At 32.0% G+C, this 72,089-nt stretch overlaps 1 pseudogene; it reads right to left on the bottom strand.

Moving 5' to 3' along the window:
* Positions 1–16,763: 16,763 nt before the first annotated feature.
* Positions 16,764–69,305, bottom strand: LOC149547265 (L-aspartate oxidase 2-a, chloroplastic pseudogene; annotated as a pseudogene).
* Between the last annotated feature and the right edge of the window lie 2,784 nt (positions 69,306–72,089).

The raw sequence follows: 72,089 nt of genomic DNA, 5'->3' as shown, positions 1-72,089 counted from the left end.
CTCATACTCAAAGTACTCTTCTAGTTCATTGATCCAATTGATCAACTCATCTAGTTTAAAATTTTCTAAAAATACACCCACATCAATTGTAGGTCTTTTCCAAAACTTAGTAATGGCCCTAAAAAGCCTTTCCTCTGCCTAATTCAGAATTTCCCCATCAAATTCCCCTTTTGGTCCAATTTCTTCTTCTTCATTGTCATCCTCACTTTTGTCACCCGCAATGACATTTGTTCCTCTATAGAGCTCCTCCTGCAATACTTGTACCTTCCTTTGGAGGGCTCTGACCTCCTCAGGATTAATAGCTCTGGCCCTTCCACCATGCTCTCTTCATGGAGGGATCTTCTAAACTCAAACCCACAACCACACAGTCCTAGTGCAAACTGCCTCACAATCGGCACTCTATCTACATACTCAGAAAAACTAGCTCTGATACCACTTGATGGGGACACCACCCATGCACATAATGGACACAACAAGAAAGATAAATTTTATTAACTTTGTAAATAATATAATACATTCAGTATATAAAAAATAGACTTCAAAACATGCCCTAAGGGTTTACAATAGCACAAATCTAGGGATAATTTCTCCTTTTAGTACCTCCTCTCAAACTCCACTCCTAACTGCCTTTTACAATGCTAGAAATGTCCTTAAATAGATCCTGGAGGGTTAAGGATTAGGAATACATTCTAGAAAGTGCTAGTAGGCATCCATCGACCAAATAGAAGGCTCCAAAAGTCACATTAGAAGTCAGCACAAAATTAGAAGAATCCAAAAATGATAACCGAACTTCCAGGAGGCATAACTTTTGAACCGTAGCTACGATTGACAAACTGTTTACATTTTTGAAAAGCTCTCAAAGCACTCTATAGCCTTATGGACTATCTTTTCTCATCCCCCATTTTTTGGCCCTGTTCAAGGTCATTTAATGCCCCTAACTTGACTTTGAAGCATTCTTAGGAGGTCTCCAAAAATTGAAAAACTACAATAACTTTCAAATCATGGGGCCTTTTGACCTGATTCTTTTTCTGGAATGCTCTAAATTACAATTACAATCATTCGAGCAATTTACACCTTCTATTTCACCAAAATGATGGCTCAATTACATACTCCTATTTTTTTGGCATTTACACATATCCCAAGGTGTTCAAATACTCTATCCTAGAACATTGATAGTGGAACTATGAGAGTTGGAACCTTTATTTGACCCAAATGGGTATCCAAAAATGAAAACACGTGAAATAGAAACTCAGTCTAAGTACTTTTTTTTTTCTTTTTTGGGTGATACAAGATTACCCTTATACCTCTGGATGCTCCTGCATCACAAACTTTGCAATAGAAAGTGGCAACACCAAAAATAATAGGCAATCCACTTTATGAGACAGTGAATTCCCATTTTCAAATACAATAGAGTAATACCCAAAAAAGATGTCAACCTCTACTGAAAAAACCCAATAACATATTCAATACCATTGTCTTAGTATCCACCTTCCATTAACCCATTCATGAGATCGACATAATTGTGCTCAAGAATAGGGTTGAAGAGTTTGAGTATGTGGAAAGTAAACTTCATAAAATTGTCATCGACTAAGTGGAGACTTAAATTTATCAACAATAATGCTTGACCACCAAGAATCATTCTCAAAGACGTCTATTGCAAAATCCAATGGGATGTACTATTGAAGAGAAACAATTGGAGGTGTAGGTCTAATATCCTCTAGAAAAAGCTCCTCTACAAGAGGTTTTTGTGTGACCTCATCAGATATAAAATTATCATATTAAATGAAAAACTTAAGCCTGGGAGCATTGGCCACATGTCCAATAATAGTGCCAGGGAACCATGCTCCCTGGAAACCATCCTCATGTGAATGAACTTCAACTTTTGTCCCATAATTGAAGTTCATGTTTTATGTATACCTTTAGCATTAACACAATAAATAAAAAATATTTCATTATTTCATTATAAACATATAAATCAATCCTCAACACAAAGTTAAATATTTCTAAAATATTCATAATAAAATGCATATGAGCACATAGATGTAAACAAAGTAATATTTATTATTCTACGAAATATTTGCAATCTAATGTTTCAAATATGGTGACATTGTGATCCACTTTTGTAAAATTACATATATTTTTAATTACAACTAACAATATAATAAATTGCTTACTATTATAATATTTAAAAACTGGTGGCATTGTCTTCCACTTTTCAAAGGTTGATGCCTAAAAATGAATTTTGATTCTTTTAAAATTGCACATAAAAAATAAACATAAATTAAATGAATATATGGTTACTCGAATTTTCAAATAACAAAATTGAAAGTATAAATTTAATTTTTCTTATTTAGAAACAAATAAATTGATATTCTAATAAAAATATATGACGGCATTATCATCCACTTTTGAAACATTACCAATATTTTTAGATATAGCTAACATTATAATAGATTGCTTACTATTATAATATTTTTAAAATGGAAAAATTGCCTTCCACTTTTCAAAGATTGATGCTTAAAAATGAAATTTGGTTGTTTTAAAATTGCACATAAAAAATAAACATAAATTAAATGAATATATGGTTACTCTAGTTTTCAAATAACAAAATTGAAAGTATAAATTTTTTTTTTTCTTATTTAAAAACAAATAAATTGATATTTTAATGAAAATACATGGCAGCATTATCATCCACTTTTGAAACATTACAAATATTTTTAGATATAGGTAACATTATAATAGATTTCTTAGTATTATAATATTTTAAAAATGGCTGCATTGCCTTCCACTTTTCAAAAATTGATGTGTAAAAGTTACTATTTATTCTTTTAAAATTGCATATAAAAAATAAGCATAACTTAAAATAAATATATGGCTACTCTAATTTTCAATCAACTAAATTAAAAGTGTAAATTTGATTTTTTTAATTTAAAAATAAATAAATTGGCACTTTAATAAAATATTTGGAAAATGGCGGCATTGTCATCTAGTTTTCAAATATTAATATATAAAGATTAAATTTAATCTAAATATAAATTACAAAACTATTATAATTGAAATAGTAATCTAATTCAGGTACTCTAAATCAATATACTAATCTTGATGAAAACATTACAAATATTTTTTCAAATATAATTAACATCCTAATAAATTGCTTAGTATTATAATATTTAAAAAATGGCGGCATTGCCTTCCACTTTTTAAAGATTGATGCCTAAAAGTTAATATTTATTATTTTAAAATTGCATATAAAAATAACCATTAATTAAAATAAATATATGGTTACTCTAATTTTCAAGTAACAAAATTAAAAGTATAAATTTGATTTTTCATATTTAAAAATAAATAAATTGGTACTTTCATAAAATATTGAAAATATGGCGGCATTGCCATCCATTTTTCAAATATTAATATGTAACAATTAATTATAATCTAAATGTTGATTACAAAACTATTTTGATTGAAATAGTAATCTAATTCAGAATATTAATATAAATCAATATATTAATCTTAATTAACAAACTATTATAAATCAAACTACTTTCGTAGATGAAAATAGTAATCATTAAATTTATAAATCACTATTAAAAAAAATATTGATATGCCGGCATTGCTATCCATATGAAATATTATGAAAAAAAAGATACAACATTAATCTATAAAAAAATTGAAAAATATGAAAAAACAATAATCTATGCAAATCATATCTAAATATATAACATGAAACTATATATAAATAATGCATGAAACATGCAAATGTAAATTTGAATACAACAATATAAAAGCTAAGAAATCTAATTTAAAAATTAAATTACAACTAAATGTAAATAGTGTAACTACAATTCTTAATGTGGATAATAATCAAAATGCAAAATAAAACTTAATATAAACAAAAAATAAAGAAAAAACTTACTTTGCTTTTTTATCTCCTTGTTGATCTTCAAATGTAGAATGCTTTTCCAAATTATTTATCTCCCTCTCTTCTTCCTAAACAAAGTGCACTCTATCTCTCAGCAAAAACAATGAAAGCTTTACTCAAAACTTGTCTTTTGCAGATGTATTCTTTTACAAATGAAGAGCAAAAATGAGAGGATTTGAGTGTTTTATAATGAGACAGATAACTCTTCATCTCCCACGAAAAAAACTCTTCATCTCCCGTTAAGAGACTCTTCAATTTCCACTATAAAAACATTTCAATTTCCACTACTCCACTCAAATTTGAAATTCTAAATAACATTAAAAACTTAGAGTTTTAAAAAATAGACATATCAAATGTCTGTACGGTGCTACAAGCCATTGATAATAAATTTTTTTAAAAACTTTGACGTGATGCATTTCATTAAAAAAAATAAAAATTTAAAATTTAAATGAGGTGACGGGCCACCACCCCCACCACCCCATACTTACGTTACTTGGCAGTGACAGCAGCTGTTGTTAGCAGTAGTTACTGTCGTCACTGAGATGTGTCAGTGCCGGCAATAACTGCCACTGACAGTAGCGGTTGTTATAGCGATTGTTACTGCTGCAGGCTGTGGCCACTTTTTATATAGTGGTGTTCTTTTTGTTTTATTTTTTTTTTTGGTTTAAATTTTTTTTTATTTAAAAAAAAAAAAATTAATTTTTTTTAATTTTTTTTTTTTAAATTTAAATTTTTTATTTTTTATTTGTTTTTTTATTTTTTTATTTTTCACTTTTTAAAAAATTAATTTCGTATAATTTTTTTCATATTTTAGAAAAGAATATATGTAATTTTTTTTTTAAATGCAATTTTTAAAGAAAAGCATTATCATATGGCAATGCTATTTTCTATTTTTTTTCAAAAATTTATTTATTTATTTAAAACAATAATTGTTGATTTATTAAAATTTATAGGAGCCTATTTTTTCGGACCCTATTATTTCGGGCTCCATTTGGCTTCCTCTTATTTTTGCCAGCTATTATTTTGGGAATTTTTTTGGTATCTTTTATGTTGGCCACCTATTATTTCAGGAATGTTTTTTATTTAAAATAAAAGTTTGTAACTACTCCCTTTTCTTTTTTATTGACAAGGAATCTTGGCATATTCCCGTGTTGGGCATTTGTGCTACCATTGTATAGAACACCTCTCGGCGTAATAATTTTAAAGTCACATATCAGTAGTTTTAAAATTAATTAATAAATTACATAAATTGTCAAATCATATTTGAGATGAAATTTTATGATTCGTCAAAAGTTTTAAAATTTTTAACATTCAAAATAAGAACTAATCAAAATGTGGGCAGAGTTGCACAATAGAAGTTTCTAATTGCATGTATAATTAATTTTTTAGCTATATACTGACTTCTCCAATAAAGACCTGTCTACCTAATTATGTTATAAAATGCAATTTTATGACATGATGACCATTCACTTTTCACCAACAATGCACGTCTCATGACTACCTTCCTTGATTCGCCAAAGTTTGGCAAATCTCATCATAAGTCTATGAGAACAATTAGTGCTGCGTGACTGTAGTTTCATCGAAATGGTTGGTATTCTTCTTTCTTTCAAACCTCTCCTCATAGTGTTCAACTCGTACTCAGCTATACAATTAATAATCATCACTTTCCCTCTCACTACACCCAAACTCAAAAATGGCCAGCAACGGCTAAAGGATAAACTATTTTGTTTACCTCTGCCACTAGGCAACAACTACCCAGCCCGTTATTTTGATATGGTTCAGTGCCATGTTGCCCAGGAAATGACATGCCCATCCATAGAAACTACAGAACCTCTGCCACTTCAAAACACTCACTCTCAAAAGCTGCCTCAAAATATTCCTTGTCACATTTGATTTGATTATTGCATACTACTTAATACATACATAGTCACATTATGGTTGTAAATTTTAACTTTAAATTTTAACCATAAGGTAACTTAGATTTTTTTTATTTATAGTTATATTAACTAAATAAATTATTAAAAAAAATTAGTGGAGAAATATTATTAAAGTTTATATTAGTGAGAGTATATTTATTATTATTATTTGTAATGTTAATATATATATTTTTAATTTTTATCGTGATGCTAGGGTTTTAGTTTCTCTTAAACTAGGGGTTCATACTCCCCAAAAACATACATTGAAAATTCATGGTGAAACTATTTCCTGCCCGGTTGAAATTCTAGGGGGTCTCAATGCTTGTTTTTTGTGTAAAAAAGAAGGGCATATCCGAAAGAATTGTTGTATCATTAATAGGGAAAATGCTGAACCAAATTAGGGGGACATAGCTAACGGTAACCCTAACAATAAAGAATTAGCTATTATCCCATCTGCTTTGATTCCCACTCACTTTTTTTGATAAATCCTCTAGTTCTCACACTGGACAGGGTGTTGTTAAACCTAGCATTAATAACCTTATAGCTAATCAACCTAGCAAGATTGAACGCCCTGCCATTTCTAACTAGAAAAGTGATTTGAGGGATAATGAGGGATTTCAAATAGTGAAAAATAAGAAACCAAGAAAAAAGAATGCTCAACAATTGGCCCTCGATCAAATTTGGGCTACTTCTAAAACTAATCCCTTTGCTTCTCTGGCATCTCCTACATTGTTGGTTGAAGATAGACACTCTGTGGATGAAAGGTTCCTTGGTAAAAATATTTTGGAAGGTTAGAGCTTAAGAAATGGTAGGTTTGGTGATGTTACCATGAGTGAAGTACCTACAAACATGGTTAGTTATAAGGATTTCCCTAACCTAAATGTAGTCCCCCCTTCTGATGATAACATCATCAACCCCCCCATCTCTGCCCTTAAAGAGTTGGATGATGATTTTTACATTGAACTTATTCTCGCTAACAATGGTTCTGATAATGCCAAGTCTCAAAATCCGGTTGGTTCTAGCATTATTGGGAACCACAAAAACCTTGATTGCATGTTGACCCAGAACTTGGATGGATCACATGTTATTGGGGATTTTGACATGGTTGGATTCCAATCTAAATACTCTTAGTCTTATAATGGTGAGGATGAGGATGCTCCAATCATGGGATCTAATGCCTCTAAGAAAAAGGGCAGGCCCTTAGTTTCTAAAAATAAAAAGAAGAACAGGGAAATCTTGACTCCTCTTACTAGCCCCTTAATGCATTCTTCATCATGAAGTGCATATCTTGGAATATAAGAGGCCTTGAGTCTCCTGATAGGAAATCTATCATTAAGAGATTTTTTTGAGCATAAAAACATAGATTTTTTTTATGATGCAAGAGCTCAAAGTTATTAACATTATTCTTAATTCCTCTCTGGATTTCATCTGGAGGGATGCTATTAAAATTTGCACTAATCATCCTAAAGGGAAAGGTGGTGTTGCCTTACTTATTAATCCCTATTGGGGAAGATATATTAAATCCGCTAGAAGCTCCCCTTGTAACTGTGTGGCTTGGGTCGTAATTGAATTCAATGGCACATCTTTTGGAGTTTTCTCCATATACGCTCCCAATGAGGTTAAATAGAGGACCATTCTTCAGGATTGGCTTCATAATCTAGCCAACATACCTTGGATTCTGGCCGGAGACTTTAACATGGTTGAGAATCAAGATGATAAGTCTGGTGCTCTTCTTTTTGCTTGGAAACATCAAGAGAAGTTCTATTGGGATCGCTGTAAACATAAACTTAATCTATTTGATCCTATGGAAGGGCATAGAAGGGATACTTCTGGCCTATGGTTCACATGGTGTAACTTTTAGTAGGGGTCTAAAAGGATTTACTCTAGGCTTGATAGATTTTATGTTAATTTTGACCTTTTTTCATTCTCTCCTAACCAACAACAATCCCTCGTTTTTGCTTCTTCCTCTACTCTCTCTAATCACCTTCCTATAGTTGCTCTTATTAACATAAGGACTGCTCTGGCTCCTAGCACTCATCATAATGAAATGTTTATTTGTAACACATCCTTGCTTAATGATGAGGATACTAATATTGCTGTTAAGATGGTTAGGTCATTCAATCTTATTAATAATTTCTCTTCTCAAGTTGATAGATGGAATAGAAATGTCTCCTCATGGAGGAAAATATTTCAAACCTTAGGTCAAAGAAAGGCTAAAAATTACAGAAGAGTGGAAAATGAATTGAATGATTGCCTTCAATATGCTGAATTGGATGCCCAAGCTAATCCATCCTCTATATCACATATTGAACGTGTCTTTGCTACTAGAGATTCTCTGAGGAAGCATCAACATATTAAAACCATTGTAGCCTCTATCAGATGCCATAAAAAATGGTTGAAATATGGGCATAAAGGCTCCAAATTCTTCTTTAATTACCTTAAGAAAAAACAAAGAAAAGAGAAAATTGATACAATTGTTATGGATAATTAGGAGCTTAGTGATATCAATGACATTGTCGCTACCTTTGAGCAGTTTTACAAACCTCTTTTCAATTCTGAAGATAGCAATAATGCCAAATATCTTAGGAATAAATGCAAGGACCTCATTCCTAAAAAAAATGTTAAGGGTGATGTCTCCATCCTTAGGGCTAGGATATCAGTTTAGGAGATCTCTGATGCTATATCTACGCTTAAAAAGGATAAAGCTCCTAGGCCAGATGGCCTCCCTGCTGAATTTTACAAATCCAATATTGATTAGATTGCCAAGGATCTATTTGATTTATATTCAAAAGCTTATGATTGTGGCACTCTTGGTAATTCTATCAATATGGGGACTATTAAGCTCATCCCTAAAGATGGAGACAAATCTCTCATCAAGAATTGGTGGCCAATTACTTGGCCTCTTAGCTTGTTAATATTCTGCCCAACTTCATTTGTCCCACCCAGACTGGTTTCATCAAGGGACTTTATATTTTAGAAAACCTTGCCACCAGATGGGAGTCAATGGAGTGGACTAAGTCCTCGAATCTGAATTCTGCTATGTTTCTTTGAGATTTTGAGAAAGCTTATGACTGGGTCGAATGGGATTTCATCCTTTCTATCCTTCAAGCCTTTGGATTCCCTAATGAATTTGTTAGATATATTCAAGTGTTGTTTAAGGATTCCTCTACTAGAATTGAAATTAATGGTTTTTTTATCTAATCCTATACCCCTATCTTGATCCATTCGACAGGGATGTCCTCTTGCTCCTTCTCTCTTTGTTATTGCTTATGATGCCTTGTCTTATATCCTTAGAGATGATACTATCTCTCCCAAAGTTAATGATATTTCCCTCCTTGACAACTCTGAGCTTCTTAATATCCAATTTGCAGATTATACCTCACTCTTCCTTGAATTATCTTGTCTTAATATTCAAGATCTTAATTTAAAACTTGAGTTGTTTCAAACCATCTCAAGTGCTCGCATATCTAAGTCCAAATCTATCATGCTTGGATGGAAAGAGGAACCTCCAGACTGGTTTCTCCAATTTGGTTACTCATGGGGCTGACCTCATAAGATTGTTACATATTTGGGGGTGTCATGCCCAAACTACGAGGGCAAAACACACACACAATTTTTTTTTTTTTTTTGAATAATAATTAATAATTAAACATGCTTTAATTTTGGAAAGATTGAGATAACATTTTAAGTACAAGTTCTCTACATAACGTCTTAAGTTTATAGTCTTGAGGAAGAATTGAATTGCTAAAAGTGAACTCTTGATACAAATCTAATATCGACAAAAGCTACCTTGTTAGTTTAATTTAAGAGCAATCTATTATAACTCAGAATGATTAGAACAAATTTTCTAATCTCACAAAACAAAACAATTCTCTAGATGAATAATTAACATTAAAGTTTAACCTAATAATCTCAGTTAATTTTACAACCTTTACTAGCCTAAAGCATTTCGAGGTAAAATAATACGAACTTTTGATTTAAGAACAATATAACTACTTATAATAATTCTCAACAAATTTTAAGGCAATTTAAGTATGCTAACTACTCAACTTAACAACATATTAAAATAATGCCTAACATTCAATTAAATGCACTTCATTTTAATAACAATTTATTTGGAACTATAATCTAATTAATAATTAATAAATTTAACTAACAACTAAATAAATTTAAAACAATACTAACAACTTAATTACATTAAATACTAACTAATTACAAGTATTATCAACTAACAAAGTAACTACATGCAACAATCTATTAAACTAAACTAATTAAAAAAATTAAATTAACCTAACACTAACCTAACTAACCCCTAACACCTATTACTAACTTCCTATGCTAACCTTTACTACTCTAACCCTTCCTCCCTACACCTACCCTAAGATGTCACCTACACCCTAGCCCCTAAGATCTCACTTGGTCCTTAGGCAAGGACTGGCGCACTGCCCAAGCGTTGACTGGGTGCTCCATGAGCCAGTGCGCCTGCCAAAAAGGGTGCAGGCAAATCCCCTAAGGCAGCGACCTAGGGTGAAGGCTCAGCCAAAAAAATAATAAATTGAAACAAGTTTGGATACTGCCATCCCATCCTCACTTGAAATGAGCATGCCAAAACAGAGGGAAAAAGGTGGTGGGTGATGTCACCCCAAAAAAAAGCATTGACCAATCTTTTTCTTTTCTGTTTTAAAACAAAACCCATCAAGTTCATCTCTCGAAATCTGACGCCCAACAAGAGAAGCGAGGCAAGACATTTATGGGATAAAGTTTTATAGGTGAAATAAAAGATATTTAGATTATATTTTAAGGACCATTATAAGTTAATTTAGTTATTCATAATTACTTTATTGATTATTCATTAAATTTGAAAGAAAGAATCAGAATGGAATATTCTCTGTTCAACAAGAGAATAAATTATTCCTCCATACATTTTCTAGCATCTTATAGGTGGGTGTTTTGGAAATTTTTCTTAAGGATGCTATGAAAAGTAGATTTAATCCTTTTTAAGTTGGATCAAAATTTGAAGAGCTACATATTGCAAACATTATCCCAAGTTAATTCCTAAAATTTGTTATGGCTTACAAAACTAATAGAGCATCTCTAAAATCTATTAGATGATTAAGGTAGGATTCAATACAATTTCTATCACCTCTAAAATAGATTGATTCAAGGATTAAATACGTCATTAATTTCCTTTATGGGCAAATCTATAATGACTTGATACAACCATAACCTATCAAGAGTTTGAATTATTCATTTCATTCAATAATGCAATGCTTTATCATTAGGATCTAACAATCATAGAAAGTGAAACTGCATGCATGATCATAGTTTTCGTTTTCAACATATATGAAAGCTTGGAATTTTGTCAAATTTAACATCATCAATTCCTTCCTACTTGGTTTCCTACCCCAATAGTCTAAGTTACTCATGATAAGATATTACAATGGTAGTGTGAGTTACTCATTGGACTACGTATGGTTTAGGATGATAATTCATATAACAATCAACATAAAACTTAATGCAGCCGATAAGCAATCCATGGCAAGGTTAAAGATAACTAACTGATTTATGCTTTTAAAAAAAAAAAATTTAAGGAGATACAAGATCTCTTAGTCCAATTGATTCGTTCATAAGGAAATTTAACAAAGAAGAGATAATTGAGTTCTCAAAGTAGGAATCCTGATTCATTTGATACTTATACATCAACTTGGAAATTCATTCTATCAAATTGTTCTTCCCTAACAATTTAAAAACTTGAAATATCATAATTCATAACATTATCCATTATTCTTATTTATTTATTTTTAATGTGCAACCATATTAAATTTAATACACAATTTAAATCACATGATAACCAAATATGCTCAACACCAATTTTATTGGAAAACCTAAGTCAAAGGCTCAGCTGGGAAAGAATCAGGAAGAAAACTTGGCTTCATTGCCATTTACAATAAGGTTTAAAATACAATTTACAATAGGATCTCCATCCCAAATTTCAACAATTAAATCAAGTTTTTCCTCATGATCAAAATCAAGGAAGTTGTAATGTTTTCTGAATCTCATTTCAAGAACCATGGAGGAAACCAATATCTGATCGGGTTACAACCAAGCAGAACCAAAAGAAAATCAAACATGGTTTACACAATAAGATTCACAATGAATCAAAACTAGGGAAAGGTGGATTCTTCCAACAGGAGAAGTCAAGCACAACACCAATTCAGATGCCCAATCGGGGCTAATAACCAAGAACTTCCGTTCTTCCATTTAAACATGCCATGTTCATACCAAGTTTGTACTGATGGGTAGGGGCCCATAACACCCTACCCTTTATCCCTCTTCTCATCTTGAGAAGAGACTCTACACTGGTTGGAGTCCAACTAAATAGACCTCTCCCTAAATTGGTCACTTCTACCCTCTTCAAGGGTGAGTAATACCAAAACACCCATGCAAGGAAAACTCAAAAATTGCAAACGTAAACATGAAAGGAAAACATCCAAAATAACATAGTTTTTCAAATTTTCCCAACATACCCACAACCATACAAACAGTGAAACAACAACAAGGTAGCATGAACATGAAACAAAACATAATATCTGAATAAGAGAGATGAGAATTTCCTACCTTCACAAAGAGGTAATGGAAATGAACAAACTTGAGTAGAGTATCCCCTTTCCTTCCTTCAACCTTCAAGCATTCCTCTCTAAATGTAGAGATTGGGTAACAACCAACTAGTCCAAAGAAGGCCTCTAAATAAGCCTCCAACTCAACCACCCAAAAGGAGCAATAACTATCTCCACCGACTAACAAATCTAGAAACTCCTAACTCAACCTACACCATGGTTAAACCCTAGGTGGAGATGAGGTGAGGTAACTCAAGATAACCATGGTAAATTTTCACACAAAGGCAAAAAGGGACTTTTTGAGTGACCTCAAAAGTCAAAAAAAGGGGCTTAGGGGTTGGAAAAGACTCCTAACCCATACCCATACCCTTTAGTTAGAATAGGAACATGTTTTAAAGCCTTAGGAAAGAGGTTTAGAGTCAAATAAAATCTAGGAATAAAATAGGTCCAACTCACTACTTTAACTTGCAAATTAAGCACTAATCCGGATTAGAGATGACTAACCTTAATTAAGAACCTAATAGAAAATTGACACTAACTTGAACCAACTTGAGTCCAAAGGTTAAACAATTAACCCTAAACAGCACACCGAAGCACATAAACATTTTATAAGTGTCAAGCGACACTGAAAGAACATAATTATGAACATTAACATTCACCGAACAAGGAAGATGCATACATACATCTCACAATACATAATATGTGAATTACGAACAAGAAGGTTTTCAAATTTAGCACATAGAGATCAGTTTTGTTCCTCCGTAGGGTTTCTTAGCTAAAATATTTTCACACTCATTGCACACATCAATAGTCTTGTAAAATCGCATGTACATAAATGTATACATATTCAGAAATTCTCATAAATTAAAACATACATCAATAAGGGTTTCTTTATCCTACGTAATTCTTAACCATTTAAAATATCTTAAATCAAAATCTCAATCCTACATTTACTGATTTCATCAACATACATATTCATGAACATTAAATGACAATCATCAAATATATCTGAAGTAACATCACACAACATGAAATAATAAAGTATGTTCTAAGCATCAGATAATGTCTCGACATCTCAAGTGAATATCAAAAAAAATAATAGTAATGCATCACTATGCTACAATGGGTCGGGGCAAGGCCTCACAGGGGGTTCCTTTTTCCATCTCCCCTTCTCTCAAAGACATGTGGAATTGGGTTAAGGATAGAATTATTAAGAAACTCTATAAGTGGAATAATAGGGTGCTTTCGCTTGCTGGTAGGTGCAGGTGTGCCAAAAAAATTTGTCATCTTATAGTATATACTTTTCTTCTATCTGGATGTTTAGTAATTACCAACTATTTGAAATTTAGAAGGCCATCTGGAGATTCCTATGGTCTGATGGTAAAGGTAACAGGAAGAAACATGTTGTTAGATGGAGTCAGTGTCATATTGATAAGAAGTCAGGTGGTTTAGGACTTAAAGACCTTATGATTCAAGGGGTTTCTCTTGCTTCTAAGTGGATTTTTCAGGCTCTTGATGGTCATGAGCCTTGGAAAATTCTTCTTAGAAATAATATTCAATCTAGATTTCCTAAGCAAGCTAAATATTGGAAGAACCTTCCCTTTGCTGATCTTGTTGATGGGATGTTCGTTGTCTCTGTTCAAGGCTCCATAATTTTTAAGTCTATCTGGAAGGCTTGGGAGTTGGTAAGGGGCTTTATTTATAATTCTAACTTTGATAGCAATAATTCTATCCATGGTGAACACTCTATCTAGTGGAATCTGAAACATAATGGCAAGCCTCTTGCCATGACTCAAGGGTGTTTTGCTAAACATTGGAACAGTCATGGTATCAAGAGCTTTATTGATATTTTGGAGATGACAACCTTGCCCGTTGGCAAGATATTAGGCTTAAGTTCAATCTTCCTGACTCTCATAAACATACCTATAATATGATAGCTAGTGCATGTCACCCTCTCAATCTTCCTCGTAGATGTGATGTGGATTCCCATAGATTCTTATATTTCCATTGGGATGATGGATTCCTCTTACATAAAATCAAAGCTAAAGATATATGTAAGTGCTTAATAAAGATCACTCTATTTTATCACACTTGAATACCACTTGGTATATGAATTTTGACTCTCTTGAATGGCACAAAATCCTTGACATATTCTAGAAGCCTCATATTCCTCCCAAAATCTTACATTTTAAATTGCAGCTTCTTCTTGATAGACTTCCTGTTGAAAATCAAACTGGTGATACTAACTCTTGTTCTATTTGTAGGGTTCTTGAAAATTTAAGACATATCTTGTTTACTTGTCATTCTACTAGGATTATATGGAAATTTTTTGGAATATATAGAACTGATCATGTCTCTGTACTGGATACTATTCTTGGAAACATATTAAGTCTTAAGAAGGATGCCAACTTTTTTTGGAATATTCTCTCTTCTCATATTCTTTGGTTTATTTGGAAAAGTAGAAATGAGGACAAATTCCAATATGTTGGTAGATCCCTTACTTTGTTTCAATTGAAACTCATACGCTTTAAGATTGTCTTGCAGGTGTGCTGCATTATGAAACTTGAAAAAGAAAAATTGAAAAGATTTCTCCGTGATTGGCACGCTATGATGTTCATCTACGAAATGAAGCATGGACTGGAATGGGCCAGCATTATTGATGACCAAGGTACTTTTGAAGAAGTCCTTAAGCGGCTGATTAAGGAGATGCGAGATACTAGAGGCCCTTTTTCTAATAGACTTGAGTTCTTTGCTCATATTCTTGAGCAGAAGAAAGCTGTTTGGATGGAAGGAGAGCTAGGATGGAAAACATGGATTGATGATCATGATGATATTCTGGATTAGCTTAGCTAATTTCCTTTTTTTAAATCTTGCTGAAACTGTTACATATTGTGCTAGTTGATTGATCCTGGATTACCAGTTGAACTAGGAGGTTGAGGTTCGCCTCCCCTCTCTTGATTTTGTACCTATCTTTTTGAACTATCAATTATTTAATTTAAAATTATTTATTATTACATGTTAAATTTAACTTAATTTAATTTTATCGATTTACATATCAATTAAGTTGCTTGATTCTTCTTTTTAAAAATCTAGAATTATGACTAAAATATGAATTATGTTCTTATATTTTTTGGTATATTTTAAATAAATCAAATGTTAAAATTTGTAAGGATAGCAAAACAAAATTGTCATCTTTTTCTTTAATATTTTAATAGTTTAGTTTCAAAATGGTTCAATACATTAGTGTTATTGAAGTTCCATGTAGAATTTTACAATATTATTAAGGTTATTATGATGGATTTGTAAATTTTATTTTTATTTTACCTATGTGCTATAAAATTTATATATGTATGTACTATGATCGTTAGTATAATTGTACATACATGATAATTATAATTTTCCTATCTTTTTGGTGTTGATTTCTTAAGTTGAAATTTAAAATATTCTTAAATATACCTTCTTATGAAAATATTTAATTTAATTTTTTTAAAAATATGATACTAAACTAAGAAAAAGTAAAATTTCTTTAATATAAACTTCAAAACTATTACTTTGTGTATAATATTGATAAAGTTATTTTATTTTAGCTTAATTTAAATAAAAAATTATATGAATATTTATAAATTTGACATTAACAAGATATAAATTATAAATTTGATGTACAATAATAACTAAAAATATATTATATATATTAACTTAATTATTTTTAAATTACATATAGTTAAATTTATACTATTTTAAAGATAACATAAAACATTATAAAAAAGTAAATTATGTTTATGTCTTAATTATTGTTTTATTAAATTAAAAAATAAAAGTAATTAAAGTATCTAAAATAAAATTGTAGGTGAAACAATAATGTGAACCATTTTGAAACTAAACTATTAAAATATTTAAGCCAAAGATGGCTTATTTTTTCGGTCAAATTTTTGAACTATCCTTACAAATTTTAAAATAATATATTAAAAAATTTAAAAATATAAGAAAAGTTTTTAAAATATTTAAAAAGAAGAACCAAGCAACTTATATGCATAAAAGCTAAGCAACTTATATGTAAACTTACTAATATCACGTGCAAATAAATTTATTTTAAAACTTATTTTTTATAATTTATTTAGTTAATATAACTATAAGTAAAACAAATCTAACTTACCTTATGTTTAAAATTTAAAAGTTAAAATTTATAACCATAATGTGAGTAGTACGCAACAATCAAATCAAATGTGATGGCAAGTATTTTGAGGTGGCAGAGGTTCCATAGTTTTTATGGATGGGCATGCCATTTTGTGGGCAACATGGCACCCAACCATATCAGAATAATTGGCTGGGTAGCCGTTGCTTTGCCGCTATGCCTAGTCTATACCCTGCCCTACCATCAGTGCAAATGTACACTGCCATGTACTCTAACAAAGCATGACAACCCCCCTGCACATCACCTCCCACGATTTCCTTTAGCCATTGCAGAGTATGAGTGTCAACATGCTTTTTTATCATCGACAAATACTCTAGTAGGCATAATGAGTAGTGTTCAGCACTGAGCAGTCTTCTCTCTTCTCCTGGATAATGTTGAATTAATACTTCATCAAATAGCTACTCAGGTTAAATATTTAAGAAAAAAAGGTGCATATGAATGTTGGTTAATATGAAGTCATTCCTATTCAAGTTGTATGATACAATTGAAGATAATTTTTTTATGTGCATTCATGGTTTTAAGAATTGTAGAAAATTGTAAATATTATTACATATAGAATTTAATAATGTAAATTTTTTATTAATTTTTATACATAAGTCATTTTTATTATGTGAATATATTTTACTAATATTTATTTATTCATGATATTTAAAAATAAATAAATAAATTCAAAATAATAATATTAGCTTATTTTGTATATTAAAATTTCTAGTGTAGTTAAATGAATATTTGTATGAAACAAGAAACAATATTTGATTTACAATTTAAATATCAATAATATTTAAAATTATTATTTATGATAAAAATCACAATCATGTATCTTTTTAAAAATGGTCAAAGCCTTTGAACTTAATTAAATGAAATAGAAAGATATATGTTCATATTTTAAAATAGTGGTACATTCAAAATAGATTAATCATACATCTTTAAGAGAAAATAATGGATACAATTATTGCTATATAAGGATTGAAACATATAATTTTATAAGCAGTGGTTGTCATGAATTATTATGATAAAAGAAGATAATAAGTTGTAGATTCAATATCTAAATTTTTTACTAAAAATAATTAGAATAGTCAACACGAGTTCAATTGAAAAAAATAGAAATAAAATAAACATTTATTATATTTATCATTTATACTATTCAATATAGTATTTTGTAGATATCTTTAAGTGATATTTATCATATTTGAAATTTGCATTAATACATAATACATTACTAGAACTTAATATTGCTGACATCGTATCTTAAATCTCTCAAATATACAATGTCATCAACTTGCAATGATACAATAGTCAATATATATCTAATGTAGGAGCATCCTAGGTTGCCTTGTAATCCTATACCTTTTGTTCATTCTGCCAGTTACTATCGAGCTCTAGTTATTGTCGAGCACTAGTTTTTAGTTTTTCCAAGTTCTTAGTTACTACAAAGTGATTCCTTTGGTTGCTAAGTGATCCTTTGGTTGTTGAGTTCTCTGTGGTTGGTAAGCATTGGAGGATGTCAAGTTTTTAGTTGTTGTCGAGTTATTCTTTGGATGATGAGATTATGTGGATGCGGAGTGTCAATTTTCAAAAGCTTTCATTTTTCAAGTAGTATGTGTCTCGTTCTAGTTTGGGCTGACCTTGCACATATTTAATTCCATTGTAGGTAGTTAATATCTGATGTGGGCCAACTTGCGAACTTTCTATGTTCTATGTTTTAGGTATATTAGAAGAACTAGAATGACAAGAAGAAGGAAGGTGAAGTGGGATCATTGTGGATTATAATTGAGATGTTATTGGCTATAACCTAGAAGTCTTTACAGTTGGGCATGCATGCTAAGTATTTGATGAATCAATAGAAGTGTTTGGCTCTTCTTTCCCCTTTGTTTATTGTTCTTTGTGTTGTGTTTCCAATGCATTAACTATTCCATGGTGGCTTAAATAGTTGGGTGTGCTTTTGGCCCTAGTTTCTCTCTCCTTGCATCAAGTGGTATTAGAGCTCAAGGTTCATCCTTGTGGAGATTGGATCATGAAGAACCCTATTTTGGATATTGGTTGTAGGGTTGTAGATCTATGAATTTGAATTATAACTTGCAAAGGGTTATGATCTTGAAGGAACTTGATTTGCAAAGATGGTTCAAGGTAGAAAAAATGTTGATAATGCAATATTGTATACATTGAGACAAATTATAGCTAGATTAGATGTTGTGGAGACATCCTAGAGGAGAGGAGCACACTTTGAAGATGTAAGTGATGATGAAGTAGTAGCACCAAACCCTAATCTAGAACTTGAAGAAGATCAAGATAAAGCAAGGTTGTTGAGAGTATTATCTAGGAAAAATTCAAAGCCTGTTGTAGAATTTGTTCCTTATGATGGAAAATTGGACACCAATGTTGTGTTGGATTAGATGTCTAAAATGGAGGATTTATTTGAGTATGAAAGCACTCTTGATAATAGGAAGATGAATATTGCAATTACTAGGTTGAAAGGACATGCCTCACTATGGTGGGAGCATTTACAAACTGATAAATAGAGGACAGGAAAGGAGAAGATCTTAAATTGGGTGAAGATGGTAAACAAAGTAAAGAACAAAATCCTTCTTGCTGATTACCAAGTTAGCTTGCTGAGAAAGATGAAAAATTTGAGACAAAGAAACATGAATGTGAAAGAGTATTCTGATGAATTCTATAGATTGGACATCAAATCTAGACATGTGGATGATGATGTTGAGCAAATTGCAAGGTATATAAATGGACTGAGATTTGAAATTCAAGATGAAATAAGTTTTATGAAATTGGAAAGTGTAGAAGAAGCATATCAATATTCCTTTAAAGGTGAGGAGATCTTGACAAAGAAGAATGAACAAAGACAAAGAGGTAGAGGTGGTAGCTTCCAAAGAGGCAGAGGTAGATCTTATGATGAAGGTGGTAGATTTGACAATTCTATGCAAAAAAAAGGCAAATATGAATGGAGGAATGATGACAAAGACAAGACCAAGTGCAAAGGTGGTAGTTCATATTGACGAGGTACTAGATCTTACTGAGGAAGAGGTAATTGTTATCCTAGAGGTGGTTTTCATGATAATTGTTTCAAATGTGTTTTAGAAGGGCATTGATCCTTTGAATGTAGATCCTTTGAAAGTGGGCAAGGTAACAGAAATGTTGTGATTCAAGGAGACATTGAGAGATCAACAAGTGGACCTGAGGCAACAGTAGAAAATTTGATGGTGAGGAGAACCTTATGTAATAAGGGAAGTGATGAGGAAAATGTCCTTAGAAGAAGTATTTTCAAGACCAGATGTAAGATGGATGGAAAATGTTGCAAGAGAATCATTGATAGTCGAAGTTCCACAAATTTGGCATTAGAAGGGTTGGTTACAAAGTTGTAGTTATAGAGGTTGAAACATTCCAAAACCTATCATGTTTCATGGATCAAAGATGAGCATAAGATACTAGTAAATGAGAAATGTATTGTGAAGTTCAAAATTGGACATTACTTTGATGAAGTTTTGTGTGATATTATGCCCATGGATTGTTGTCATATTATTTTGGGTAGACCTAGGCAATATGATAGATATGGTGTGCATGATGGAAGATTGAATCAATGTACTCTTTGGGTAGATGGGAAGAAACTACTATTCCTGTTGTTAATTGAAACTCCAGATGAGGTTAATTGTACTATGATAAAAGTTTGCATGGTTAATGGAAAGTAATTTCAAAATGAAGAAAAGAAGAATCAAATTTTTTTTGCTATAGTTCTTGGAGGACCAAGGGTTGGTAGTAATGACTAAGTAGCAGAAGCTAGTAATGACTAAGTGACAGCAAATAGTGGTAGTTGAGTACCAGAGGAAATTACAAAATTATTGAATGAGTATAAAGAGATTTTTGCTAAGGATATTCCTGATGGTTTACCACTAGTGAGAAGTATAAGTCATTGTACGGATCTGATTCCTAGAGCTAGTTTGTTGACTAAAGAACTATATAGATTGACACCTATAGAGAATGAAGAACTTAATAGACAAGTGCATGAGTTGTTGGAGAAAGGTTTGATTAGAGAAAGTTGGAGTCCATGTGTTGTACCTATTGTATTGGCACATAAGAAGAATGGATAATGGAGAATGTGTACTAATTCTAGAGCTAATAACAAGATCATTGTGAAATATAGGTTTCCTATGCCGAGGATGGATGACATAATAGATTGTTTCAGTGGATCAAAGTATTTTACGAAGATTGATTTGAAGAGTGGATATCGTCAGATCAGAATCAAAGAAGGTAATGAATGGAAGATTGCTTTCGAGACAAAAGATGCTTTGTATGAATGGTTGGTTATGCTTTTTGGTTTGATTAATGCACCTGGTACTTTCATGAGGTTGATGAATGGAGTTCTGAAAAGATTCTTGGATAAGTTTGTGATTATTTATTTAGATGAAATTTTGATATTTAGTAAGACTAAGAAGGAACATCTTGAGCATATTAGACAAGTATTACAGAGATTGAAAGAGGAGAAATTGATGATTAATCTAAAAAAGTGTTCTTTTATGCAAGAGGAGATTGTTTATTTAGGATTTTTAATTTTAGCTAATGGTTTGAAGATGAATCTTGAGAAGGTTAAAGCAATTTTTGAGTGGCCTACACCTGAGAATGTGGGTGAGGTAAGATCATTTCATGGTTTGGCTAGTTTCTACAGAAAGTTTGTAAGAAATTTTAGTTCTATTTGTAATGCTATGATTGTGACAAAGAGAGGAGATACAATGGAATTCAATTGGATGCATGCAATTGATAAGAGTTTTGAGACTTTGAAACAAAAGGTTACTGAATTCCCTATATTGGTTTTACCTAATTTCAATAAGGTATTTCAAGTTGAATTTGATGCAAGTGGTAGTGCAATAGGAGCTATATTGAGTCAAGAAGGAAAACTTGTTGCTTTCTTTAGTGAAAAGTTGAATGATGCTAAAAGAAATTATTCTATGTATGATCAAGAGTTTTATGCTATTGTTCAAGCCTTGAAGAAGTGGAGACATTATTTGATTCCTAAGGAGTTTGTGTTGTATACCAATCATAAATCTTTATAGTACCGAGGACATAAACATAAATTGAATTAGAGACATATGAAGTGGGTTGAGTATTTGCAGAGTTTTACATTTTTGATTAAGCATAAGAGTAGAGTTACTAATAGATTTGTTGATGCATTGAGTAGAAGACATTCTTTATTGACTAAGATGAAGGTTGAAGTTCTTTGTTTTGATGAAAAGAAAAAGTTGTATGATATTGATCCTAATTTTTTTGAGGTGTGGAGAGAGTGCATAGCACCAAATCTGATAGATCATATTAGCAAGTATGATGAATATTTTATTTACGAAGGTATTTTGTTCAGAGGTATTTAGTTGTGTATCCCTAGAAGTTTTATGAGGTTGAATTTGATAAAGGAGAAGCATAATAGTGGATTGACTAGACATTTTGGAATTGATAAGACATTGAGTTTTTTGAAAGAAAAGTATTATTGGAAACAAATGTATAAGGATGTTCAAAAATTTGTGAAGAGTTGTAGAGTTTGTCAAGTTGCAAAAGGAATAAGTCAAAATACTAGTTTATATAGAACTATTGTTGTTCTTGAGAAACCTTGGAGTGACATCAGTATGGATTTTATTCTTGGATTGCATAAAACAGTGAAGGGGTATGATTCTATATTTGTTATTGTGGATAGATTTTCTAAAATGGCTCATTTCATACCATGTAAGAAGACATTAGATGTTGAGCATTTTGTTGAGCTTTTCTTTAAAGAGATTGTGAAATTGTATGGATTACCAAGAAGCATTATTTTTGATAGAGATAGTAAGTTTGTTGGTTAATTATGGAAGACTTTGTGGAAGAGGATGGGTACTGAGTTGAAGTTTAATTCCACATTCCATCTACAAATAGATGGATAGACAGAGGTTGTGAATAGAAGCTTGGGTAATTTGTTGAGATGTTTAGTTGGAAATAAGCCAAGTAATTGGGAGATGGTAATGGAACAAGCTAAATTTGCATATAATAATTCTATTAATAGGATTACAGGAATGCAACCTAGAGGAGTATTAGATTTGAGAGACATTGCTAGTGAAGAAAGAAAAAGTGCTACAGGAGAAGAATTTTCTGATTATATGGAATCTTTGCATCAGGAAGTGAGGTTGAGGTTGGAACAAAGTAATCAGAAGTATAAGGAGAATTTTCATAAGTCTAGAAGATATCATGTTTTTGAAGTTGGGGATGAGGTGATGGTTCATTTGAAGAAAGGAATTTTTCCTATTGGAACATATAGTAAATTGAAGATGACAAAGTTTGGACCTTGTAGAATCTTGAAGAAGTTTGATAGTGGAAATGCTTATGAAGTTGAGTTACCCGATGACACAAAATATATATCCTATATTCAATATTGTTGATTTATGTAAGTATCATGAGTCAGATGATGAAGTTGTTGCATCAGAAAATTATACTAAGAAGCAGATTGAAGAAGTTTAATAGGTATTGGATTAGAGAGTTGGTAAGAGCACAAGAGTAAAATATTACTATGAGTATCTAGTGAAGTGGAAGAATAGACCAATTGAAGATGCTACATGGATTTCTCAATCTGAGTTGGATTCAACTTAGGTTGTGACACTTGCATGATTTAGGAGAATCATTTCTCCAATCCTGGTTGTTTGATGCAGAAGCATTCTAGGTTGCCTTGTAATCCTACACCTTTTGTTCATTTTTTCAGATCCTATTGAGCTCCAATTATTGTTGAGCACTAGTTTTCAGTTGTTATCAAGTTAGATTAGTTACTGTCAAGTGATTCCCTTGGTTACCAAGTGATCCTTTGGTCACCAAGTGATTCCTTTAGTTGCTGAGTGATCCTTTGGTTGCCAAGTTCTTTGTGGTTGTTGAGCATTGGAGATTGTTGTAGTGCCTGCCCCTAGTTCGCATTTCTGTTATCATTGTCAATTTGCTTTAGGTTGATTTTGTGCATTGATTAGTTTAGAGATATTGGATTTACAATATTATGATATTATTTCATGATTTTGATTACAAATGTATCAGTTATTATTGCTTAGTTGATTTCATTCATGTGTTGTTAATGATATTTTAATGATCCTAGTTAGTAAATGTGGTTTCTTTTATAAAAATGTTAACATGATGTCTTTAATGATGATTATGTTGTATTGATAGAGATGCATTATTATATGTACAGATTTGATGATACTTACCTCATATTTGCATATGTGTATTTGATGTGTATGTTCATATTGCTTTCGCATTAATGTTATCTTGATGTTGTTTAAACTTCAAAAAAAAAAAATAGTTTAGTAAACATTGTAACATGTTAGGTTTATTTCTCTTGGGTTCCCGAGCGGGGCGTTACATGCATGTGTATGGTGCGCGTGTTTATTTTATCTTTCTGTCTGACGTGTTTGATGTGGTTAAGGGAGGGAGTCGTAGTCACCTGCTAGTTGAGATCTACACAATGAACCACTCCCTGCCATTGTCTGTTTAGTTTAGATATATTATATACATGTACATGCTCGTCTTTTATACAGGATGCAGGTACCGAGCATCAACTTCCCTGAATTTCTAGGATTAGCATGCCCTATTACAAATACTCAAATGGTGAGAATGGGAAGATAATGATTAGGTCCAATCCTAGCCATAAGCCTATAATACTTGTCCTGCAAGGAGGACTCGTAACAAACTGTCTACCCTTTTTAAACCCGTGAGTATTTTGTGGGTATGTTGTTTTGTGAGTCTTTGATGAATTTCTATTAATTAAGTGAAATTAATAGATTAAATTAATAATTTAATTTAATGGAAAATTATATGATATTTTGAATATTTAAATATATTTAATTAATTGAGAAATTAATTAAATATAAAGAATTAAATTGAAGATAAAAGTTTTAAGATTAAATTTAGAACGTGATAATATTAATTTAATTTAATAATAATATATTTAGAGTTCATTTTTAAATAAATGCTAAATATTATTGTTATTTAAGTTAATAAATATTTATCAAATTAAACGTTCTAAATATATTAAAAAGTTAAATAAAGTTTAAATTTAGAACGTGATTATATTAATTTAATTTAATAATAATATATTTAGAGTGCATTTTTAAATAAATGCTAAATATTAATGTTATGTAAGTTAATAAATATTTTATCAATTAAGTTTCTAAAGAAATGAAATTAAAAGTGAAAAGATATTTAATTATCATAAAGATTTAAGTTCGCATGAATGAGTTTAAAATATAAGAAATTAATTAAAAGATAAAAAAATATGTGAACTTGAATAAAGATAATTTAATAATGTGCACATGAGATTAAAGTTAATAAATTAATTTAAAGTGAAGTCAAGTGGATAGTTAAATAAAGTAATTTAATGATTCACTTAACGTGCATGAAAGGAATAATAAAATAACATTTTAATTTAAAAAGAAAATTAATTGTGCATGAAAGAATTAATTAAATAAAATAATTATTAGTTTAGAGTTGTGGTGACAGAAACCATAAGGGGTAATTAGATTCTATATTTGAGGGTTTTGGGGTCATTATTAGGGGGAGAGTTTTTCACACACAAGTTTTCAAGGGCACACGTAGGTTTATGGAGAGCAATTCAGAGGGTTTGGAAAAGAAGGAATTTTTCGTAGCTTGAAGGATATTTTGCTTGCAGTAGAAATTTTCATCCAGCTGTTAGAGTTTTAGCATCAGTACGAGGTAGGGTTTTGTGAACCATTCTAGAAAACACTTTCGGATCTTTGTCTTCTTTGTGCTTGTTGAAAATTGCTTTCTCAAATTTTGTTGTATGAATCTTGCCACCCTTCGTTTTGAATCTTTTGCTATTTGATTTCATCTGTGAATCTGGATTGAAACAAACATTTAGAAAACATCGTTCTACATGTGAAAGAAATTAGCATTAAATCGAGATTAGGGTTTGAAATAAAAAGAAGATTTTAGGTTGAAATTCGAATTGTGAGAATTATTTCTCTATCAGATCTTATTTGTTATATTAAGATTATAGTAAAAAAAAATTTTAAAAAAAAAGTAAAAGAAAAAGAAAATATTTATTTAAAGTATTATTATAGAAATTTTAAATAAAATAAAACAAGATTTATATATATAATTGGAAATATATTTAAAAGTTTATTTTAAATAAAATAAAGTTGAATTATAAATAAGGGCAAGTAATTTTTTTTTTTAGTTTTATTTTAATTGGGAAGTGGGGGCCACGACCTCCCCCAACCCCCCCTGGGCACGGATGCCGCCGGCAGTCACTGCTGGCGCAGGGACTGCGTTAGCAAGCTGCCGCAAGCCTGTCACACGGCAGCCGAGCGTTTAATAAGGCTCACGCTTGCTTTATTAAGCAAAGCGCTTTCCTTTTTATATTAGGTTATCAATTGTAAATTTTAAAATCGTTTTTATTTTAAAAGAAATTTATAATGATTTAAATTTACTAATATATATTAAAATTATTAAATGTTTTAAATTATTATATTTTTATTAAGTGTTAAATAATTAATATATTAGTTAATAATAATAACATTGTTTATTATTAGTATTATTTGAATATTAATTAATTGTTTATCAAGAGAATAAGTAATTAAAGAAGTTAGTAATAATTAATTAAATGTTTTTATTAATTATTATTATTATGTATTTTGAGAATAAAGGGAAGGTAATTAATTTTTAATGGTTGACTAAATGTTAATTATTTAGTTATTTTATAGATAACTAATAATTAACTTTATTAAATTTGATTTAATTGATGTACTTAAATAATGGGAATTATTTAGAAACAAAGACGTAAATTTATTTAATTAGTACTAATTCTTATTTTAATAAAATTATAAATTATCTTATTTAAAAATCATTGGTATTATTTTAATAAATAAATAAATAATCACCCTTTTAGTTATATCGATTAATTGACTCAAAATCAAAAGTAGGGTAATTGTACATTTTAAGTCAAATAAATAAATGGGGTTTTTTTTTTATAGAGTTGACTTGTGGAATAAACTGAGAATCTTATACACTTAAACGTTCATTGAAATGCAAATTGAAAACGTTATTTTTGACTCTATTATGTCTTTTCAAATCAAACCCAACTATGAACTATATTGTTTGTTTGTAATATCTATGCATTCGGATTTTAGAGTCAAGTAGGTGTTGACCAGTCTAGGATGTACACCAGAGGGCTTGTGAGATTTCTTTGATACTATTTTATGTGGCTGGATGTTATGATATATCTTGTGATTAAAATTGAAATTATGTTTATGAGATTTTCTTGGTGGTACAATTATGTCTACTTGGGTGGGAGAACCATCTTGTTATCAGGTTGCCTGTTAAGGAACCAAGTTTGATCTTTATGGGTGTTGTGGTATGGGACACAACTGTGGATTTATGTGCTTAGAAGAGGTTGTCTAGGTACGTGACTTGGGAGTGGCTTGCATAGGGGTCCGGGACCCAAAGTGGTCAGTACCAGGGTAACCTAATGCAAGTTATGTAATAAGTGATAATCTAGTAATTAAAATTTTTGGGGGAAAAACACACTAAAAAGATAAGTTAGAGATATTTGATCTACCCATGCCTTTAGTGCTTGTATAGACTAAGGATGGGAATGAGATGAGTGCCTCGTCTTCTTGAGAGGGCTTTCTAGTTATCCATATGTGTGATGTTGAGGGTCCGGGGTTCAAAGTAACCAGACCAGGGTAACTCAACGCTAGAGGGTTCGGGGTCTATTAAGAGATCAGTCCAGGGTAACTCAAGTAGCCATGTGATGACACTCCCTAGTATGTAGCCTGAGTCTCCTCTATAGATCTTGTAGACTTTGTGTATCTCTCATGGTGTACTCATTGTATGGTGGTGTACTTATTGTTGGATGTGTTTATTGTTGTTACTTACTTTCATTGATGATGATTGGTGATTCATGATGTTGTACTTCTGACGTGTGGATTTTGACTTGAGGTGATTATCTTTCATTGACTTTATCTTGTGATCTTGGTATTTGGTTTATACTTGGTTTATGATTGATGTTTGATTATGAGGTGTCGGTATTGGATTGAGTGTTCTTTCTCTTCGGATTATTTTATCTTCTTGAGTAGCATGTGTTACCTTTGAGGTAGTTTTGGCTATTAGGAATTCCATGCCTAGGAATGTTTTATGTTTGATAGCCGTTTGTGGATCGTTCATTATCTTTCTTGCACGGTGGGAGTGGGAAGCCTGACTAGGTAACCACACGGTCGGGAGGTAGTACCTTCTTAGCATTTGGGTTCCCCTTCACATTGCCAGTTGTTGGATGTTTGTTGTTGAAGATGTAACTTTATCATTCTTATTTCTTATCTCAGAGACTTCTTTTTAGATGATGTATATATGTTATCATGTATTCTGATTTATTTTATCTATTCTCACATACCCTGCGACATGTGTAGTGGATGTTATTTAGTGGATGTACTTTCATTGTATTAGATATACTTATGCTTTGCTTATGCGATTATGTATCTGTTATTTCTTTACGATCATGAGATATTGTACTTGAAACTTAAACTAATTAATTTAAAATTATTAAATGTGACTCAACGTAAAGGAATCCTTGAGGAATTGAACTGTATCTATAATTGCATATGTGTATTTGTTGTGTATGTTCATATTGCTTCCACATTAATGTTATCTCGATGTTGTTTAAACTTCAAAAAAAAAAATAGTTTAGTAAACATTGTAACATGTTAGGTTTTTTTCTCTTGGGTTCCTGAGCGGGGCGTTACAATTGTCGAGTTCATAGTTACTACCGAGTGATTCTTTGGATGTTGAGCTTATGTGGATGCTAAGTGCTAGTTTCGAAAAGCTTTTATTTACTGAGTAGCATATGTGCCATTCTAGTTTGGGCTGACCTTAATTGTATTTAACTCTAGAATGGGTAGTTAATATCTGATATGGGCTAACTTGTGGCCTTTCTGTGTTCAAGAACCTTCTGTAACCCATTTTGGCAAGTATTTAAGGAAGGTTTAGGATTGAGTTTTAGGTAGATTAGCAGAACTAGAATGACAAGAAGAAGGAAGGAAAAGTGGGATCATCGTGGATTATAATTGAGTTGTTATTGGTCGTAACCTAGAAGGCCTTATAGTTGGGAATACATGTTTAGTATTTGATGAATAAATAGAAGTGTTTTTCTCTTCTTCCTCCTTTGGTTGTTGTTCTCTATGTTGTGTTTCTATTGTGTTAACTCTTGCATGGTGGTTTGAATAGCTAGGTGTGCCTTTGGACCTACTTTCTTTCTCTCCTTGCATCAATATCATAACTATTTAAAGTAATAGATCACTAAAAAATTCATGTCAAACCTACACCAAATCTAAACCTAGGTGTAGATCTTTCCAAGAACTTTTAGTTGACTACTCGAAGTCCAAAATCCAACTCCGTATGCCCAAGCTATACCCTAATTTGTGCTCAAAATTAACAACATTTAACTTTTGAGCTCTTAAAATCTAAACAAAATATTAGAAGCATAAAATCAAACCTACGGAAAATTGTAGTTCTCTAAATTAGCTTTCCAATAACTATAAGAAGTTTGAAATCTGATATCCTAAGAGAAAGTTATGGTCATTTTACTAAGATAGTCTTTTTTACCATTTTCACTATAATTTTTTTTTTGTGATAAAAATTTTGATGGGATTAAATTTGATGTCCATCATGGGCTAAAACTAAAAAACTCTTTCATTTCCTTTGAACATGGCTAGACTAGGGCATATCATATATCAAAATTTATGGAAATGTCAACTCAAATCCAATGTGAGGTTTGTTTCTACCCACAAGGTCATTTCTACAAGCTCCCCCTAAACCCCTCATTTAAATGAAACATCCAAAAAAACCCTTTTGTCCAACAATTTGACATATTCAAAATCTACCAATACAACATCATAATAACAAACCCAAAACTATCAGATTAGTAATAAAAAACTCATATATCTTGCCATTTATTTTATCCTCTCATGCATTCCCATGGATTCAATCTAGGGTTACAATAATAAAACAGTAGCTCTGATACCACTTGTAAGGAAACTTGTAATAAAGAATATAACCATTTCTGCATAACCTATAATAGATCTAAAATAAATATGCAATTAAAATCCACACACAAGAGAATAGACAACATACCCATAAAAATTGTGACATGAGATATACCCTAGGAAACCCTCATTGAGGAAAAAACCTAGCCACCAAAAGCATCCATCACCATGTATTATTCAACAAAAATACCATTACAATACAACCATGGAAGCCTTCAAAGCCATAGCCACAACTAAGAAATTTAGGTGAATGAGCATGAATCCATAGATCCCATGTCATGCTTCCAACCTTCACAAATGCTCCCTTGGCTAAACTATCAAGCCTTGTCCCACTCGACTCTTTCCTTTTTTCCTTCTTCTTCTCATCCCAACAACTACCCTTGTGGATTCTTATATAGTAGAAAGTCCCAAAAAAACTACTAAGTGGTATTACATAAACCATGTGCTACCTAGCCCATTGACCCCACATTTAATATTGGAAATTTAATTCTTTTCCCTATTATTAAATAATTACATGACATATTATCACAATGTTCCAATACAAATCATCAAGTATATCCCATGGAAATCTTTACATGTTGTGTGCCCATCTAGGTGCAACATTACATAATAAAATAATAAAATATAACAATATTATGCAATGTGTGCAACACACATAATCTCAACACTTATTGATCAACATAATCGTAGATGAAGAACTCTAGTATGTTAGTTATGCAACAACTTCAAACATATAGCAAAGTACTATAGAATGGATAGAAGCAATCATGGAAGAAACTTTAAAAATGATAGAAGGAATCATGGAAGAAACTTCAAAAATAGAAGCAACAATGGTAAGAACTTTAGAAATGATAGAAGGAATCATGAAAGTAACTTTGGAACTAAGAAAGACAATGATGAACAAAAAACTGTAGTCAATGAACTTTGAAAAGAACTTAATGAGAAATTTGTGAAGGGATTATAAATTTCAAAAGAAAAGTTAGATGATTCCAGGATAGGAAAATCAAAGTTAGTAATTGATTTTAATTCAACAAAGTTGAATTAAGCTTGTTCGCAGCACTAGAATTGGAAATTTCATTTAGAGATTGAGCTATGAGTAGCGAGGTTAAGAGAAGATGTATCTTAATGAGTTTGTACTATAGTTAAGCTCACTTAAAATTTGGATTTTATTGAAACAAGTTACAAAGGAAATAACTGAACTATTGTAATAGAGAAAGTTTACTCTGTGGCTAAAGATGAAATCTATGTTTCTATAGAAAATTTCATAAAGCAAAGTTTTGTGGATATTGTCATGATGAAATGAAGTTATGGTGAACCTCAAATATCATTTGTAGATCATTTAGTTGATCTTGAGAAAATATTTCATTTCAGAGTGAAATAAGAAACTCTTTTTACTAAGAAAAGTTCACAATTAATGCAAGTTCTAGATGAACAAATAGAGTATGAATTTGATTATTTCTACGTAGTGATGATCTCAAAATCTTAAAGAACCCATAAGAAATTTGGAAAAAGTGATTTTGAGCAAAATCCTAGTCCAAAAAGGGTATTGTATTGTTCTCCGCACACAAATTCTTCGATAAACTTATATTCAGTGTAATCATGTATATATTAGTTGTTCTAAATATTGAAAATGTGGAGAGACCCAAATTAAAGGTTATTCCTATGAAACTCCTAAAGGAAAACTTTAATTTAGCTTTATCAAATACTCCAAACAGTGTAGTGTTCTTGGAAGATGTAGGAAGCTATCTATGTAGTAAGTTTGAAACTATTAGAAGTGAGTTTTTGAACAAGGATATAGAAATTATTTTCAATCATGGTATGACTACTATGCTTAAATATGCATCTGAAAGACTTGGACTTACTCAGATATCATTTTTACTGGGAACTTGATACAGAAGAATGGAGATAGATAATATTGAGTAGAATTCATAATGGAAAGATTTGGATGGGAGACAGTGTAGTCAACATCTCTGCCTACCTTATTTATGAAGCCATCGGTCTTAGTAAACAAGGCAATGTACCTATTGGTGAGAAACTAGTTAAGAAAAAGGTTGAAAGTTATACTAGGGCAATTTACAATGGTAAAACAATTGTGATTAGCACCATTAGACAACATGATGCAAGATTGTTGAGCAGAATCATTGCATATTCTATTTGTGTAATTCTAAGAATGATGAGTTGTTAGTAGGCTTCATTTATGTAGTTTAAAAGATATGTGTTAGGAAAGAGCAAGTGAATCTAAGTGAGATTCTAAGAGCACAACTTCTTGAGAGTTTAGATAAAATTAAGAGAACTAAGAATGGTATATTCAAATTCTAGTCTCTGACTAATCATATTTTCTTTCTTGTACTTAAGAGATTTTTATTTTTATCAATTATTGATATTATGAGTAGTGAAAGATGAACTATGGACAAGATAACATATGTGTGCAAAAGGATCCAGTAGAGAAAATCTTGGACAATAGAAATTTGATTGTGAGAACATTTCAAAATGAGATGAAGTAGAGATTCAGAATTGCCCCTACAATTGTTAATAGATTCAAGAATGATATATGCTTTATGGTGGATACTCACTTAACCTACATTGAAGCAGTTGAACCTTGGGAAACATTTATTGAGCCCCTAGGTTATGAGTTGAGTGATGATATAGCTATTAGTTATATTGATTTAATGTTGAAATCCAATATAGATCAAGCATCATAGAAATTTGGAATGTATGGGAGATAACCCAGTTAGCCTTTTAGGCATCATTAGAAAAGGTGTCTTATAAGAAGATTGTATCTGTAATGAAGAAAGAATTATTTGAGTCTAGTATGTCAAAAGAAGAATCTAAAGTAGTTAGACAAGCAATCTCTAAACTGAAACAAATTGGTGAACAATGTGTAAAGTATGTGACACCTCTATTAGTTGACCAAGCATCTAGTGTATCTACTATAGAAACTCCTATAGAAAAAAGCATTCTATATGTTTTTGTATTAGCTAAGTAGCCAAGTGAACCTAAGAGGAAGTCTAAAAGGTTAGTAGAGACTCACAAGTCTAAAAGAGTCAAGTAGCAAGCTACTAGACAAAAGAAAAGAAAGAAGACATTTTTGACAATTTAAGACTCCAGTGATGAGAAGAAGAAGAGGAGCAAGAAGAAAAACAACTAGAGAAAGTCATTGTTTCCAAGAAGCCTGCTGGTAAAACAAGGCAACCCTAGAAATCAAAGTTAGAAATGATTAACATAGCCATTGTTATTTAAGGGAACCTTGTGCAGATGAATAAGTTTTATGATCTGTACAATCATATGGCGCAAGAACAGATTGATATCTTTACTGTGGGATATATGATTCTCAATAACATGAAACTTGAGAGTATTAGAGGCATGATGAATGAAAAGGTCTATGAAAAACTTGTAGCTATGAAGGCACCAATTCATGAAGAACACATGGACCTTCAGAAGTCAATGCTAAGAACTATGTGCAAGATAGATGATGAAGATCAAATCAAGAAATTGATGAAGAAACTAGAACCTTACTTGCAAAGTAAGATGAGGCCATTTTTATTGATGGGAGGATAAAATAATGTTATTAGAAGTGAAAATGCAACAACCATCAATCAAATGATGACTGAGTTAAAGACAAAACTTTTAACTATAGAGAAAACTTTAGAAGTATCAGTAAGTGGCGATACTATGCAGATTGATCAAAAAAAATTATTGTTAACATTGATGAATATCATTTCAATCAGCCTTAGGAATTTTCCAAAGATATTCAAGATTAGATGAGACTGATTGAAGAAGTGAAAATACAACTAGAAGAGGAACAGAATACGATTGAAGAAACTAAGCTAAAACTAATCGAAGAGGAAAAGAAGTAGAAAGAAGATAATAAGAGGAAAGAAGAAGAAAAAGGAAAGGAAGTAAGTTAAAAGAAAGAAGGAGAAGATAGGGAAGAAGACATAAAATCAAATGGTAGTAGAGAAGAAACTAATGGTAGATGAGGTGAAAACATCCTGCTCATCCTCTCCTATATCTCTCACTAACCTTATAGGTGATGATGATGATCAGTGTAACTGATCTCATCCTTAACAAAATCATTTGAGAAGAACAAAAGGGTCAAAATTATACAAAGAGCATTAATTGAGGTGATCAATAGATTGCACAACACCCTCAAAGCCAAACACACTAAAGCAGACCCTGAACAGAGAGCTCAAGTAGTTGTAAAATCTTTTGATGATTAATTTACAGATTTTTTTCATCTGAATGTTGTTGAATCTAAGGCTCAAATTTCACATGATGCTAATCTTTTTAGTACCATTTGTCAAAATATTGAAAATAATTTGCTGAGTCTTGATACTTGTATCAAGGAATTGCAAAGATGTCAAGAAGTTGGCAAGGTACTATTACATCAATTGTATTGCATCTCATAAATTGACCAAAGATGTGGATAGAAAGATTCAGGGGAAGCTGAGTGAGTTGGAAGCTCTAACTAGTCAAATACAACAACCCTCTTGCAAAGTTGATGAATTGGAAGGACAAGTTGCTAGTGTTCACACAAACATCAGGAAACAAGAACTTGAAAAATAACTAATTTTGAGAAGACTATTAGAATTTGGCGAGTCTATTGCTCTAAAGATATCAGCCATTGAAAGATAATTGGAAGAATATGTCAAAGCAAAATACACTTATGCAAACTTCACCTACTCTGCCCTTAATGTAGTTCACATTGCATCATATGCCTTATGTGCAATGCTCACTAATACTGAAGCAATGAAGGACACATGGGAGAAAGGTATGAATAGTTTGAAGGAAAATTTTGATGATTGCATGAAGATTTTAGTAGCTTGATGTAGCATGATAGTATTTTGACAGCAAACAGACAACACTTTTTGACAATAGTTTGGAGGAAAATTTTGATGATTGCATGAAGATTTCAGCAGCTTGACATAGCAAGATAGTGTTTTGTAGTAAATTATGTATGTAGCAATCATATCCAGAGGGGGGGAAACTTAATAATTGAGCATTTGTAATAGTATAAGTCTTATAAATTTATATTAAGTTTTTTTCACTTAGCCAATTTTCCATACTTTGTTGCCATTAATGCCAAAGGGGCAGATTGTTGAAAATTGGCTATATTTAGTGATGTAATTGTTATCATTAATGGCAAAAGATGGTGTACTTACTTGCAGAAAACCTATATTAAAAAATTATGTAAAATTTTTTTGACATCATATTATGACTAGAAAAGATAGCTGGAGACTGTATACATGTTGATGATGATGTGTATAACCTTGTACATTAGTACAAATAGTACAAAAAATAGATATTCATGATTTACCAAGTAAAATAGAACAACAAAATTAAAGGGAAAGCAATTATTTTCTTTACAAAATAATTACTTGACCAATTAGGGTCAACATCCTAGATGTTTACTCTAAGTTGGAAAAGTATATTGTGGTCTTAGATGACCTAGCAAAATTTTTTGTAAAGGTGTGATATTTAGACAAAGCATATCTTGTGAGAAGTAGTGTGCAATTGAATTATTATAAGTGATATGCGAACTTTTTTTGAAGTGATATATGCAAAGTTTTGAGAACCTATTTTTGTGATCTGAGATCAAATTAAGGTTAGAGATCAGCCAAAGAAGAAGTTATAGTATCTATACATCTATATTTGAGGAATCTAATTTTCAACTTTACTTATTTGGGTAGTGAGCTCTTCTTGTAATTGGAAGTCCATGTTTGGGTAGTGATCTCTTCTTGCATCTACTGTAGTACAACTCCTAATAGGGTTAGAATCTCCTAACAGGGACTCAAAGTCTCCTAATAGGGACTCTCTATACTGAATTTTCTCATTGACTCCTAACAAGGTCCATCCTCTAACAAGGAAGATATCTATCAGTATATTATCTAGTGGGTATCATCCCCACCGGAGTTTTCCCTCGGTCGGGGCTTCCCTAGTTAAAAAAATATGGTGTTATGAGTTCTCTTTATGCATGGTTAATATTACTGTTTAGCATTACTTAATTAGTTTCTTATGCACGATTCAAAGTAATTAGTAATATCTAGTTGGTGACAAAATTTTGTAGAATACTAATTCACCCCCCCCCCCCCCCCCCCCCACCTCTTAGTGTTCCCTATTTCTAACAATGTTATCATCATTGGCTAGCTCAATCTTGTTGAGGTAATAGTCCTCTTTCCTTTTGGTTGCTCAACAACCTTAACTTGTTTGGTGGTTGCCCTTGTGCTAGACCTAGTAGCAGATACTATTGGCTTCTGTTGTGAAATTTTCACAAGCTTGTTCTTGGTTTCCTCCACATTAGGCTCCTTGGCCTTTCTCTTCTTCTTCTCGATAGGCTTAGGTGCTTCGTTGACTTCTTCTTCCTTGATATCTTCTAAATTAACTTCCTCATCTTATCCTTTTCCTTAAGGAAGTGCTAAAGGGGATTGGACTCATTCATCCTTTTCATCATCTTTATCTTCCTCTTCTTCTCCCCCTTAGCCAAATCTCTCCTTCGACTTCTTCACAAGTTTGTTCTTCTTCCTTACCATAGAAGTTGTTTTCAAGTCAATTTTGATTCTAGACTTGGCTTCTTCATAGTTTCTAAATGAGGTGATACTTATCAATTTCTTCTACCACTAGAGTTGTGATAGTTGCAGATGTCTCATCTGCACTGATCCCATATGGAAAGTGCTTAAGCCATTTGACCCTATGAATAGCTGCATGTACATATGTATAATCTAGATCAACTAATAAGAAACAATGATTGTAATACTTCTCCACTAGTGATATATAGGAATCCTTAGTCTCTATTTCATAGATTTCATAAAATCCTCAAAATAACTATTCACTACTAAATCAAACTTCTCTCCATGTTGCTCTATGAATTCTTTAATTAGAACTATAATAGACCTATTGGTCTTCTAAGAAACTTTTGCAAATGTTAGAAATGTTTTCTCCACATAAAAGAATATATAAACTAGTAAACAGCCAAATTTGCAAGATGTAATCTTTTTTCCCCTTATGGCCTTCAAATTTTCAGATAGTTATTGAAGTTGCAACTCGAAAAGGTCATAGGTGTGGTTTGTCTTTAATATTTTATATCCCAAATCTATTGACATGTAGGATACACTATTCAGTCTACTAGATTGAAAGAACTTGTGAACTATCACTCTCACATCAAAAACAATTAGGGGCTTTGAGATAGAATCTATAGACATTCTCCTCTTGTTCCATATTGCACCTTTATTATTCTAAGTTATCTCCTTGGAATAAATTCACATGCTCTTAGGTCTGTCTAGGGTAGGATACCTTGTCACTCAGTTGATGATCATTTTGGTGATCTTAATTGGTCTATTTTCTAGCCATATAAATTCATTATGTATTCTACTAAGCATAATCTTGATCCATTTAGCCTTGAATAGATTAGGGAAATTTAGGGCATGAGTCAAGCCTTTCTTTTCTACAATTTTATTCTCTTCCCTTAAGATTCCATCGACACAGAGTTGGTTGTACAAATCCCTTATCTCCATGTCTCCTATACTTCAAAGCTTTCAAGTATAACAACACTTGACATCCTGAATGATAATAAATTCTGATCGTATAATCAATAATGCACCAAAAAAGTTTCTGTTATAAGCAATTTCAGGTATTTCTTGAAAAGATGGTTCTCTTCAATCATTACTAATTAGTTTCACATTAAAGACTTACTTTCCCTCTTTCTTAACACTTGCAAAAGAGCTATTTTCCATATTGTATACTTAGGGTTCACAAAAATTCAAACAACGAAACTAAGAAACCAATAAAATACCTTTCCAATCTTATGAATATGTCGAGTTGTAGTTGAATTTGGTTCTCAAACACAAGAATCTCTTGTTGCAATTTTCATTCGTGCTCTTCATGCTCTCTTCAATTTCTAGTGAATGCAAATGAGTTGAAAAACAAATATATAACCCTTAGAATTCTATAGTAAATGCTTAATGATTACACAACTATAAGCTCAGTCATCATAAGGTTTCCAACTCACTCTAATTACACATGATTTCTACTATTCTTGGTTCACATAGAAAACTCTATTAGTAATACCATACCTTCATTACTTAGTAACAACTAAAATTCTGATATAGGTCCACTCTGATACCACTTGATAGAGGGCCACACCACCCTTACCCACTCACAATCAAGAATGCCACAATATCGAGACCAAAAAATATATAAATAAATAAATAAATCTTCTCAAGAAATTTTATTATACTTGAAAATCCAATAGCAATTACAATAACATTTCTACAAGATCTCTCAAGATCAAATCCAAACCCAAGCTAGTCCAAATCCACACTCTGGTAGAAATATCTGAGATCTCAACTTGTGCTCGCAAGCCACCAAGCAACCTCCTTGTTTCTAAACCACAGTCACTAGCTCTTCTCCAACCTTATCCAAGATCCAAGTGTAAACTGCCTCACATTCGGCACTCTGTCTACACTCACAATTCCACCACAATCCTAGTGTAAACTACCTCACATTCAGCGCTCTGTTCACACACTCAGGAACTCCTGCTCTTATACCACTAATAGAGGTCCACTTTGATACCACTTGATAACAGGCCACACCACCCTTACCCACTCACAATCAAGAATGCCACAATATGGAGACCAAAAAAAAATTAAAAAAATAAATAAATCTTCTCAAGGAATTTTATTATACTTGAAAATCCAATAGCAATTACAATAACATTTCTACAAGATCTCTCAAGATCCAATCCAAACCCAAGCTAGTCCAGATCCACACTCTGGTAGAAATCTCTGAGATCTCAACTTGTGCTCACAAGCCACCAAGAAACCTCCTTGTTTCTAAACCACAATCACTAGCTCTTCTCCAACCTTATCCAAGATCCAAGTGTAAACTGCCTCACATTCGACGCTCTGTCTACACTCACAATTCCACCATAATCTTGCTGTAAACTACCTCACATTCGGCGCTCTGTTCACAGACTCAGGAAAACTCACTCTTCACTTTCTCCTCTTTCTCTTTCACACCTTCCAAATGTCTCACCTTCCAACTTTCACACATTCAAGCTTTTCCTTACAAAGCTTCTACTTCTCGAGCTTTCACTTCTCAAGCTTCCACTTCTCAAGCTACTTCTTCTGAAGCTTCCACTTCTCAAGCTACTCCTTGAGCTTCTACTCCTCAAGCTTCCCCTTGAGCTTCCACTCCTCAAGCTTCTCCTTAAGTTTGATTAGAAATGCTCATATGCCTTGCTTAAATAGGCACTTACCACCCCTTCCATGACTTATCCACAACCTTCTAGAATTCCTCCACAACCTTCTACAACTTCCACAACCTTCTACATCTTCCACAACCTTCTACAATATTCATAACTTTCTAGAATTCTTCCCACACACCTCGATAAATGGAATGACAACTATTTATTTTCTTATTTTTTCCTATTATGCCACCTATGCACCTCGAAAATAGAAATTCCTCTTTTCTCCATTTTTCCTATTTTCAAATTTATTTATTTTTCTTTCTATTTTCGTCACTTTTCTCTCTCCAAAAAATTTTTATTTTTTTTAATTTTTATTTTTCAATTTTTAATTTTACATTCAACACATGTCTCCCCTTTATTTTGGATGCAAGATGCTTTTTAAATTTTACATTCAACACATGTCTCCCCATAATTTTGGATGCAAGATGCTCCTGCATCAAATTCCATTTATGCTCAATAGTAATTATGAAGCTTTTCATGCTCTAAAACAACATAAAAACTAACAAAACTATATATTTCTTCTAGTTTCTAATCAATACATTTCATCTTAATTAAAGCATATATAATATTTTCAGAACTTAGATTCTTCCAACTGATGTATAGTATAAATTTGAAATATCAATCCCACACATTCCTTTTGATTGCCTAGTTGGGGGTGATGTGATCACCTGATCCATTGGATGAAGTGAGATCTCATATGAACTTGATGTGCTACAATAATCCTTCTTCCATTTCTTGTTCATATGCACTTTGAACTTCTCAATATTGACCTTTTCTTTTCCTTTATTGTTTCCATTACTTAGTGTTGGTGATCTAGTTAGACAGTTTCTACTGATATGACCAATATTCAAATAGCTAAACCATGCAGTCTCACTCAACCATCTATTGTAGTTGACTCTAAAATGTGGTCTAATGCAATTCTCAGGAACATTTCAATACTCTTGACAATAGTGATAGCTGTACCTTTTTTTGTAATCCTATTTGTAGGGTTTTCCATTTCATTGTACCTTTATCTATTTTTTTGATCTCCACTTGGCATTATATCTGCATTCATATGATTTATGTCTATACTTTTCACAATTGTGGCAATATCCTTCAAATATTTGTGTGCTTAAGATCTTGGGCCTATATTCATGTTCCTGATGTCCTTTTTTGTTGCACTTATCACAATAACCTTTGAATTTCTACTTAGGGTTCTAATTTTCATTTTTGCACCTACAAACATTTTTCGTATGACCTAACTTTCCACAATTATGACAAGTGGGTTTGTAATTCTTACGTTTGTTGTCTCTTTGTTCACCACTTTTAAATGATTCTCCTTCCTTAGTACCAGTGTATCCCAATCCATTACCATCATTGTTAGATCTAGGAGATCTCACTAGTTTCTCAAATTATTTGATGGCTTCACTAGCTTTGTTGAAACTTTCAGAATATTCCTTTTGTTTTCTTAGTTCATTCCTTATTTGTTTATTCTTTAACTTTGGGGTTGTGATGTCAATCTATTTTCCATTCAATTTATGATTTGCAACCATGAGTCAATTCATTGTATGCAGTTGCAGGTTAGCAATCTTTTCCACATCTGATGTCTTCTTCCCCAGTTTGTTGATCAATATTCTTTTGTCATCTTCAATCACGACTTTTTCCTCCTTAACTTTCTTTTTATACTTGATAATCTCACATAACAATGCTGATTGAACTTCTTGTTCTATCTTAAGATTTTTGACTTCTTCAATTAGGGCATCATTCTTTTCCATCAGATATACAACTACTGCATCAAACAATTCAGTAGTCTCCTCCTCTTGGTAATGAGTGTCATTTTTCTTCATAGTTGTCTCTTTACTTCTTCTTAATGAACATTACAGTTCTTCTCCTAATTCCATGAGTTGGTGTAGGGAAAGTTGGATTTCAATCTTCTGGTTCTCAATAATCTTTCGCAACTTGTGCACTTTTATTAGTTTGTGGTGACTAATCAGGGAAGTACTGTACATACTTCACAATATGTCATAATTTATTTTGGTTGTGGCCAACATATGGTTGACATATAGATGACATCTTGTAACCCTAAAGTGTCAAAAAAATACCTTTATAAAAGGGCTTATGGTTAGGTATCTTTTCATAATGTTTCAAAAATTGCTTCCTGTAGCAGTATTGAGCTGTAAGGGGTTACAGATTGTGATTAGGTTGTAATCACTAGATCTTAATAATATTGGACTTTTTGTTTGGTGGGTGTAGCCTAAGGATTGGGTGATCCATCTTAAATCCCGGTGTCTTGTGTTCTCTTCTATGCAATTCAATATTATCTGATATTATTTATATTTGCATGTAATTGTTATTTCTATCTATGGTTTAATCCTAACACTCTTGACAACTCTTTCTTTGATGACATAATTTTTTGCAAGAGCCATGATGAGTTCTAAAGATTGTATAGAAGTAGGATGTGATGTTGCATTAACTAACCCTGATAGGATGAGTGTTGACACCATTGCAGATCTTTCTCTTGGCTTATTGCAAATGGTGAGGAAATCATTCCAGTCTTGAAAATGGGATTTCCTTGGTATACCTTGGTATTTTATCTATACAAAATAGTAGCCATTAGTCTAAAAAGATAAAATTAAACATAAACCCTAATTGACAAAGACCTAGAAAAAATGCCCCAAAAATAGTGAAAAACTAGTTGCTCCCCACCATAGCCCTATTATATAGAAATATGTACCTATCGCACCCTTACAAGTGTGCTAGGTGAACCAAATGGCTCATCTATGACCATTTAAGCACAGTTGTGGATCTACATATGTGCACACCTAGGGAGGGTGTGCACATGAGCATGTGTGAACCTACACACATGCGCAAGGCAAGTGCTTGAAGGGGGAAACATTTAAGTTTTTAATTTTTTTTGTGCAGAAAGGGTGTGCATGTGTACACTCTTAAGATACACCAGTATGCATGAAAAATGTGTTTTTTCTTAGCTTTGGGTTTAAAAGAAAAGGTACACACATGCACACCTTGAAGAGGTGTGCATGCCCACACCTTTTCTTGACTTAATGTTCTATGTTAGGTTATTTTTTTAGGTTTCCAAAAGTGAATAAAGGGGTGCACATGCATGCATGGAGGAGGTGTACATGTGCGCACCTTTAGTGTCTTAAATTATTTGTGTTGTTTTTCTTTTGCAAGGAGCAAGTGTAGTAGATGATGCGCGGAGGTGCTAAAGATTTTGGAGCATAGAGACAAGTGACTGGAGAGTGATGGATCCTAGGTTTATATAGACCTAGACCTAGATTGCACACCCTTTAGTGGTGTGCACCTGGGCATGTACACATGTGCCCATCTCCAAAGGAAGATGAATGCACACTTGCACACTAAATGCACCTGTGCATTCTTGCACTAATACCTTAAAAAATATCTAGTTTTCCTGCAAGTCTTACACCCCAGACTTCCTTAGTGAGAGACTAAGACTTGACTTGGACTCTTGAGGAGTCCAGAAATGACTGAAGCCCCAAACTAGGGGTCTAGGCAACAAAATATCTACTATGGGGTCCCCATTTCAAGGAGAAATGGGATGTGTGTTGTGAGAGCACAAAACCACTTGATGATCTCCTAACCACTCCTCTAATGAAGTCAAGTAAATCAAATGCACTAATCCCAAGGAACATACTAATATTCTAATATGCATCAACAAGATCTCTGACTAGAGTAGTTCTCATCATGCACAAATGACCATTCAATAACTGTGCTCTCATTCAGTTTAGAAAGAGTATAAAAAATGCATGGATCATAAAGTGGATCTGATGGATCATCAACTAGAGTGGTTTGAGATCATAACATATACCTACCATCATGATCAGATGCCAATGCATCAACCTAAGTCATGATGGATACAATGCTTGAGTACAAGCCACTGCTAGTATCCTACATTGCATAATCTCCTGCTTGTGTATACTCCTCCAAACCCTTTGGAAGAACTAAAATATTTTAACCCACCAATTCCCTCTTCTTAGGGGAATGTGGTAGGTTGGGTAGTCTAAAGTTATCCCCAAATCAACCCTTCTCATTGCCTACATGACTCAAATATTCTTTGTAGGTTACATCATTGCTGAAAAAAAATTATTCATACAAATTTGTACATACATAAAGGGGCACGTCATCCTTTTGCAAAAATATATGATTGCCCCCAATCATCCAGGATATATGAATGAAGTAACAAGGGGATCTTGACATTTTTTTGCTCTAAGGCTCTCACTCTTTGACAATTTGACAACCATTTATTCATTTACCTGATACATCCACCCATTTATCATTTATATGGTTTAGTGTGCCAAAAAAATTCTCTAAGGTCTATGTTCCACAAGTAATCTTGTCCATTGTTCAAGGTATATAGATCTTTTGTTATTTTCTTTGTAATCAAAGACAAAGTTAGTGTTAGGAAAAAGAGCTACGGAGGGATAAGTTATTTTCGATAAATTTTAGGGGCAACTTCCCTTTCAAGGATATTAACTTTTAACCCAATAAGATATTGAAGGCTGACAGATTTCCCATTTTAGGATTCTAAAAAATTCTTTTTAGGTTATAGTTTGTTAATCGATGATTTAAAATTAAAGTTTCATTATGGCAATGCTCTTGCATTACTATTTTTTCTAAGGAAATATGTTGCTTCCTCCAATGAGAAGAATAAAATAAAATCATTTGATTTTGTTCTTTATTTTTCTTTTTATTCTATCTTTATGCTTAATGTTAGTATTAGTATTAAAGTATATAAATATATCAGACATTGGGGATAAGGAGGGTAGCAAAATCCTTCCCTTTACTGAAGACTCTGGTAATATTACTGAACTAAAATGGGTAATTGTAGTAGAATGCATAGGATATGTGTAAGCTTTAGGGGAGATATATAGAAAGAAAGAGGAGCCAATGAATAGAAAAAACTCATTTTCTTATTCATTACTATGTATTTATTAAAATAGTTATATTATTCTAATTATATAATCTAAATTAATACAAAAGTGATCTAATACAAAGTTTGATTGTCTAATTAAGAATTATCAAATAATTTAACCAATTAAAAAAAAATATTGGAGGTAAACTAGAATGAGGCAAATATATTGGTTATTAGAAATTAAAAATATCAATGTGTTATAGAATTGTTACAGGACTGTATATGAAAAATATTGAGATGCTATAATTTTGAGAGACTTTTTTTAAAGGAAGACATGATCCTAAGAGTCATTACCAATGCACACTTAAACATAATAAGGTTCTTGATAGCCAATTAATAAGAAGGTGTTCAATAGACAATTACAATCTCTAGTAGATATGGATCGTGTTGCTTAAACATTAGATACTAATGCTTGATTTTCAGGCTAAAGATGTTAAATAGCGAAAATCGACTTATTTTTTCAAGCTTAATTTCTTCTTTAGTGTGTCATGTTTAATGTTGGCCTATAAAGATGGCGTTCTAAACCTGTTGTTGACAATTATTTTCTTAGAACATAAAAAGAAAATACAGATTATTTAAGAAATAATACAATATTAAAAAGATTAAAAAATTAATGACATTGGATTGATCTCATACATTTTAATTCAAAATCTAAGTAACCAAAAAACAGATCTAAAATGGTGAGCCTCTATACAGTAAACTGTAAATTGATAATGTGATATGCATGTATGTAAATAAACAAAATGAAGTTCTAAACAGCCATTTAAGATGAGATACTATCAATTTCTTATCACTTTCGACAAACTCTCAAATCTGTTTTGTTTTTCATTTAATCTTCTACTTGAATGTGGAACTCTATATTTTTAGTAGAAGGATGTGAATATTTTAGAGCTTGTCTAATATGCAGTCATTCACACAAGGAAATAGATCTATGATTTTGTTACTCAAAGAATTGCAGGGAAGTGGCAACCGACTGAAAGTTTTTCTGCCTGGAATATTACGACTGGCAGACATTCAGTCACTCCACCTATATGGTCTCCCACTCTCCCTTATTTCAGAATACATATTTTCCTTAAATCTCAAGTTTTCCTCAGCTTCTTCGCGGCCTTCACCAACGACTTCAAGTTATATGATACATGTCAATAGTTTCCTTTGTGTAGAAGACTCATCTCATTTTACTTTCTCTTTGTTCAACTGAACAAATAAAAGGCGTAGTTTGAGAATCAAAGTTTTTCTTCCTTAAGATGAACATAAGAGCCTTTAGATCATTTCTAAGTAAACTTCATTGAAAATCAAGCGCCACATTATTCATTACAGAATACTCCTTGGATTAAAAATTAAAATATTCTTGACCAATAACAAATAGACATGCTATTCATCATTCGCACTTTCATTTGCCTTACTATTTTACATACTAGTATAGATATCTTAAATAAATCTATACGCAAAAATATTTATATTTCATTATATCTACATTTATTTGAGACTGAGTTAAGTTTTTAATTTTTCTTTTTATTTGTAAAAAAAATGATTATTTATGTCTTCAAAACTTATAATTGTAGCAAATCATCTATTTTTTATGTGGTATTTATTAAATTATTTTTAAAAGTATATTATATTTATAATAATATTGAAATTTTGACATGCAAATGGTTGTCAAATTTAAACTAAAAAGATTATCATTAACATTAACACGCTCACGCCATCACACTTCACTCATTTTCCATTGTAAAATGCCCATCGACATTAATGATTATTTATGTCTTCAAAAGTTATAATTTTAGCAAATCATACATATTTTTATTTTTATTGTAGAATGTTTATCAACATTAATAAGTTATGGTTACATATTCTATGCAATTCCATATATACTTCAAAGAAAAACGTACACCTCTTTGATACTTTTGAGTGTGAAGGGAGGGACACTTCTTGATAAGAGCTCTTATATGTTTAATTTTTCTAATTTCCTAACTAGATTTATTGGTTAACAATTCTTTAATTTTTATATATTGGGACAATCATAGTCATAATCTTGCTATATCTTGTAAATCATAATGCCAAAAAGCATATTTCTTGTATACTCTTTACTACATTGTGGAAATGTATGTGTTTAAGGTATCTTCTTGATTGTACCTTTCAAATATTACATTTTACAATGTAGAACCCCCCTTTGTAACATTTTTATAAGGACAAAATAATAGAATATCTAGTTAAGAGTAAATAAAACATCTATTATTGTTATTACTTCCACTCATAGTGGAGGTGAAACACTTTTTAAAAAATATTTTCTAGAGATGGGAAAAATGAACATTTATCTAAACTTAGATAATCTCTTGAGTTAAATTGTGGTTTTTAAGTTATAAAATAAATTGATAATATTTTATCTATCATTTTCAATTTTCTCATCCTTAATTTCTCATTGGATCAATGTTTACACTCTGGTTTATAAAATGATTTAAATTGTGTAGAGAGTTATCTCTATCTTCAAGTCTCTTATTAAGAGAGAAATACATGTCTCAATTAAGAGTGATCTTTAATCTTTGACATTCCATTCTTAGAGGGGGAAAATTGACAAAAAACAATTACAAAAGCTAATAAAAGTTGACAATATCATATTATACTTAGGAGAACAAGGAAATGCTATATATGAATGTCGTGAAGATCATTATATATAAGTGAGTTCAATAAAATTCTATCATGTCAATTATTAATTACCATATAGCCTTACAACTTATTAAAGAGCCCATGTGTTCTTCTACATGACATTGGACACCTTATGATATTGCTTTCCATCATTGATGTTATCATTTTCCCAAAGGTCTCCATAATCAATAATTTCATAAATAATTTATCTTAAGGTATTTTCTATGTATTTAAATTTGAAGAGATGATAAATTATATTTAAAGAAATAACCCATATTATCTGTAAACATACACCTTTTTTATAACCACACAATCTCTAAGAAATAATATTTCATTTAGTGAAGTGTTCAATTGATGAAACAAAAATTGATTCAAGAACCCTTGAGGATAACTATGTTGCATTACTCTTACTTAGGATTAGAATGGTGCAATTGTGGTTTTATAGTTGGATGTTGGCTTAAGTTACATTCTACTTCCATTTTGTGATTCATTTCACTTGGCAATGAGAATTTTAAATATTATCATCTATCTCTTATTACCACTTGACTATTCAATTCTTTTTGTAACATATTCACAAAGTATGATCATTTTACTTTGATTATATTTACTGAAACTCCCACTTTCATTTCATCATGTATACTATGATTCGTGATTATGCTTCCCAGCACCTCAGCTTCTTTTCTTATATCACTTATATGTTTTATTTTTATATGTTCAGATATCTCTTTTCTTAATATCACATCTTCACATCACTCACCTATGTAAATAATTATTCTAATTATTCTAATTAAAATCAATTAAAAAAAAACTTTAGTATCTACAATATTTTTCAATCTTCCATTAATTCCAACTCAATAAGCATTTTATTTTATAGAAATTTATAATATAAATTGTAAGTATTATTGTTTATTATGGAAAAAATATAGTTCTCACTATTTTTCGTGACTTTATGTTCATTTTAATCTTATTAAATTTTTTAAGTTTGATATGATTTTTACGTCTTTTATGCTTAGAAGAATCTAGAAACTATTAGAATTTATATCATTTTCCTAGATATATGTTTTTATTTGATTCATTAACTTTTTATAAAAGTAATACCTATGGTTATATTAATCACATTTCAATACATATATGAACAATTAAGTAATACCATTTAAATTGTCTGTTTTCATTTAGACTTGTTTCACATTTAAATCAGAGAACAGAGACAATAAGACTTGAATCCTAAATTATAAATATTAAATAGTCAAAATTGATTTAATATTTTCAAAGATAATTTTAAAACTAATATATAATATTTAAAGGTGACCTGATTTTATATCCCTGTTCTTATTTATCTGTTTTCTGGAATGGAGACAATAAGATTTGACTCCTAAACTGTTCTTATTCATATTTTTATAAAAGTAACATTTATAATTATATTAATCACCTTTCGATACGTCTATGAACAAATAAGTAATTTCATTTACAATAGTGGCAATCGTCGGGCAACAGTTGGGTTGCGGACTTTCATTTACTTTGACGTCTTGAATGTTTTGCAGAGTTGATTTCCTTCTATTTTAATAAGAAGGATATTGTTTAATGTGAGAACATGATTCAGATATTCGTATTTGTCAAGTATACTCATAAAGCTAAATAGTCTGTAGTTAATTGAATGACCGGGTCAGCCATTTCTACTCGCTGTTTTCTTTCAGTGACGAGTCCATTCCACATTCTCCACATCTAAAGTGACGTTTTGAATATTTCCAGTTTTAGCCAATGCCTAAACAATTAGCAAGCGATGTCTTCATCTTACAGTTGAATTCAATGATGGGTTTTTGTGTGTATGTTAAATAGGAGGAAGAAGGGTCTGAAATTGAGCCAAGGCTTATTTTCATCACAAGTTTTCTATGATAGACTAGTAGTTGGACGCATCAATTTCATCAGAAGCTTTTAATGATAGTCTAGTAGTTTCATGTGTCATTTTCATCATAAGTTCTCGATGATAGTGTGGTAGTTGAGGTACTAGCATCATCACATATTTTCCATGGTAGTCTAGTAGTTTCAAGTGACATATTCATCAAAAGTTTTCCACAGCAATCTAATAGTTGCAGGTGCCAACTTCATCACAAGTTTCCCATAATAGTCTAGTAGTTTCAGGTATCATTTTCATTAGAAGTTTTCCATGACAATCTAGTAGTTGTAGGCGCTAGCTTCATCACAAGTTTTCCATGACACTCTAGTAATTGCAGGTGCCATATTTGTCACAACTATTCTACATGTGTCATGTGTTAAGTGCAACTAGGGTGAATGTTAACTAGGCCTTCCAGTCTCAACAATCTCAAAAATCATCACATCCTATCAATATGCCAAAACCACCAGATTTTGAGGGTTTGGAAATGAAGCCATCATTATCCTATGTGGTATAATTAATTTCATATGTTGCAAGCATTCTATCACTTGTATACATGAACTTGTTTCCATTATAAAAATGTTTGTAGAAGTAATTGGGTTTAAGTATGTAATTATATGAGTCTTCATTTAATGGGCTCTGTATGAATGAATGGAAAAACTAGGGTAGGGCATAAGTTGTAATAGAATAAATAAAAGTTTAACGAATTTTAGTTCCCTTCCATCACCCCAAATCCATAAAATCTTCAATTGTGTAGCCCCCTAGTTTCTCTTTATCATTGATTGGCGTGAATCTATAGAGGAGAGAGCGATGAGCTTATGGTTAGAATACCACATCAAATTTGTGTACAATAAGGAACTGCACTATTCAATACCTAGTCATTCATGACTATTTATATTCTTACCTACCTTCAAAAAATCTAAACTATTTCTTATCAAATGCCACTTACCTTTATAAAGAGGAAAAGAAGTAGAAAGAAGATAATAAGAGGAAAGAAGAAGAAAAAGGAAAGGAAGTAAGAGAAAAGAAAGAAGGAGAAGATAAAGAAGAAGAGAGAAAATCAAAGAAGGTGGCAGAGAAGAAACTAATGGTAGATGAGGTGAAAGCATCTAGCTCATCCTCTCCTATATCTCTCGCTAACCTTACAGGTGATGATGATGATCAGTGTAACTGATGTCATCCTTAACAAAATTATTTGAGAAGAACAAAAGGGTAAAAATTCTACAAAGAGCATTAATTGAGGTGATCAATAGATTGCACAACACCCTCATAGCCAAACACACTAAATCAGACCCTGACCAGAGAGCTCATGTAGTTGTGAAATCATTTGATGATGAATTTATAGATTTGTTTCATCTAAATGTTGCTGAATCTAAGGCTCAAATTTCACATGATGCTAATATTTTTAGCACCATTTTTCAGAATATTCAAAATGATTTGCTAAGTCTTCATATTTGTATCAAGAAACTGCAAAGATGTCAACAAGTTGGCAAGGTACTATTACATCAATTGTACTATATCTCATAAACTGAACAAAGATGTGGATAGAAAGATTCAAGCGAAGTTGAGTGAGTTGGAAGCTCTAACTAGTCAAAAGAAACAACCCTCTTGCAGAGTTGACGAATTGGAAGGATAAGTTGCTAGTGTTCACACAGACATAAGGAAACTAGAACTTGAAAAATAACTAAGTTTGAGAAGACTATTAGAATTTGGCGAGTCTATTGGTTTGAAGATATCAGGCATTGAAATACAGTTGGAAGAATATGTCGAAGCAAAAGACACTTATGCAAACATCACCTACTCTTCCCTTAATGTAGTTCACATTGCATCATATGCCTTATGTGTAATGCTAACTACTACAGAAGCAACAAAGGACACATGCGAGAAAGGGTATGATTAGTTTGAAGGAAAATTTTGCTGATTGCATGAAGATTTCAGTAGCTTGAGATAGCAAGATAGTGTTTTGACAGTAGACATACAACTCTTTTTGACAGTTTTTGGATTTTCAAACCTTTGTCATTGATGTCATAGGAGGAGAAGTTGTAGAAGAAAATTGAGTAGTAAGTTATGTATGTAGCAATCATATCCAAAGGGGGAGCAATTTAATAATTGAGAATTTGTAATAGTATAAGTACTATAAGTTTATGTTAACTTTTTTTCACTTAGCCAATTTTCATTACTTTGTTGCCATTAATGCCAGAGGGGGAGATTGTTGGAAATTGGCTATATGTAGTGATGTAATTGTTGTCATTAATGACAACACATGGTCTACTTACTTTTTAAAAATATTTCTAACATCATATTATGACTAGTAAAGATAGATGGAGACTATATACATGTTGATGATGACATGTATAACCTTGTACATTAGTACATATAGTACAAAAAAGAGATATTGACAATTTACCAAGTGCAATAGAACAACAAGATTAAAGGGAAAGGAATTATTTTGTTTACAAAATAATTACTCGACTAATTAGGGTTGACATCCTAGATGTTTACTCTAAGTTGGAAAAGTATATTGTGGTCTTAGATGACCTAGCAACAATTTGTGTAAAGGCATGATATTTATACAAAGGATATCTTGTGAGAAGTAGTGTGCAATTGAATTATTATAAGTGATATGCGAAATTTTTGTGAAGTGATATATGCAAACTTTTGAGAACCTGTTTTTGTGGTCTAAGATCAAATTAAGGTTAGAGATTAGCCAAAGAAGAAGTTATCGCATCTATACATCTATATTTGAGGAACCTAATTTTCAACTTTACTTATTTGGGCAGTGAGCTCTCGGGTATGTGTAGGATCATGGTCAACCAAACTATGGCCTTAAGTAGCAGTGAAAACCCAACAAATTAGGGTTATGTCGACTTGACACATAATTTTAAAGTGGTTATGTACTTTATATCAAAAAGTTGTAAGAAAATAATCTGTAGGAAATTGAATGTAGTTTCTAAACTACTAGGCCTTATTAGGAGAAAAAAATAATTGCTTGGTCAAAAGTTTGAATTTTAATGCAATACTTTGACAATTTTAGGGAAAAAATAAAAAAGTAGGTGTATGTTTGACCACCCTAATCAAAATCAAATGATAATATTTTTTTAATATAATTATAGATATGTAAAGTAGACTCATGCCCAGATGTGATCCATATTTTTTGGTATTTTTATTCCAAATAAATAATTAAATATGAATTTTTTACCAAAACTTTTTCGAAAAAAAAAAAAAGTCCCATGTCTAACCACCTTAACTAATAGAAATTTTTACCCATTTTTTTTTTTATACTAGGTGAAGCATAGAATGTGACGTAACTTTTAGTTTTAAAAAATGTTATACCATTTGAAAATTATAGTTTTTTTTCAATCAGTATGTCAATCAACACTTTACAATAATCTTCATTGATAATTAACTAATAAATACTTATCGATGTCAAAATTTGACAGAAATTATATTAATAGAATCTCGAGAGCGATATTAAAAAACTCCTTTTGTTTCATTCAATTTCGATCAAAATAACATTGTCAGATGACTACCCGAAGTCTGAGTATCACTAAAACCCTCTTCAAACACGTCTTTTGGGTTGACTGAGTAGGCTTGGTAAATACAAAGCCTAATCGGATATCGGATTTCAAATCAGATATCGGCTTTGAAATTGGATATCGGATCCGATATGGCTCGGTGAATTTTGGTGGAAATTGTGAAATCCCAACCCATTTTGGAGGGAACACCGGATTTAAGAGTTATAGCTTATGATTTATAAATTATTTTTGTTATATATATATACATATATATATATATATATATATATATATATATATATATATATATATATATATATATATATATATATATATATATATATATATATATATATATATATATATATATATATATATATATATATATATATATATATATATAATAATGTAATGTAAAGATATAACATATAATATATTAATATATAATAATATATTATGTTATTCTCATTATAATCTATAAATATAATATCTATTATTATTATTTTTACTAAATATAATAATGTAATATTTTTATTAATATAATAACCTTATATATATATATATATATATATATATATATATATATATATATATAATAACGTAATATTTTATAGTTGATGATTTATAAATTATTTTTGTTATATTACTATGTAAATATGTATTATAATATATTATATATATAATAACGTAATGTAAAGATATAACATACAATATATTAATATATAATAATATATTATGTTATTCTCATTATAATCTATGAATATAATTTATATTATTAATATTTTTATTAAATATAATAACCATATATATATATATGATACTAATATATATGCATATTATTAATATATATGAGTCAAAGGGGGTCATAGGTTGACCTATGACCCCCTTCAACCCATTACATAACAACATATGTCTCTAGGGGTCCTAGGACCCCTAGGGACATATTAGAATCATTCTTCATGGTCAAAGGGGGTCATAGGTTGACCTATGACCCCATTCAACCTATTAAATGATGACATATGTCCCTAGGGGTCTAGGACCCATAAGGACATATTAGAATTATTCTTATGGGTCAAAGGGGGTCATAGGTTGACCTATGACCCCTTCAATCCATTAAATGATGACATATGTCCCTAGGGGTCCTAGGACCTCGAGGGACATATAAGAATCGTTCATATGGGTCAAAAGACATCGTAGGTTGACCTATGACCTCCTTTGACTCATTAAATGATGACATATGTCTTCAGGGGTCCGTGCACCCCTAGGGACATATTAGAATCATACATATGAGTCGAAGGGGCTCATAGGTTGACTTATGATCTCCTTTGACCCATTACATAATGACATATGTCCCTAGAGGACTTATGACCCTTAAAGACATATTAGAATCATTTTTATGGGTCGAAGCGGGTCATAGGTTCACCTATGACCCCCTTCGACACATTACATGACAAGATATGTCCCTAGGGGTCCTGGGACCCCTAAGGACATATTAGAATCATTCATATGGGTCAAAGGGCATCATAGGTTCACCTATGACAACCTTCGACCTATTACATGAAGACATTTGTCCCTAGGGGTCCTAGGACCACTAGGAACATATTAAAATCATTTATATGAGTCAAAGGAGGTCATAGGGTGACCTAAGACCCCCTTTGACCCATTAAATGATAACATATGTCCCTAAGGGTCCTAGGACCTATACTTACATATTAGAATTGTTCATATGGATCAAAAGAGATCATAGGTTTACCTATGAACCCTTTTAACCCATTAAATGATGACATATGTCCCTAAGGGTCTCCTAAGGACATATTAGAATTGTTCATATGGATCAAATTACATGACGACATATGTCCCTAGGGGTCCTAGGATGCCTCGGGACATATTAGAATTATTCATATGGGTCAAAGGGGGTCATTGGTTGACCTATGACCCCCTTTGACCCATTACATGATGACATATGTCTTGAGGACCCCCAGGGACATATGAGAATCATTTTTGTGGGTCAAAGGGCGTTATAGGTTGACTTATGACCCCCTTCGACACATTACATGATGTGATATGTCCTTAGGGCTCCTAGGTCCCCTAGGGACATATTAGAATCATTCATATGGGTCAAAGGGGGTCATAGGTTGACCTATGATCCCCTTCGACCCATTAAATTATGACATATGTCTCTCGGGGTCCTAGGACTGCTAAAGACATTAAAATTTTTCATATGGGTCAAAGGCCTTTGACTTGTTACATGAAAACATATGTCCCTATGACCCCTAAGGACATATGAGAATCGTTCTTATGGATCAAAGGGGGTCATAGGTTGACCTATGACCCCCTTCAATACATTACATGATGACATATGTCCCTATGGGTCCTAGGACCCCTAAGAAAATATTAGAATCATTCTTATGGGTCAAAGGTGGTCATAGGGTGACCTATGACACCCTTCAACCAAAATCATTCTTATGGACCAAACAGGGTCATAGGTCAACCTATGACCCCCTTTGACCAATTAGATTATGACATATGTCCCTACGGGTCATAGGACACCTAGAGACATATTAGAATTGTCCATATGGGTCAAAAGGTGTCATAGGTTGACCTATGACCCCCTTTGACCCATTACATGATGACATATGAATGCTTCTTATGGGTCAAAGGGGGTCATAGGTTGACCTATGAACCCCTTCCAAAAATTACATAATGACATATGTCCAAAGGGGTCTTAGAAAACCTAGGGACATATTAGAATCGTTCTTATAGGTCAAAGGGTGTCATAGGTTGACCTATGACCCCCTTTGACACTTTACATGATGACATATGTCCTAGGGAGATATTAGAATCATTTTTATGGGTCAAAGGGGGTCATAAGGTGTCCTATCACACCCTTAAACCCATTACATCACAACATATGTCCCTAGGGGTCCTAGGACCCTTAGGGACATATAAGAATGCATCGTATGTATCAAAGGGTGTCATAGGTTTACCTATCATGCCCTTTGACCCATTAAATGATGACATATGTACCTAAGGTTCTTAGGACACCTAAGGACATATTGAAATCATTCTTATGGGTCAATTAGGGTCATAAGTTGACCTATGATCTTTTTTGACCCATTAAATAATGACATATTTTCCTAAGGGTCGTAGGACCCCTACGGACATATTAGAATCATTCTTATGGGTCAAAGGGTGTCATAGTTTGACCTATGACCCCCTTCGACCAATTACATGACCACATATGTCCCTAGCGGTCCTAGGACCCCTAGGGAGATATTAGAATCATTCTTATGGGTCAAACAGGGTTATAGGGTGACATATGACCCTATTTGATCCATTAAATGATAATATATGTCCCTATGGGTCCTAGGACCCCTAAGGACATACTAGAATCATTCATAGGTTGACCTATGATCTTTTTTGACCCATTATATGATGACATATGTCCATTGGGGTCCTAGGACCCCTAGGGACATATTAGAATGCTTCATATAGGTCAAAGGGGGTAATAGGTTAATCTATGACCCTTTTTAACCTATTAAATGACGGCATATATTCTTAATGACATATTAGAATCGTTCATATGGGTCAAAGGGGGTTAAAGGTTGACCTATCACCCCCTTCGACCAATTACATGATGACATATGTCCCTAGGGTTCTTAGGACCCCTACGGACATATAAGAATCATTCTTATGGGTCTAAGGGGGTCATAGGTTGACCTATGACCCCCTTCGACCCATTACATGATGACATATGTCCCTAAGGGGTTCTTATGGGTCTAAGGGGGTCATAGGTTGACCTATAACCCCCTTTGACCCATTACATGATGACATATGTCCCTAAGGGGTCCTAGGAACCCTAGGAACATACTAGAATCATTCTTATGGGTCAAAGGGGCCCATAGGGGTACCTATGATACCCTTTGAGCTATTAAATGATGACATATGTTCTTAGGGGTCCTAGGACCCCTAAGTAGATATTAAGATTATTTTTATAGGTCAAAGGGGGTCATAAATGAACCTATGAGTCACTTTGAAGCATATGAACGATTTTAATATGTCCCTAGGGATCTTAGAACTCCTAAGGACATATGTCATCATGTAATGGGTCGAAGGGGGTCATAGGTCAAACTATGACCCCATTTGACCCATATGAACAATTCTAATATGTCCCTAGGGGTCCTAAGACACCTAGGGACATATGTCATGATGTAATCTATCGAAAGGGATAATAGGGGTCATAGTTCGACCTATGACCCCCTTGAACCCATAGGAATGATTCTAATAAGTGTCTAGGGGTCTTAGGACTCCTAGGGATATATGTTTTCATTTAAAGGGTCAAAGGGGGTCATAGGACAAACTATAACCCTTTTGACCCATAAGAGCAATTCTAATATGTCCCTAGGCATCTTAGGACCGCTAGGTACATATGTCATCATTTAATGGGTTGAAAGGAGACATACGTCAACCTATGACAACCTTTGACCCATATGAAGCATTCTAATTTATCCCTAAGGGTCTTAGGACTCCTAGGGACATATGTCATCATGTAATATGTCAAAGTGGGTCATAAGTCAACCTATGACCCTCCTACACCTATAAGAATGATTCTAATATATCCCTAGGGGTCCTAGGGACATATGTCATCATGTAATGGGTCGAAGGAGGTCATACGTCACCCTATTAGTCCCTTTGACCCATAATAATGATTCTAATATGCCCGTAGGGGTTCTAGGACCCCTAGGGACATATGTCGGCATATCATATGTCCAAGAAAGTCATAGGTCAAGCTATGACCCCCTTTGATCCATAAGAATGATTTTAATAACTCTCTAGGTCCCCTAGGGACTTATGACCCCCTTTGACCCATATATACGATTCTAATATGTCCGTAGGGATCTTAGAACCCCTAGCGACATATGTCATCATGTAATGGGTCGAACGAGATCATAAGTCAACCTATGGCCCTTTTAACTCATATGAATGATTCTAATATGTCCTAAGAGATCCTAGAAACCCTAGAGACATATGTCATCATGTAATGGGTCAAAGATTCTAATATGTCCCTAGGGGTTCTAGGATCCCTAGGGATATATGTTGTCATTTAATGGGTCAAAGGGGGTCATAAGTCAACAGATGACCCCCTTTTACCCATATGAAGCATTCTAATATGTCCCTAGTGGTCCTAGGACCCCTAGGGACATATGTCATCATGTAATGAGTCAGAAGGGGTTATAGGTCAACCTATGAGCCCTTTTGACCCATAAGAATGATTGTAATATATCTCTAGGGGTCCCAGGACCCCTAGCTATATATGTCATCATTTAATGGGTCGAAGGAGGTCATAGGTCAACTTATGACAACCTTTGACCCATATGAAACATTCTAGTATGTCCCTAGGTGTCCTAGGACCCCTAGGGACATATGTCGTCATGTAATGTGTCGAATTTGGTCATAAGTCAACCTATGACCACCTTTGACCCATAAGAACGATTCTAATATGTCTTTGGGGGTCTTAGGACCCCGAGAGACATATGTGGTCATGTAATGGGTCGAAGGGGGTCATAGGTCCACCTATGAACCCCTTGGACCCATATGAATGAATCTAATATATTTCTAGGGGTCCTAGGACCCCTAAAGACATATGTCATCATGTAATATGTCGAAGGGTGTCATACGTTAACATATGACCCCCTTTGAGCCATAAGAATGATTCTAATATGTCCCTATATATCATCATTTAATGGGTCGAAGGAGGTCATAGATCAACCTATGACCCGCTTTGACCCATATGAAGCATTCTAATATGTCCTTAGGGGTCCTAGGACCCCTATGGACATATGTCGTTACGTAATGGGTTGAAGGAAGTCATAAGTCACCCTATGACCCCTTTTGACCCATTAAAAAGATTCTAATATGTCCCTTAGGGTTTTAGGACTCTTAGGGACATATGTCATCATGTAATGGGTCAAAAGGGATCATAGGTCAACCTATGACTCAATTTGACACATAAAAACGGTTCTAATATGTCCCTAGGGATCTTAGGACCCCTAGGGATATATGTCATCATTTAATGGGTTGAAGGGGTCATAAGTCAACCTATGACCCCCTTTGACCCATAAGAATGATTCTAATATGTCCCTAAGGGTCCTAGGACACCTAAGAAGATATGTCAATATTTAATGGGTCAAATGAGGTCATACATTACCCTATAATCCCCTTTGACCAATAAGAGTTTCTCTAATATGTCCCTAGGGGTCCTAGGACCCCTAGGCACATATATCATCATGTAATAGGTTGAAGGGGATCATAGGTCAACTTATGACCCCGTTTGAGCCATAAGAATGATTCTAATATCTCCTTAGGGGTCCTAGGACCCCTAGGAATATATGTCATCATTTAATGGGTCAAAGGGGGTCATAGGTTAAACTACGACACCCTTTGACCCATATGAAGCATTCTAATATGTCCCTAGGTGTCCTGGAACCCTTAGGTGCATATGTCGTTATTTAATTAGTCAACGGGGTCATAGGTCAACCTATGACCTCCTTTAGCTCATAAAAATGATTCTAATATGTTCCTAAGGGTCCTATGACCACTAAGGACATATGTCATGATTTAATGGGTCGAAGGGGGTCATAGGGCCATACATTAAATAAATCTATCTAAAAAAATGCTGATAGAAATCAATTATAAAACACATAAAATTTAATTTATTATACACAAAAATATTTATATTTCATTATATCTACATTTATTTGAGACTGAGTTAAGTTTTTTATTTTTATTTTTATTTGTAAAAAAAATGATTATTTATGCCTTCAAGACTTATAATTGTAGCAAATTATGTATTTTTTATGTGGTATTTATTAAATTTTTTTAAAAAGTATATTATATTTATAATAATATTGAAATTTTAACATGCAAATGGTTGTCAAATTTAAACTAAAAAGGTTATCATTAACATTAACATGCTCACACCATCACACTCCACTCATTTTCCATTGTAGAATGCCCATCGACATTAATGATTATTTATGTCTTCAACAGTTATAATTTTAGCAAATCATACATATTTTTATTGTAGAATGTTTATCAACATTAATAAGTTATGGTTACATATTCTATGCAATTCCATATATACTTCAAAGAAAAACTTACACCTCTCTAATACTTTTGAGTGTGAAGAGAGAGACACTTCTTGATAAGAGTTCTTATATATTTAATTTTTCTAATTTTCTAACTAGATTTATTGATTAACACTTCTTTAATTTTTATATATTGGGACAATCATAGTCATAATCTTGCTATATCTTGTAAATCATAATGCCACAAAGCATATTTCTTGTATACTCTTTACTACATTGTGGAAATGTATGTGCTTAAGGTATCTTCTTGATTGTACCTTTCAAATATTACATTTTAGAATGTAAAACCCCCCTTTCTAACATTTTTATAATTACAAAATAATAGAATATATAGTTAAGAGTAAATAAAACATCTATAATTGTTACTTCCACTCATAGTGGAGGTGAAACACTTTAAAAAAAATATTTTCTAGAGATGGGAAAAATGAACATTTATCTAAACTTAGATAATCTCTTGAGTTAAATTGTGGTTTTTAAGTTATAAAATAAATTGATAATATTTTATCCATCATTTTCAATTTTTTAATCCTTAATTTCTCATTGGATCAATGCTCACACTCTGGTTTATAAAATGATTTAAATTGTGTAGAGAGTTATCTCTATCTTCAAGTCTCTTAGTAACACAGAAATACATGTCTCAACACATTTTTACTATATATTGTAATTAATTGATCTATTTGTAAATATAAAAAATTCTAAATGTTGATAAAATATATACCAATGCTTGAACACATGAAAACTTATAAATGAGTGAAATAAATAACTTTTGTCTCAAACAAAATATCATAGCTATCTAAAATATGTATGTCACTCAAAACATAATATGCTCACTTAAATAAATGTTGATATCTTAGTGTAGACATACTATTCTTATGTGTACAATTATTGTGGTAGCAATGTATATGCATAAAGTAAACCATATCAATAATATGTATCATCACATATAAAAGGTGATACCAGTAAATGTTTTGTATTTTCTATGAAATTTGTGAGATTGTCAAAAAAAAAAAATAGCGTCTAACTAATGGTCCCTATGTGTTGGATATAGGTTGTATTTTATATAATAATGTGTTATTTTTATAACAACAAATAATCTTTTTATGTTGAAGTATTTGTCCTTTTGTGTTATATATAAAAGTTATATATAACAAATATTTATGATTAATAATAACTATTTGGTCCATTTAAGTTGCATATATGTTACATTTCATATAGCTATACAATACTTTATTAACAACAAATGATAATTTTAAATTCAATTAGTAGACATTTTTAAATTAACTTTTGTTCCAAATGTTCAAAAAGTCATTGTTTAGACACATTTCACTAGGTGCACTATTTTAATGAGTTGCGTGATGAGTCACAGCTTCAAACCTTAGCTTTAGGTAGTTCAATGTCCATTTTACATATTAAAAAAATGAAGGTTTTATAACATCCCATGTAGCAGCTACATGTTGACCAAGTTAGCCCTCACCACTACTGATCCCTCTCCCTTATCTGTCTAACAATGTTTTGTTTTTCTGAATTTCTCTAGAATCTTTACAGTGAATGGGCCAGTTTGGGTGATCATGTATAAACAATGGTGCCAGTTGTCGGGCAACAGTTAGGATGTGGACTTTTATCTAATTGATGGGCATCACTAAAAATTAAATTGGACGACAGCTTGATTTGACTTTGTTTGTCAGATTTCCTTCTATTTTAATGTTATCCGCCGTGGTTTGTTTTTCCCGGTCTTTCTAAAATCTTTAAAGTAAACGGAGCAATAAACAATAGTGGCAATCGTCGGGCAACAGTGGGGATGCGGACTTTCATTTACTTTGACGTCTTGAATGTTTTGCAGAGTTGATTTCCTTCTATTTTACGAGGAAGGATATTGTTCAATGTGGGAACACGATTCAGATATTCGTATTTGTCAAGTATACTAATTAGTCTGTAGTTAATTGAATGACCGGGTCAGCCATTTCTACTTGCTGTTTTCTTTCAGTGACGAGTCCATTTCACATTCTCCACATCTAAAGTGACGTTTTGAATATTTTCAGTTTTAGCCAATGCCTAAACAATTAGCAGGCGATGTTTTCATCTTACAGTTGACGCCTCATGAGATTGCTTTCAGACGCTCATTTTCATAATTAAATAACAGCTATAAGTTGAATATATAATCAATCTCCATTTACGATAGAATTATGTTTTGTTTCTAAAGGGAGAGAGGGAGATAATTGGAGGTATATGGATCTAAATAGGGATAAATAGAAATGAGAGATATATAGAGAGACAATAATGAGAGAGGGATATATATAGAAAGATGTAGATATAATACTTAATAGAGATAGAGAGATGAAAGAAAAAATATGTAGAGATGTAACTAGAAAAGGAAATGGGTGCACACACACAATTACACATCTCTCTCTCTCTCTTTCTGAAAGATTACAGACACACACACTCACACCTAACTATAATGCAATGATACAATATAAGGTCAAGATATATGAGAGAGATTCTTGTGGTTGAGCTAGAAGATAAATCATCTTTTGAAGAAATGACTAAGATGCCTATGAAAGCTCTAAGGTACGTCAATTCATTTAAGTAAGTTTTATCTTATCTTTTTATCATCTAGGAAAATTCAATGATGGGTTTTTGTGTGTATGTTAAATAGGAGGAAGAAGGGTCTGAAATGGGTCAAGGCTTATCTTCATCACAAGTTTTCCATCATAGACTAGTAGTTGGAGGTGCCAACTTCATCACAAGCTTTTAATGATAGTCTAGTAGTTTCATGTATCATCTTCATCATAAGTTATGCATGATAGTGTGGTAGTTGTAGGTACTAGCATCATCACATATTTTCCATGGTAGTCTAATAGTTTCAAGTGACATATTCTCAAAAGTTTTCCACAGCAATCTAATAGTTGCAGGTGCCAACTTCATTACAATTTTCATATAATAGTCTAGTAGTTTCAGGTATCATTTTCATTAGAAATTTTCCATGACAATCTAGTAGTCGTAGGCAATAGCTTCATCACAAGTTTTCCATGGCACTCTAGTAATTGTAGGTGCCATATTCATCACAACTATTCTACATGTGTCATGTGTTAAGTGCAACTAGGGTGAATGTTAACTAGGCCTTCAAGTCTCAACAATCTCAAAAATCATCACATCCTATCAATATACCAACACCACCAGATTTTGAGGGTTTGGAAACAAAGCCATCATATTCCTATGCGGTATAATTAATTTCATATGTTGCAAGCATTCTATCACTTGTATACATGAACTTGTTTCCATTATAAAAATGTTTGTAGAAGTAATTGGGTTTAACTATGTAGTTATATGAGTCTTCATTTAATGGGCTCTATATGAATGAATGGAAAAACTAAGGTGGGGCATAATTTATAATAGAATCAATAAAAGTTTAATGACTTTTAGTTTCCCTTCCATTGTTGCAAATCCATAAAATCTTCCATTGTGTAGCCCCCTAGTTTCTCTTTATCATTGATTGGTGTGAATCTATAGAGGCGAGAGTGATAAGCTTATGGTTAGAACACCACATCAAATTTGTGTACGACAAGGAACTGCACTATTCAATACCTAGTCATTCATGACTATTTATATTCTTACCTACCTTCAAAAAATCTAAACTATTTCTTGTCAAATGTCACGTACCTTTATAAAACAAAAACTCAAACCCCCCCCACCCTGCATGCTAAATGAATATATGAATTACATTGGAATGGGCATGTTGTATGGCTAGGACAAAGGCTTACATTTTTGCTGCAACTTGGTACTACAAATTGTGCTTCTCAAATGTATTAATGGTAATAGTGTTATTAGGGTATAATTAACGACATTTTTGTACATATTTTATGCAGTTTCAAGAAATTTAATTTTGAAATTAAATCAGGTTTCAATTTACATAATTTCATTTTCAAATCACATAATTAGGGGTACAAAAGTTTCATTTTCAAACCACATTAATTTGAGGCTGTACATGTCCTTACCTAGCCAACATTGATGGTATTTTGACTTGTAGCATTAAGTGAAAATTTCATTTTCTAGCCTCACGTTTGAATAGTTCATTTCGCATGCGGCTGCCTATTGAAATGATTTGGTGTTTGTAATTTTAACTTTTCTAGAATTCCTTGTTTTCATTTCACATCCTACAAACATAACCTATGTAGTTGGAATTCTAACGACGTTAGGGTACATTTAAAAAATAAAAAAATAAAATCAAAAAATATGTCCCCTTTGTCAGAAAGTAATGTTAAAAAGTACGATTAAATGTAGTAGTGAGGATGTCTATTAGCGGTGAAAATCCATATTTAATGGCTTTTAGAGGAGGATAGGAACAATTCATTCTTCCATATATTTTCTTCTATTCATTATAAGAGAAACACTATTACATCCATATTTTGAGGGAAACAATATGGTCTTGACTGACCTAGAGGACATAGGTAAGTGGGTAGTTCAATTTTTGAAATATTCTCTTGCAAACCTTAAGGTGATTATGAATTTTGAGGTAGAAGATGAACTCACTAGTCCCCTACCGTCGATTCTATCTAATGAGGACAAAGAGGAAACTATTTGACATATTTTAAACAAAGAAATTATGAAGGTAGTCTTTTATATGAAAGCTTACAAATAATTGGTTCTTGATGGTTTCTCCTCTACAATTTTCTAACACTTATAGGATATATTTAAAGAGGATATGAGTAAATATTCAAAGAAATTCTTTAGAACTAGCAATCTCCTTCAATGCTTCAATAATACTTTAATTGTCTTTAATTGTGTTTATCCCTAACACTAGTAAAATTAACCTAAGTTTTTGACATGAGTTAGTTGAATCTTCCATAGCCACTAGTCAAAACTTCGACCATTAGTATTGCTGGAGTATTTTGGTCAAAACTTTGATGATTGGCCAGTGTGGTTGAGATTTTGACATAATTCTGGTGAAAATCATGGACAAGAGAAAGACCAATTTTGACAGGCATGCCATTTATTTGACACTAGTTTGGCCAAAATTATCGTCAAAATTTTGACCAATACAAATGTTGGTTTCAACAAGCATGTCATACATTCAAAGCCAATGTTCATTGAAATTTCAACCAATGTAAAAGCTATTTTGGACAAGAAAGACATACATTCGATGCCAGTTTCGTCAAAATTGGTGTCGCATGTTGGTCAAAATTTTGACCACTGAAAAATAATTGAAATATAACAATCAAAACAAAAAATCATTTAAGTGAGATGATCCAAGGAAAAATAATAAATTTCTCCTACTAATGTATTCTTGACAATATAGGGAGCATGCAAACTTCTATAAGCCTTGTGAAATCGATCATTTAAAGAAGCAACTTGATTATGTTCTTTTATTTTTACTTGAATGGACTATGATTACAATTTTGATAGTGAAATTGGAATACCAAAATTTTCTACAATCACCTTCTATGAGTTTAAAGAATATGTAGGGAAATGTATAAACCAATGAAGAGCTCCATCTCACAAGGAGTAAATGAAGAGCTTTAGCTTCCAAGGAGTGAAAGAAGAGCTCCATCTTGTGAGGAGTGAATGAAGAATGCATATCTCTATAAAAAAATTATCCATTGCACAACACATCCTCAAAAATCTTGGTATGTAATTTATCTATGGAATTGGGATCATTAATTTGAAACTTTAAAAAAATACAGGTTCCTTGGCTTGTCATGGTAGTTAAGAAAAATTAATGGATGGGTTGTTAATCAACCATGAACTACATCAAAGTTAACTAACTAATATTGACACATATTCACACTAGCATGATTAAGCTTAGTTTAATTGTGTATTTGTGTATTTGCAATGTGTGCATTTTTATATTATCTTAATATATTATCAAAATTTAATTTAACTACAAACATTCATGATAAATGATAGTAAATATTGCATATTCTTCTTTGTAGTCCAAATTGAGGATTTGGGAGTTACGGATATCCCTCTCAGCTTTGTAAGTTTGAAAGTACGTACATGTCCATCTACTTTGAGAACAAAATCCAGTGAACCCATAATGCACAAATTAGCTCAACAATCATTTAGAAATACATCAAATATTGAATACTACAAGTATTCATTATAAATAGATTCATATATTCCATATTCTTCTTTGTAGTCCAACCAGTGAATTCAAAGGTTATTATATCCCTCTCATCCATGTAAATGTGCATTTAGATTGAATCTATTTTTGAATCATGTTACTTAAAAGACTCAGAAAGAAAAAAATATAATATTTAATGCATCCTTTTTCATAATTACAAGAAACTTTTCTTAAGAAAAATGTTTGTCTCTAAAAGAATACCAAGAGAGAACTTGTTACCATCACTAGAAAAGAAAGAAATAAAGAAAGAAGAAAACAACTTGAAATAAATATGTTCACTCTAGTAACCAAATAAACAATGAATGCTAAAAAAAAGTACACATTATAATATTTTGGTGATACAAGAGATTGCTTCTTAGTTTCATTTGAACTATCACACTGGCAAATCGAATCCCCAAGAAGTGTGTGAACTAGATATGTACTCCAAGTAGATTTTAATCTGGAATTGGGAAATATTATTGTGAGAAGCCTCTGCCTTTCCATAAGGTTAGGAAACTCCACTTTCTAATGTAGTCCCCTACTTTCTTGTCTTGTCAAAGAACTTTTGAAACTAGATTGGCACAGGAAAACAAATTTCATATTTTGCATACTTCAAGACTTACCATGCATGGCTTCCACCATCCTTTAAAGATATTGTGCTCCTATTCAAGCTCTAAGTCTTCAAGACACTTTTGAGTTGTTTTAAGATGATTGATAAAATGAACAATTCCAACATAGTCCCATATGATCTTTTGTAACCTTGCCCATGTTAATGTTGTAAATTCCTTGATTTTAGTAAGTTGTAACTTGACAAGTACAAATAACACAATAGGAAAAGGCCAATCAGTTGATGTTTTGATGCCAACAATTGAATTAGAAAACAAATACAATGATTTTTCAATAGCTCTTTGTGCAAATACCAATGCTTTGATTAATTTGTTTCTTGCAAGTGTGTTTACACCATGAAGTCCTATACATGCAACTTCACTAGCTACATATAGAAGACGTATACATGTCTCTCCATAAAGTACATCTTGCACTCAACCACACATGTAATGTGCATCAGGTATCATTGGTGTATGATTTCATGTTATGTCAAGTCCATGCCTCATACACTCTCCAACATTAATGTTTGGAAAATGAGAGAGAATTTCCTCCTTAGGCTTGTGGCTTATGTCTAGTAAAATAAATTTCTCATTCTGTATCTTCAACTGATCATCAATACTATGTGCGACAACATCTTTGAGTGAAACTTCTTCTCTATCATCATATATTGGTGTTAATCTTTTTATAGCTTGATTATAAAAATACCACTAGCTCTATGAAAAACTTCAGATATAAAAAATGTATTTTCATGATTACAAGCTTTAATAGGTAGACTTTCATGAGCCAATGTAATTGGATGGAACTATACACACTAGAGATCAAAAGAGGTACACAATTATTTTTTAGCAAAATAAAGTAGCAGTGATATAATTCTAGCTGAATTTACTAAGCATTAATTCAAATTTAGAAACTGAGTAACAATATAATCTTAAGCCTTCTACTCCCGCTTTAGATATGAACCTTTGGTCATGTAAGGGAAACTTCAAATCAAAAGGAAAAACTTAAGTTCCTTGTTCTGATTGGTTTTTTTGTGATGGTAAGGGAGTTGTGGCTCTGGCTCGCTAGTTACTGGTCTGGGAAGTTTTAGTGGTTGCCTTGCCTTCCAGTCTATTTACTTTCTAGGTTCCAGTGTATTTTTTGGTTTCTTTTTCTAGATACATATGTTGGTTTCAGGTCCTTGTAAAACCTGGTTTAGATGTTCAGCTAGTTTCAGGTCCTTTTAAAACCTAGTAGTGCTTCATGGTATATCTTTCTTTTTGATGTAAAGGGTTTTGAGGCCCCTTCAAAACTTGTTTTTACCTTAATCTAAAACAATATAATCTTACTCCATACTTTAAAATAATGCATGTTCCATATGTTTCATTTTACCATCATCACCAATATAAACCTATTAAAGATCAGTGTTGAAAAAATAAACATGATAACTACATATATTTGATCACATTAGTAAAAACTGGTGGAACACATTAGATATCTTTTAATGGTATTGATAGAAAAAAAAAACATTATCATAAAACAATTGATGCATGACATATAAATATTCAAAGCAATGCAAATACAAAATTAGGTTTTTTGTTTTCATTCCAAGAAATAGATTATTTAAATTATATAGTTTCCATCAATATTTATTGTGAAATCAATATGTGTTTCTAACTAATACATCTGATTTGACTAGTATGAAATTGAAATATTTCTTTATCATGGTTAGGTATTCAAAAGGTAACTAAATATTTTCTACATACATCTCATCCAAAGAGAAATAAAGTATTCTATCACATTATAGAGTAAAAAATACTTAGGTGCCTTAGATATAAGAAATTTTAAAGGAAAGTGATGTTCAAGCATGGTTATTTTAGGGTTGCTAATAGCATCTTTCAACGAATGTTTCTCAATCTCTCTTCCGGTCATGTCTATTGCATGAATGATACGATGATGAGAATTCCCACCCTCTCTAGAAAGATGTAAGTTGTCATCTTCTTCTTAATCAAATGATGCACCAAAAGCCATAATTTCTCAAAATCTCTTTGGACCTTCTATGCATACTACCTACATAAAGTTATGCCAATTAAGTTATTAACACATCATTTTCTCTACCAAGAAGCCATATATTTACTCAATGACTTTGAAGGATTAGATCTAACATAACAAAAAGAGTTGCTAGAAAATATGCCAAAGATTGTAATGACTAAACAAAATAAAATGTTCCATGTTGCTTTTGGCCTTCTATTAATGTACATAGAAACTCTTTTACTTTGATTATTTTCTTTCCATTGTAGAAAATTTATGGATAGTGCATACAAATGCATACTTCTTTTATATTGAACCATCCACATCCGTTTATTATCATTTTAAAAAGGTCCTACATATTCCATCAATTCAACAATTTTTTTTATAACTAATCTTTATGCCATCTATGGAAAATAGGCCCAAACCATGTAATGATGATGGATCTATGTGATATATCCTCTCGTTAACACAAAAATTAGTGTTAATTGGAGATACTTCCTTAGGTACCAATTTTTTGTGAATATAAACTTGAAGTCACCCTTTGTCTCATAATCATAAGAACATGACCCTCCTTGAGTAAATAAAATTTTAATGTGTTTATTGAATTTCCTTCTAATCTTTTGACCTATAGTTCATCTCTCTTGTAGAACTACTACATATCTTACTATCCTCTTCTATTCCCAAATTTCCCTCACTTGAGGACAACAGATTTGACAAATATGTATTTAGTGGTTCCTGTAGCCCATCAAATAGGAGATGTAATTAAAGAAGTGAAATATTGTTCTAAAAAATGAGGCTAAAATTGACGAAGTCTACCTAAAGTTGATGTTGAAGGTAAAGAGAAAGAAAGCATCGAATAAGATTTTACCTCTCTATCCATGTCATTGTGTAGGATCCTCATCGAATGGGTATCATTTCATACATATGCAATTCATTTATCTTAAGTTAATTATGATTTACATGATATTTATGATACAAATTACATAGAACATAACATGGACAATATTCATACATCATAATCATTGTATATATTTTTAAAAATTTATTACCTCTAATTTATGTCTACTAGCTATGCAAGATCCTGAACAAAAGGGATCACATTGTCTAAAATACTAAGCCTATTTCCACAAAGGGTAACAATCATGTAGAAAAAATATATTAAAAGTAGTTAGTACCAACAATTAAGCATCCTAACACAGATTTGTAACATCTGTATCATAAATAACCAATGTTGTTATCATTAGAATTGAACATAATGAAATAATTATATAATGACATTAGACATGAAGATGAAATATATTAATCATGAAAAAATTTAACTACTTAAACAAATTTTTGGTGAATATATCAATACCTCTTATATTTAATTGATCATACCTCATACATTTCCATTGATCATTTTCTTCATCCATCTCATCATCATGACCATCGTCGTCGTCATCGTGATCATCATCATCATCATTATGTCCATCATCATCATGATCATCGTCGTCATAATTACCATCACCACCACCACCACCACCATCATGAACATCATCATCATCAAAATCATCTTCTTTATCATCTTCATCATCTACTAATTGTCATTCCGGATCATCATCTACTTCATCTTCCACTTCTTTGTTATCCTCTTCAATCACAGTATACCTTTTTAGGTCTTCCTCTTGGATTGTGTTTAATGAAAAATGACCAACCCAATTTATGTGGAATTAAAATGGAAATCAATTATTTCATCCAAAATGCCATAGTATTTGTTTTCAAATTATTGAGGATGCATGTCATTTTTAGATGAAATATTACTAATCTCAAAGACTATAGTTATCCCATAATCATGAGTTCTCTTCACATCGTCTATATTTTTGATGAAAATTTTATAGCCATAGTAGTAAATAGATTTTTGGTGCTTGACATATTATTTTGTGAACATGCCAAAATTATGCATTCATATCTGAGTTGATATTAAACATATGGGTCATGATAAATAAAATTATACATACTTATCTACCTCTTAAACCAATTACTAGATCAATTAGCATTGGCATAACATTGGAATCTTTATTAAAATGAGCTTCTTTAACCAATAAAGAAACACCTTACCATGTTAATAAGTGTACCTTTTTTTGAGATCATTCAATCTATACCATAATCCAATGAAGATTGTTCTTAATAAACAAATCAAGTGCATCCCACTCACACACAACTATATAAAATAAATAGGCAGCATAAAAATAACTTATATTGACGATGGATAAGAATTAATTGACTAAAATAATATCTTATAATTACCTCTTAGTTTTCTAAACCTTCTTATCCCCATCAAGTACTCGCCTTCAAATCTATTAATAGAGTTCGGATCCCAAATGTGATCTACATGGATCTTTTCTGCAAATTTGGGAAGATATTCACTAACGTACGCCATGGTCTCATAGATCATATATCTCTCCACCATTAAACCCTAAGGAAGTTCTCTTTGTCAAACTAAGCCCTTCAAAAATTTCAAGTACCTCTCAACCATCTATACTAGCCTAGTTGGTACAAGCCCACACAATTCAATCTCCTCAACTATATGTATAAGGTAGTGTTCTTTTGCATTGAAAAAAGTGAAGGTAGACACTTTTTCATTTCACACAAAAGATGAGGAATTTTTTTCTTCCAATGTTGTATATTTTTTTTTTATCAAATTCTTTACATGACAACCACCTACAAGATATTTATCACACAAAAATATATTAACAAGACTCTACAAAAAATTATACAATGAATTACAAAAAAGAAAAATAATACAAAACAATTGACATCTTTACAACAAATCTAAGAAATAACACTTCTAACCTCATGTATTTCCCAAGCTCATATATAGCTTATTTGACACTCATGTTGTTAGAGTTATGTAGGGGACATAGAGGTAAAATATATTACAAAAATAGTAAAATGAATTTCTCAATATATTATAAACTAATAAAATGGAATGTATATGGTGTCTTAAAAATATATTGTAAATAGTAAATAATATGACTTACTTTGACGAAGGTATGTGAATTATGTGTTTTCAACCGTAACCAAAAGTCACCTTTCCTTGATAGAAGACTTCTTATGTATGCAACAAATCCAATGGGAAATTTAGTTTTCTAAATGACTTATTTTTGTTGGAAATATTCAAGACTAGATAAGTTACTAAGAGGGGAGGGGTGAATCAGTAACTTCTAAAATTTTCTTTAAATTCACCACAAATCCATCTATACTACTACATATATTAGTATTGAAAGATAAAACATTCATCACACAAAAGAACACAATGTTTTGGTGACCCACAAACCTTCCAAATAGAAAGTAAAACTAGGGTGGGGATGGTACCCACAAAACTTCACTACTACAACACAAAGTTGGCCTGTTAAGGCTTACATTGACCACTTCTAGTGATTTGCCCTTTTAAGAGCACAAAGGACTTCTATGTCCACCTTGTTAGAGGAATTACAAACATACAATAAAGTATGCACTTGGTTAAGAGATTTATACAAAAACTATTAAGTCTACCTTGCCAAAGGATTTAGAAACTGATTCACCTATTAGGATGAAGTAGTGGATCTACTTACAACTAATTGTTGCAAAGATCCTGTTGGTCTAACTTTTTGTTTAATATAAGTCTTTTGTCAAATTGTAGAAAAGCCAAATTTTTCATTCTAAGTGAAACATAGGGTTTCTAGATAATTCATCCATTTGCTAAGCCTTTGAAAAAACCTTGTGAAAACCCTATGTTCTTTCTATTCGTAAATTGTTAGGTGCGAAATATTTGAATTTTCAAATAAGTTGAATATTCTGTTGTCTTTTTATCTTCCGTGTCCCCGAGATAACTTTCCTCTCATATTCCCCAACTGTCTGATCAAAGTAGATCCACCATTGCCATTACCTCGCTATGCAAACATGAGCACTTTTTATGCTTGGTGAGGTAGAGAATGCTGAAAAGTTTATAAAATGGGACCACAAAATGAAGATACGACGGTCAGAGCTTTGTTTTCTGGCTAATTTATTATTCAAGTACACATTGTAGTTACTATCAAAATAGGAAAGGGGACCCAGCAGAAGAACTCTGAAGTCAGAGCAGGAATAATAATTTTTTTGATGCTTTTCTACCTTGCTATCGAAAAAATTTGACATCTTGCTGCTAGCGAAGTAGAGAGGCCCCGTGAAATCAAGAGCCTGTAACATTGCAATTTGTCAGTACCATGACTAATCTAGGTGGCATGATAAGTAATAACTACCATTGTCAGAAGCAGTTAATAGAAAAAATAATAATCTAATGGACCCTTGC

The sequence above is a fragment of the Cupressus sempervirens genome, chromosome 7 (assembly GCF_028749045.1).
Source record: "Cupressus sempervirens isolate cs-2001-9-10 chromosome 7, ASM2874904v1, whole genome shotgun sequence".
Classification (NCBI taxonomy): Eukaryota; Viridiplantae; Streptophyta; class Pinopsida; order Cupressales; family Cupressaceae; genus Cupressus; species Cupressus sempervirens.
Note: the sequence above shows the minus strand (reverse complement) of the source record. Positions and strands in the feature narration are given on the sequence as shown.